General features: G+C 41.0%; 1 protein-coding gene across 2 annotated transcripts; it reads left to right on the forward strand.

The window, feature by feature from the left end:
* Positions 1-28,511: 28,511 nt before the first annotated feature.
* On the forward strand, positions 28,512-60,615 carry wnt7bb (wingless-type MMTV integration site family, member 7Bb). 2 transcript variants are annotated; one of them, XM_080504182.1, is made up of 4 exons: positions 28,512-28,819; positions 36,090-36,316; positions 53,124-53,395; positions 58,472-60,615. In XM_080504182.1, the coding sequence occupies exons 1-4, from the start codon at positions 28,749-28,751 to the stop codon at positions 58,949-58,951; spliced, it is 1,050 nt and encodes a 349-aa protein (XP_080360308.1). In that variant the 5' UTR covers positions 28,512-28,748; the 3' UTR covers positions 58,952-60,615. The 2 variants fall into 2 exon arrangements, with proteins under 2 accessions (XP_080360308.1, XP_080360307.1); XM_080504181.1 differs by lacking the exon at positions 28,512-28,819 and adding an exon at positions 31,361-31,449.
* The last annotated feature ends 333 nt before the right edge of the window (positions 60,616-60,948 follow it).

A 60,948-nucleotide genomic window follows, 5' to 3' on the forward strand; every position in this document is an offset into this window, starting at 1 on the left:
TAACATTTAATGCAACCATAACCGTCGTGTTATTAACACCAGTGGATATTAGTGCAGCTGTTCTGTGGGACAACCGTGCCATGCTGCACATTATGACGTCGGCTCAAGACTAAAACCAACGGAAAAATATGGAGATGTACATTTGGAGGCACACTGAGCACCAGACAGAGACATCCACTGCAATAGAAAGTTATGAAGATTGATAGTTTTGTTTTACTGTCAGTCTGAGTCATTGTGTCTGTTCTGCCATTGTTTGTGACCTGGTTTGCTCTCTCCACTAATCTTTAAAAGCTGCTGAATGCAATTAAAGATTCACCCAGCAGGCAATATTGAACTCACGTGCCCAACTAAATCTGGGCTGACACGCCAATGTGTTTGGACATTATAGAGATGATTAAGAAGCCTGTGGTGTCACTGAAAATAGACTTAATATAAGTACATGCAGTACATAAAAAGATGTACATTATCGAGAAAATACACTCAGAATTGAAATAAAATCCATTATAAAATAATATGTTGAGGCCACCTGATTAAATGATGCGGAGTGATGAGTTGTTTTTTTTTGTCATTCAAAGCAGTGCAAGAACTGTAACTTGATCACTTCATCAGGAACATTATTGTTGCCCCATTTCTCTATCCCCAAACTGTGAATAATGAAAGGTTTTCATGGAGGATATAAAAGTCATTATCAACATGCTGCAGTTGTTTCTGTTTTGCACAGGCACTGTAAAATCCCCACAGTTTGATTATAGGCAGCCTTTAGCGGCAGGTCACACATTAGATTAATTTCAGTGCTGCAACTATAAAAGAGGTCACAAGCAGCACAATCACACTCCTGCAGAACAATCAGGCCACTGAAGAAGAAAATAAAGAGTGTGTCAAAGATTGACTGCTCAGCTCACGCATTTTACTTTTTTATTAATGTATTCTTTCTGTAGAATATAGTGTGCCAGCTGACACACAGATTTGTAGTGTCAATGGCTTTTATATCATCACTACTACTTTTATTGTCTATTATATGTTTAAAATGTTTTTCAGTGTGCCTTGAAGGCGCAACTCATATAAAGCAAATTAGATTTCTAACCGACCACATTGATTTAGTTGATGCTTGTACTGCTCCTTTATCTACCCTCCATGGTCAGTCTTAAAAAAAAACAAGCAAACTAAAAATGATAAAATAATGTTTCAATCCAGTCTGATACTTTCCTCATCAATATTTTCCGGCGTCTGTATTTTAACTTAGTAAAACAGCTCATCCGTACTTGAGCTTTGTTTGTCCTCACCAGCAGTGCACATTAACACTGAAAGGTGAAGCCATGAACTTGAAGCCACACGAGAAACGCTGACAATGCTTACAAATACAGAACGTGAACGAGAAAGGGTGATTGTGCAAATAACTTACTTTTACATCACAATTTGCTCTTTTAGTTCAAGCGGCTGTATGCAACAAAAAAAAAAATTCCACTTGAGCGATCTAAAAATAAAAAAAGACATCAAATGTAATGATCTCACCCATTATTACTGTTCCACGGTTTTTTTTTCTCTTCAAACTGTAACTTTAAAGAAGAAATTACCAAACGTGCCTACAAGTTTCCACAGGGTACAAACTACATATCCCACAATAATTACAATATCATATCAAGGTCTGTCAAAAAGTTCAATTATTCGTCGCATTATGTCTTTTTTTTTTTCAATTTTTAATATTGAGTTACGACATGTTAAATGCGTGCAGCGGGAGGAAAGAAAAAGCGACTTACCACAACAACACACCATGTGCAGCTCAGCTGGAAGACTCCTTTATTATGCGTCCAAAGCGCAACAGGCAAGAGAGGAAACCCTCAAACAAAGTGCCACATTCAGGCTTCCCTCTCCGCAGCTTCTGCCTGCTGACGGTCTTTCTTCTTTCTTTTTCTTTTTTAAAGGAACTGACAGCAAAAAAAAAAAAAGAAAGAAAAGAAAAAGAAAGAAGAAGAAATGTATGGAATAATTGTGTCACCGCTGCTGTTCGCGTAATAATTGAAATAGATGAGAAAGTGGCGATCCGCCGAGTTATAATCTGCACGGTGCTCTGACGGCTGTCGCGGGGACAGGATTAAACACGCGCGCGCACACACACACACACACACACACACACACACACACACACACACACACACACACACACACACACACACACACACACACACACACACACACACACACACACACACACACACACACACACACACAACACACCAGTGAAAGCCTCTCATCTGGCTCATCCGCTGCTCTGCGCGCGCTCTGTCCCCAACATCTCCGCACGGAAGCGTCACTGCAACTCAACTTGTTATCGCCCAAGACACGAGGGGATGGGGTGGCGGTGGTGGACGGGGGGGGGCGGGGGGGGGGGGGTAGGCTGGGGTTCTCAGACACCAAAAAATGTTTATCAGGCTGTGCTCTATTTTCTGCCACTTGTTTCTGCGCAGGATTTGGATCGTTGGCTGCACACACAGGACAGACACAGAGTTTGATGGTGGTACGAGGCTATGGTGCCTCCGCAGGGTGAGTTGTGTGATCCGGTCAGTTGAGAAAGGAGCTCATGTTTGATGCTGGATGAGTGATCAATGGCACACATCTGCTCTTTTGAGAATATTAGGCACTGACCTACAGTGCAAGGTGTGGGGAGTGAAGTTTTGTGAATGGTAATTTTATCCAAGTTATCTTTACAACTGACTCTGGTTTGCAGACTTTATTTGCCGCCCAACACTATTTCATAAAAATCTATATTAGGAAAAATACTTGGGGTCAGATTCCTTTTTCTCAGCATGATTTTCTTTTAATTTAAGGATAAAACAAATAATATTGTTGAAACTAAAATGTCACAGCAGAGTTTACTGTAAATTCAATGGAGACAAAAATCATAAAACAAGCATTACTGTAAAACCACAAGTTTATATTTGTAAAGTTACACACTATATTGAATCACTTACTATATATTTTAATGAAGAAACATCAAGTAGCATGAAAATATCCATTATTTTTATTGCATGTAGATCCCAACACCAATTAACGACAACTGTAAAAACAAAGTTGGTACCTGGCATGACTTATGTCCAGATGAGAATGGGAGGGGCTTCATGTTTTTTGAGGCTCTATTGAAAACCCCAGTAATATAAAAGTATGGTGCGTTGCATGCAAGCTCCCTCACAACAATAATAAATGAATATACTTATTTCCATCATCTTTTGTCAGGAGATTTTGGAATGAACACATTCTCTTTTGTCAGCAGTCAAGCACCCGACTTCCTCTGTGCAGTGTGCACTTGAGCAGTCGAGTAATTCCCTCCGCAATCGTCAGACAGACTGAGTGGCCTCCTCAGAGATGTCTGAATGGTGACTTGAGCTCCCACTCAGAATAGCTCACTCTCACTGTATCCTGAGTTGCACCTGTTGCACAAACTGCTTCAAAATACCAGACATGACAGACAATAAACACAGGCTGCGCTTACTTTTGAGCCCGGCCGCGCGCACACACATACACACACACGCACACACACACACACACACACACACACACACACACACACAAACACAATTTGCCCAGCAACGTGTTTTACTCCGAAGCCAAGCCACTTCGGCCTCCTGATAGTGAGGGTACGCCGCCTCTCACGTTGAGGTGACATTAATGATCGTTTTGATCCCGGTGCACCGCCAGCGCAAGCAACACGACCCTGTTGACCCCATGCTGCATAGAGACAAGGGTAATGAGATTAGCCGTGCATGAGTGTGACCGTCGTTTGTGACGTGTCCTCTCCAGATTGTGCGTGCAAAGCTTTTCAGGCTCTGCAGTTCATGTGACAGAATCACTGCCGTTAAGGGAGCGTGGATTACTGGGCGGGGTGACCGAGTTCGCAGGCCGGTGTGCTGAGGGCAGGAGTTAGGCGGCGTGAGCCTGAGCCAAAGGAAATGACATAAAATACCAGGGATTTCTGATCATTTTCAGAAATGCAATACCTGGTCATTTCTGTTTGAATGCACTGGGGTAAATAATTCATCTTTCAGGCCCTGTGATTCATCTGTCTTTGTATCAATCCTTTAAAAGAGTGTATTTGACTTGATGATTGTAAAAAGTGATTTCCAAGATGTTTATTTATTTCACTGAAAGCCCCCACATTGGACTATATTTGTTCTTTGTCTGTTCTGCTCACTGAGAATCCAACAGGTCTGCCTTATCTTTTGTTTTTCCTGGAGGACCCATACTCTCGACTCCTGTAATGTAGAGTAATGTTGCCATGTTTTCTTTTGTTTTGATATGACCATATAAGCTAACAGGTTAAGAAGAAAACTTTTTGTTAAAATTACAAAATATCAATTTCAGGTTCAATCAATGTGACTCCAGAGTTGATGTGTTTGATTAGTCATTTATATACAACAACAACAAAAAACCCCACATCATCCGCATATTGTTGTCAAAAGGTTTAGTTACTTGGATAAACCCATTGAGATATGTCATCTCAAAGTCAAGAGGATTTAAATATAATACAAGAATGATGTTAAAATCAGTGACAGAGACAACAAAGGCAAACAACACAGTACAAGAACATTAAGAACAAAAAACACAAAAGTAAATACAGCACCTGGAGTAAAACTGTTGTCAAATACAGAGATGTTCAGAAGTGTGAGTCTATCTCGAGGTAGGAAGACAAAATCTGAGTAAACATATCAGATGTTGAAGCGGTTTGTGTGCAAGTTGTTTTCTTTACCTAGGAAAGTTTGAGACAGAGCTGGACAGGACTAATATGACAGTTATGAGTAGCAGGTAGTAGATATTGTAGCAAATAAGGATTTCATCTACAATGATGAGTGAACACATCCATTTCCATACAATCTGATGGACTACATCGCTGTATCTGGGGTTTAAATGCAAACAAAATAATCCGGACATATTGTGAATGGTTTGCAAAATGTTCTGAATCCTAATCGCATCATGTGGTTGAGCCATATGTTGGTCAGAGGTTGGAGCAGTTGTTCCCAGAGGGCAAGTACAGGCCACTGACACAGGCTGCACATGGAAAGTCTTTGGGAACACAGAGGTTTTGCCTTCAACAGCCACCCGTCTGTCTGATCCAGACGTGAACCCAAAGACAAAGACAAAGGCATGAGTATGATTCTGTTTGTCAAATCAAATGACTGCCATCAACTTGATGCTTCAGCCATTTAGGAGAGACTTCTGGTCATCCTCAATGCAATGATTCACCACATGTTCACTGTGTCTGCGCTCCTATATCTTAGACTCAGCTTTGTTTTTGCCACTGGGCATCACCGACTGTATTTTGTACGCCAGGCAGCCCTTAGATTGTGCATCATTTCATCATAAAGACATGTCACCAGGGTGTGACAAAAGAGAGGCAAAGTAGATTTGTGCATGCAGTATGAAATGCTTGGCTTATTACAATAAGTGGATCATATGGAGACGCTTCAATGAGTCCTCGAATAATTCTTTTAAAATTGTATTTGGTTACGTCCTAATTCTCCTTTTCAGTCTTTCAAAAACACTTTGTGAAATGTGTCCTACTTCAGTTTATCATATGGATCTCAAGACACAAATCACTTGACTCGTTCATGGATGTTCTTCCTCCTTTCCTTGTAGATATGCCACATCCATAGTCACACAAACATGCGCACACACATGTTCACACACTCTTTGGCGGTGCATGTAGTAAATTAGAGCAGTAATATATTAGGAGGGAACATAATATCAAGTTTCTTTAAACTTGTTTTACTATGCAATTAATGTACTGATATAATTGCTTCTAATATCAGTGCCAGACTACGGTTGCAAAGCCTTTATCACCAGTCAACAAATGGATTTTTTTGCCCATACATCCGCCTTGAGAACAGTATAGTGTGTTTTTACTTTGCTGTATTCAGCATAATGTCTAATTTACACCAGATCTATACCCCCTCTGCCCTCCCAGCATAATATGCTCTGCCGACAACCTCTGTTTACATTTCCTTTGTACTTTGCTTCATACGATAAATCTCTTCTGCTGGTTAATCAGGAGCCGAGACACAACAGGCACTTAACAAAGTCAAACCAACTTGATATTTACATGGAGTGGTTATGAGTTATTTTTCTGCAAATGGGTAAAGCATTGAGGTTGCCCACAAATTCTGTTGGGACGTTTTGCTTGAATGCTCCTTGACCCTAGACTGTCTGGAGGCCCTTTGCAACACTAACCCATGCTTATACGTAAACAGTGTTTTCCTCGAGTCCTCGCTCTGCAGCTTTTGAATGAGGCCACTTTGCACAAAGAGATCATTCTCACGGGTGTTTGGACTCAATTTCTGCTTGATATGTCAAGCAGAGACTTTCACTTGCTTTGGAGAGAGAGAACGGGGGCTACAATTTTGCGTGGAGAGTGGATTAATTAGTAAATTAAGCACTGTAAGGAAAACGCTTGAATGTTTGATCTCAGTTGTTTTTTTGGTGCCCAGACCACCGACTTCACGGGCAAGGCATCCCACAGAATGCCGTGTGAATTCCAACAAGGTTGTAAACTAAACTTGGCGCTGGATGCACTCCGTTGTCAGTGACTAATTAAAAAAAAAAAAAAAAATCTCATTCTGCCTTTTGCTAGTTGTGAACTTCCACAGCCACCTCCTTAGAAAAACATGTTCATTAAATCCCCAGCAGGATTCCCTACGTGGGCTTCACTCTGTCATTGACAGACTCATGAATGACTCAATATGCGTCTGGATTTGTAACCTGCAAGGGCTCAAAGAAAAAGTCGAGGAGACAATAGCAACTGAGGCAGAGTTTTCAGTCTAAACAAAATCTCATTGTTCATGTTGTCCACATTTAAGGGGTTCGGCATTCCCTCAAACAACCCCCACCCTGCAACACCCCCAGGACCTCGGTTTGCTGTCCCACCCCAGTCTCTGTGCCTCACCAGCTCTGAGTGCTGTTCGTGAGGCCGGTAATTAAACAGGGTGCCTCTCAGTTTCTGCAGCTCCATGGGGGGAGTCCCACTATGAAATGTCCAGACGGCAGCTGATGAGGGATTATCTGCCGGGAGAGGCATGGCATACTCCCCACCATAATCTTCAATTAATTCAGTTCATGGTGATACGTTCGGTGGACCTGCCACTCCCTTTCCCACGGCTTCCTCATAAACACCACACCGGTGTATTGAAGTTGTACATGCACAGCCTTCTGGGCTACTTAATATTTACATATTTGCCTCAGAATTTCCATAGCTGGTTTTGTGAATTTCTTATTAAATATTGTGGTGTTCTTGGTGTTTTGAAATTTCATGAATGTTGTCCTTGGGATTGTGTCTCAACTGACTTAATTAAATTGACTGGCACCTTTCCCTGTTTCATTGACAGCTTAGATCCTACCATACAAAGAAGACATCCCAGACCTCTGTCTTTCTTCTGCTATTTGTTTAATTCATTTCCAAACTAATGATGAGGACAAAACCACATCGGGTGAAGGACAGTAGTAATTCTAGTAAGTATTTAACTTTTGCAACTGTTTTGCATCTGATGCCCAGCCATTGACACTGGTGCTAAAAACACCAATGACTGAGGAGGAGTATGGAATATTAATTGTGCCTTTGCTATGGAGTGTTTTGCAGCTCTTACATGTTAGAAATGCAAACCAAATGCGTGACCATGACAAAAAAAGAAATCTCAGGTTTTACACTGTTGAACAACCTGTTGTTACAGTCCATTGAAACCTACATTTTTATCTAAGGTTTTCTTTTTTTGTCTCTACACTTGCATTCTCCATAGCGAGTACAGAGACAGGTCCCATCAAATTAACAATTGACAGTCTTTTAAATGTAGATTTATTGCACTGTACCATTTGAGCTCTCCTCTTTTCAATGCCTTCAGTACAAAAGATCATTGAATTCCTTTTAAAGTTTGTGGAGGAGCTTGATACCTTTGGTCCATTTTTAAACATTTTCACTGTTACTTGGTGGCTGCACCACTTGTGGAGTTAGACAAGGTTCACCTCTAGGTCCTGTATCATGCAAAAATAAAATAAAAAGGCTGTCTGGAATGTACTACACCGAAGACAGATGACGACTGGGATTCTGTAATCTGGAATGACAGGGTAAATAGTTGTGGAAACAATGCCCTCAAAACTGTACAGCATTGCAAATGTGAGCACAAAGAAACAATGCCTGCAGTGAAACATGGATGAGACTGTGTCTTTCTGTACGGATGCATGAGTACTGCTGGTGTTACAGAACTGGGTTTGATTGATGGTGTGATATCATGAGTTTACGTGTGTGATGCTGGATTTGAAAACTAAAGACACTGTACATTTTTCCAACATGACAACGATCCACACCAAAAATCCAAGTTGAACATTGAATTTATGTAGAACAGGGTGAAAGCCTTTTAATGGCCATGTATGTTTTCCAGAGCTACTTTTCGTATGGAGGTCAAAGAGAACAGTCAATGAAGGGGAGAGGAGTTTGTCATTGAAGTTATATTGTTAAGCTTTATTTCAAGTTATGAATTAACATTCTCTGATTAGTTTGTTGTGCTGAAAATTATTGATGACAATCTTATTTTTCAAAGGGGTTGGAGTCAATTTATATTGACTCCAACGTGCATACTGGGTTAACCAGTATGCAATTGTTGTTGTTGTTGTTGTTGTTGTTGTTGTTGTTGTTCATACCTACAACCACAAACAAGGATCTTTGTTATTTTCATCTGTTCATTAATTATATTCTAATGACATCACATGGTCTGATTAGCCTACAGAAAATGAGATGCATTTAAAAGAAATGGAACAAGATATAATTGATTAAGGACAAAGCGAAATAACATGTGGAAAAGGTATAAGCAATCTACCAGTCTTAAGTGAATGTGGCTCATGTTTCAAGTTATTTTGCAGCAGTTACCTGAGACTCTCTGAGGTGAAGCTTATAACAGGAATACTTCATTAGCACTCTTCTGGTCCTGCTTCATTTACAGTTTGTCTTGAGTTACAGGAGCGGAAACCTGAAAATTACTTAGACTGAAAGATGTTTTCAAAAGCTCACTTTGACTTCTTAAAACATAGTTCAGTGGATTGATGAAACACAATACTTCTGTTAATACATGTTGGAAATGCCACAGCTTTACTTGTTTATAGATACTATTAGTAACTTGAGCTGAAACAGTAAAGGGCAAAGAGCAGATCTTCCTGCATTTCAAATCTTTTTTTTTTGTGTTAGATTCAAAATATTTATGAGTTTTTCCATTTTAAACATCAAATAAGAGACTTTTTGCTTTTTATTTAATCCTATAATTGGTCTAAGCTCTAAGAATCGATATACTCCGTGGAAACACAAGCAGGCACATGGAAAATCCTTCAAGATATTTTTTTTTCCCAAAGGATTCTATTTTTTTTTTAAAGAAATCACATTTTTAGTAATTAATCTTTCATCAGATGTATTTGGTTCAGGAGTCATGCATGTTAACGTGAAATTGAGTCTTTATTAAAGGAACAGCAGTGTTTGGAGAGAAATAGTATATTCTTATTGAAGTCGATCTCAGGGTTTTAAAGTTAGGATTGGCTCTGGTACTACCTGTCAGTCTCAACAGTGTGATGCAGAGAGACTGTTAATATGTCACAAAATGCTGGATTTTGGTACAAAACTACAATGCAATAAAGATGTGTAAATCAATCTTGTCAGTTTTCATGTTATATGATCCACTTATTAAAAACATACCAACTCAGTCTTTTTCTAAATGTCTGTCTGCGTCATCATCTTTTATTTTACATACATACTCATACATACATAATACATATATACTGCACCCGCATACGTGTTTATACGTACATAGACATTCAGACACATACAAACCTGTGCATTAAGTTTCTTTATTTATCTCCAACCTATGCATCTATGCTTGCCAAAACCAAACAAAAAATTTAATATCCAATTATATACATACTAGAATCCACTGATATATAACTATAAAGTGAGAAATACATGCCACTGCAAATTAAAGCTTGTTCAGTGTGGCTACAGAAGGACGTATTCTTTCAAACTAAACACGCACTGTTATTCTTTGACAAACATTACTAAAATGTCTAAGGCATATACGCCGTGAAATCCACTCACAATAACTTAGAAACAATTTCCCACAAAACTAATACTCATTTTTAGAAGATCTTGTGCAAACCAATCAGCTGGCGGTTCAGCTTAATGTGCTGGAGAAGTTCATGTTGCGCTATTATAGAAGGCTTGAAAACCACAGAGACACCCATAGGGCGAGTCACATTCATGTGGAGGAGAGTCATGTCAGGTAAACTACTCACGTGGCCTCCCTTGTCAATTCAGGCCGGGCACTTCATCCTATTATTGTTGACAAAAGTGCAGCCCATATGCCATGTTTTGTAAGAAAGTCAGCCTGACACTTTGACGCATGGCCAGACATGTTGTCACACACACAAGGCTTGCGACTCCCCCCAGTTTACCTGTGACCTGCTTTTTAAGGACAAGCCTGAGAGGATGTGCACACGCTGCTTAGTGTATTTGTAGGCGTGTGCTTGTGGTCCTTGTTTGTTTTTCCTCGGAGCGCAGCGATAGGCTTAGATGGGCTGGCAGACGTGCCTTAACAAGATGTGGGGCAGGCCTTGATAGCACACCCAGATGAGCCCTCTATTTTCGGTCATGAGACTTCATGAACTCGCTCACCCCAGCCAGTACAAATGAAAAGCAGTTGGCTGCACCTCCAAGTCCCAAAACATAACAGGAACCTCATTTTTGTCTGTGCATTCATACAAATACATGCGGCATGAATAAAACAGTGGCTCAAGGACACATACCTGTGAATGTTGCATTTGTTATATGTGTTTATACTTTATCTACCTGAAGCTTGTGTTTGTAACCTTGTTTTAGATGCCACATGCAAACAATTCTATCTCTGACCCATTTGCTGTTGATCCACAGTCATGTTAGCGATTTTAAGGAGGTCGGTTTGATGTTTTTGTTTTTTCCCCCGTAGCTGTTTAAAAAGTATCTTTGCTGCTGCAGAGACACTGTGGGGCCATCTCTGCACCCCTGCTGCAGTTCTCTTACTCAGCATAGCATGTGTTATCCATCTCATGTTGTCATGAGCTGTCAGAAGCTGCCATGATAAACGCCCGTCTGTTCGTGAAACGATTGTTCCGGCCTAACTCTTTAAACCACCATTATCATCCACAGCTGACTGCGCTGCACTTGTGAAACTGCTTTGTGGGAATGCAGTGTCATGATTATAAGGCAGGGGATTGTTTCATTTGCGGGCATGAAAGACAATTTGCCATTGCACTTTTCACCTTTTTTTCAAATGCTGTGGAAAAAACCTAGGCGAGACGTTGGTCGAACTCATCGTCAGACTTGTGGATTCATCACGGAACGGCATAGTTTCCCGTACAGTAAATGACCTCAAAGTACTTACAGCATGAAGTAATCAACGCTGGTAACTGCACAATACAAATACTGTACATATCTTGCCCCCCCTTCCCCGCACATCACTCTCAGAGATGACAAACATGCATTGTTCTTGTGCAAGGCCAGAACAATCTCTCTCTTTGTGAAGGAATGCTTCGAGGCCGGACAAGGTCAAGGATCTTTACGAACTACAGGACTGTAAAAAAAAAAAAAAAAAGGCACATATGTGTTAAGAGGAAAACAGGACATACTTCACATGTAGGCTATTTATAGAATCACTTTCAGGGCTTCAGTTTGACTGTAAATCCCAAGCAACCATATGAAATCAGGATTTATTTAGTTTTCTTTTTTGCATTTTAATGCTCCTAAGTCTAATCAGACTATTTAGCCTGTCTGACAGGAAGCTCTGCTCAGGATATTTCTGCATAGAGACAGTTTCATTTATCCTTGCACCACTCTTTCACTCGCTATTTATACAATCTGAATCAGCATAGTGGCCCTTCTGGTGCAATGGCATCACCAGAGACTTGTCTCGGTCACTGATAAAGAGCTGTTTGCCCCAATGTCAGAGCTGGATGTGACAGCATGTGTGGGAAACACTTTCAAAGTTAAATTCTCTTGAATAAGAAAAATACCCAACAACAGAATAAAAGTAAGAAGTTGAGATTTGACGGATTTAAGGGGAAACGAGTACAATACATTTAGAAGAAAGAAAGAAAAAAAGAAATTGTTTCAAAATTCAAAAAGTCTTTATATATTTCATTTTCTGGTGTTGCTATATGAGCAGAACATGATCAAAGATGTGCTCCAGGACCTTTTCATAAAGCCTTTAAATTGCACTAGTTGGAGCAAATTGTTGCTTTTATGATTTATGATTGAGTCAAATGTTTCAAAATAAAATCACGTGAGAAGGAATAGCAAGTAAAGGGTTGATCACCCGCAGTGTTTATACTAAAGCCCAGAACTCTGTGCTCATCATGTGGTGGTGATGACAGTCAGAGCCTCTCAGGTGACCACTCCTCCCCCCCAAGTCACAGTTGCGATGTCAATCACCCTGTTTCATATTTCTCAGCGGGGCACCGGTGTGGGCCTGCAGCTCACTGCAGGATCTGTGTGACTGTCAGACCCGACACATCAAAGGTCAGAGGACCTCAATCTAATTTTGACGTCTTAATCAAGCTTGTATTAAAAAAAAAAATAATCTCAATAACGAGCCTTTTATTGCATTCAGGTTTCTTGGAACTGGGAGAGAGCTGCAGGACACTGACCCTCGAAGCCCTGAATTGATTACCCCTGATAGAAGGTTAATATGGCCAAGTAGTTAATAATAACACATACAATTGTATAACATGATCTGTCCTGTTGCCAGCATGTGGTACTGTGTCTGTGAATAGATATCCGCATATGGATTTGATCAAGGGAGGTCTTTGATCAAGCATGTAAAGTTTTAAGCCCTTTGCAACCGAGTAACACATCAGCTCCTGTTTCATGGCGAACAATCACATTGTTGCAGGCTGCCATGGCCACACCCTTTGACTTTTGCAAATACATTTTTCATTGGGAAGGATTGTTGTATATACAGACCAAATTTGGGGTGTCTTTGATTTAGCCTGTAGGAGGAGTTCAACAAGAGAATTTCACAGTTGACGGCTGACTTCCTGTTGGGTTTAGAGCATGGGTGTCGTGGCATTTGTGTGTGTCCTTACGTGCTTCATATCCCAACCAATCTAAAGGATGATATAACAAAATTTGAGGCCATGGTATGTGAACATTTCTTTAACTTCCTCTTACCATGAAGTGGTGCTATTGCTATTTCAAAATGTATTAGTGTGGATGTCTGCAGATTTGGTCTTGTGTCCAGCATATGAAGTTTGGGGTTGATTGGATGATGTGCAGCTGAGATATAAACACTTGTATTTCCATGCTGAAATACCGAAATTCACTGTGGCACCACAGACAGGTTTTCTTCATGAGTCATCATGAATGTGTCAAGGTCTATGTCACCACATTTGAGCCTAATATGGGCATTGAGCAAACGATATTACATCAAAGTGTCAACAAGGTGGCGAAATGACTGTGAATGTACATTAGCATATGATGTATTCAGGGCAGCACTGTAGTTTACTGTTCTCTTACTACTTCGTAGTTTACTTTACTCTTTGTCTCAGACCAGTCAGAGCAGAAGTTCACTGCTCTGACTTTTCCTCCATAAAGACGAATATTAGACATGATGAAATGCATTAACATGCCAGAATACATTTTAATCTTGTACGACAACTAAACATGAAGCAATGAAAAGACATCAGGGTAAGTATGCGTGCACGCAAATATTACTCAATGAACTTTTTATTGACCCGTGTGATTAGAGTGAAACTTGAGCAGGGAAGTTTACTTCTCTGACAATTTTACAGCGGTGGGGTCTTGAACTGTTAAGATGTTAATTTGCTTAGGGGCTCAGAAGAGGACTTATAACTGGTATTTGAAAACACACACACACACACACACGCACGCACGCACGCACACACACACACACACACACACACACACACACACACACACACACACACACACACACACACACGCACGCACACGCACGCACACACACACACATTTAAACATCTCTTTACTTGGATGAAGTGATATTGAGATTGCAAAACATTATTGCATATAGCTTGTTCACCTCATATTGTGCATCCCGAAAAATTCCCCTTGGCATGTATTATTTAGCTAACATATGGTCATGTTTTATGGCTAAAATAAACATGGGCACAATTGTTCAACATTTCAATCAATCTGCCCTCTGCCAATCATTAAAATGTTTCCTACTGTGCTTTGATGTGATTGGATGAATTAGGGGGGCGGGTTGTGAGCTACAGAAGCTGGCCCCAATAGTTTTGTTTTGGTTCAGCTACTTGAAGAATCCTGCAAGTTGTTTCATTATTGGGGGTTTTTGCATTCCTAACTTTAACTTTGGGTCGGTTATGAAACCCCAAAAAACCCTGGATTTGCCACCTGTTTTTGCAGGTAAAAGTTAAACACACGTTCTTAATATCAGACACATAACTTGGAGGAGTATCTACAGTGGGCTCTCTGGGGAAATAATTTTAAACCCTGTAAAGGTCTGTGATTAGATGTGTTCACCCTCAGGTTCATCAGGGCTCAGTAAACAGACAAGTATCTGTGGAAACACAAATATAATGTTTGGACAGTCTGCTTGTAATAAAGGTAACATGGGGATGAACAGGCAAAGGTGAAGAGTGAAGCTATCAGGCAGAGAAGGATCAGGCTAAAATAGAGCAAACAGGTCCAACTGGGACAAACTGCAGTGAATCTACAGTCGAAAGAGCACATGAGATTAACTAACCAGGAATAACGTGGACCAGCGCAGATGCTAAGAGATCTAATGAGGCATGGGAGAATCAGGTGACTGTGAGATGTTAGAAGAGACCAGGGTTACTTCAGGACATGAAGGGTATGGGAGTTTGTGAATGACGCGAAAAATACATGAATGAATGTTGACAGGTAATGAAGCACTTCAGATCTTGACACCAGTGTGACTGACATGACTGTGCATATTCCTATTGTGATTGGCAGTATAGGGAATAACACATCATGAAGCAACGTGGTGCTGTAATGCCACTACTTTTGGCTTCTGTGAGCTTATGATACATTAGGAATACTGTATATATATATATACTACCTATGTTGTAATTTGATCTCAGTTTCAATTCCCTTCTTCTTGTGGTTGCATGTCGAAGTTCATTGCACTTTTTTAAGAGGCATGCTGGGTTGTGTATAATGCTGAAAAGTGCATCTGGAGTGCTGGAGTGTGCACAATGGAGCACTTGCACCAGAAAAAGTAATGACTGATTAACTCAAACACACGAGAATAACATTTGACTTCCAGCTAACTCGCCTCAGTTGACCTTAATAAGTGAGTGAGACTTGAAATCATCTCCCACCCCTGACTGCTTGGATAATGTGTCACAGCTACAAAACAACAACACATTATTTACTGACGAGTTACTTTTATCGTCACTCTGTAGTACAGTGTTTTCACTACTTTTTATAGAATTACCTAAACTTGTAAATAGACAGACTTGTTTTTATGTGGGCTTAGAGCCACACACTGCAATTATTATTTATTTATATATTTATATGTATTTTGAGGGAAAACATTTTTTTTTCAAGAAAATTGAAGTCATTTCTTTTTTGTGGGGAAACCCAAATCCTCCACTGGAGTGATAAAACGGCACTATAACGTAGGAGAATAATGGCAAAAGCTATGAATATAAGATCAAAATCCAATGTTAAAGGTAACTGAAGCACCAAAAATGTCAAACAATGACAAACCTTAAAAAACAAGGATAAGTGTGACAAATAATGATGTATATACACATTTCTGTTGCTACTGATAACCGTATATTAATACTTCTGTATCTTCCTATTATCTCCGCGGTACTCAGCCCAAATGTGAAATCTCAATATAAAAAAGAAAGAAAGAAAGAAAAGAATAAGAATTACATTACATATTTAACAAAGCTGAATGTTTCATCGAGCATAATTTATACAGTATGTTACGTTCTGGGAGTTCAGTGCATTATTGAGTATGTACACGAACAGTGTGCTTTAAAGTAACCACAAAGTTTCTCATGGCGAGGGAACTTATTTTCATTGAGGGTCGAAGTGTGGCTTAATGATGTATTTTTAATTGTTTTTGCATCACATTGGAGGTTTTGGGCCTGAAAGAATGAGGCAGTGCCAATAAGAGTAATACAAGCCTGTGAGGGTCAATTTATTGTTGGTTTTGGTCTTTTCACAAGGATAGTTATGAATGAGAAAATATCAAATTTAATATACAGTCATCCGTTTTGTCCATCAGCAGTGGCCGATGAAATATGAAACAGGGTCAGTAAACACTCTTTTCTCTGAAGGTTGAAGAGTGCTTAGGCGCAATCCCAATAAATAGTATTTCAGGGGAGACTTGTAGTGACCAACCAGCTGTAGATGTAATGCAGCACGGTGATAGAAACCATGCTGCACTGCAAGGTTTTAAAACTTTACTCCATGCAATCACAGACTTGAATGACACTTCCTCACAGGGGAATAATCACATCATTGAACACGTTTGTGATCCTCATGCCATTTGTGACGCTTGCATATACCACTAAATATATTCCAGGTTTTTCATGTCAGTCCACACATGATGACAGGAGACAGTTCTGACAATTCATTGTGGTCCGGATCTAACACAGATTGTGCAATGATATCGAGTCTTTCGTCGCGTGTAATCTTTAAGTGCTTTGAGGTGCATGCTAAGGCACAACCCAGTGCCATAATGCACTTTGACTTGAAGCAGTGGGCACATTGTCTATCCTTGATCAAGCTCTTTTTGAGTCTTAATAGGGGTACGGTTACTGTACAGTGATACGCCTGGTGGGACTTGGAGTGTGGGGTATCCGGGTCAGACACTGTTTCAATCACGCGGCGCGGCTGGAATTGGAGGAGATGTGTTCCTCTGAATCTAGAAAGTGGTATGCAATCAAGAGTGAAGCCCCAACCCCCAACACACACACACACACACACACACACACACACACACACACACACACACACACACACACACACACACACACACACACACACACACACACACACACACACACACACACACACAGTCAAGTTGGCAATCCAATCCAGGGTAGTGTTGGCTGTAGTCAGGAAGTGCTAATGAAGTTATTAATGATATTCATGTGTGCAGAGGCGTGCAAGCAGGGACTGGGCCTCCATTAGGCAGCTGGTAGGTCTGTCTCAAGTTCAGTTCATGTTGATTAATAAAGTAGAGAAGAAAAGAGAGCTTCGCTGTGAGCCGGTTCGGGTTAAAACGAGACAAACAGATGACATAGGCAAGTAGAGAAGAGGAAAAGGTGGCTTTAGCAAGAATTGGGTTTTTGCTAGTGATTAAGAGGTTACTGTTAAATACCATGAAATACACTTTGATTGTATCCATGGCTGTTTGAACGGATACCACAATTTATTAGTTCATGAGTTAAAAGTTTGAACAAACATTATCGGGACAGAAATGATTTCAAACCTTTAAACTGATGACGCACTGTTGACATTCACTGTGTCAGGAGGGTCTGTTAACAGACTGTTGCAAACACAAAGACGGCAGCAATTAAGATGGCGATCGGGTTTAAGGGACACTCAAACCTCTGCTCCATGTGGGCAGGATCCATACTGGGGCTGTTTAAAGTGAAGGCCTCCCTTCCCCTGCCACCTTATTGCTTGTCCAACACCTCCCTCTGCTGGGTGTCCGCACAACTCTGAACTCAACTCTGTTTAATGTGACCCCAAAAGACAAAGAGCGGAAGTCTGCCATCAGCCATGTTTCCGTCCCCAACTTCTGCTTGGAGTTGAGTTAAAGATTGTGTTTGCAAGGGGGAATCAAAATAACCTCATTATCTCTGAGTAAACTATGATACCGATGACTTCCTGCATGTCCTCACTTTTTGACAGTGAACAGGAGGAGACAGAAAATAAGACCAGTGTGATTCAAGCTCATGGCGTAAGATTGTGTGCTGCACACTTTGTCTCCATCTACTGGAAAGACATAGCTGCCCCTCTTCCATCTACTGGAAAGACATAGCTGCCCCCCTTCCAAGTTAACTTTGGTGTCTTTTAGTCAGTTACAGCCGGTCATGGTCACCCAGGCTTCCAGCCGTAAGTGAACACAGTTCAAATCTGCTCTCCTTTAGGCTTTCCTGATAAGCTTGGCAGTATTAAAGAATGTAGCACTATTTTGCTGTATATTTCTCATCAAGACAGAAAGAGTTCAGGCTGTGTGTGTCTGCGTTGGATGACGTCTCACATATCACCTCACAATAGCTCTGTTTTGAACAGTCATGCAAATCACATATACATTCTAATTTCCTGAGCTGATTCTTTGACATATTACTCGAATTCACCGTACCACACACAGATGGGCGGCAATTCCCAAACACATCATCATTCGAATGGCTTCCTGATGACAGCGGTCAGGTCTGAGTTTCATATAGGAGTGCCAGGATCCAACCACCCATTAACCACCAATATATCCCTCAATATAGTTAATCGCTTGGTTATGAATGATTTATCTGTCCGACAGCATGCGGCGCCAGCACCACGTACGTTTGGGAGCCGTTATTCTGTTCAAGCTAAATGAAGATAAAGGAAAGACAAATTTATTGCCCTCATGCACCAGCGATGGAATTGGAGGAATTGTATTGTCCACATTTGCCACTTTCTGTGAGCTTTATGTGTGCCTGTGTCCCTGCCAGTGCGAGTTTTCTACAAATTCCTCCGGATTCCAGTAAGTAGTGTCAGACAGCTTTCCTGGGCTTAACGGGAAATCTGTCTTTGGGGTGCAAGATTATAACCTCTGCAAACCGCTGGTCAATGGAAAAGTTCTAATCCACTCATAGGCCAACCACTCCCGAGTGTAATATTGGCTCCGGGAGATATGGAGGTGGCCGATTTGACCAAAAACAAATAATTTCAGTGAGGAATAAAATAAACACTCCAAAGCACTGCAGATGGAGAGCGGAGGAACATTTTGGTCTGTTTTCTTTCTCGTCACTTTTGATTATGTTACTACTCAATTTGTAGAGTGAACAAAAAAAACAAAACACTGCCGCTTCAGATTCACTTAAAATCTGTTCTGTCGGATTGATCATTTTAGCTTGATAACTCATAACAAATTACAGTCGATTCTGGTCAATTTGGAGAAGATCAGCAAGATAAAGCTTTTATGAAGCCATTTCAGACATCCTGCTGATGATGACTCTTGCTCCGTCACTTGCTTAATTATCAAAAAGCAGTCCAAAGGAAGGAAAAAAATTTCTATTTCTTAAAGGGAATGCATGCAGTTAAAAAAGAAAGAAAAGTGCTGCACCACAACAAAATAAACCCATATGGGAGGCCTTTCATGTCTCTGCAGCTTGACTTTATAACAAGGTTTATGCTTTGGCTGAAAATATCATTGTCATGCTGATGGAGGCTGAGGTAACGGCTGCAGCCTCGGTCTGGAGGACGGCTCGACTTGTGTGTCAGTTGTTGTAATCTTCATCCCATACCCTCACACCAGACTGGCGAGCGACATGAGGAGGATGTAAAGAAGACGCCGGGAAGAAGAGAGGAGGAAGCCTCATACCGGCCACAGGCCAAGTCCAACGGAGCTCTGAGGTTGCCCTTTGGCCTCTGCTGTCTCACAACCCCAAATTCTCTCCGTTCCAGCAGAGCTGAGCCCTGTCGACAAGGAGCTCTGAGTTTGGCAAGACTAGCTGTCACTCTTCTGTCTCTGCGGAAATGTCTTCCTTCCTCTGTGCACCGAGGGGAAACTTGAGGGCAGACGCACAGACCGACAGACAGACAAACCGCAGGCAGCACGGCTCTCCGGAGTTGAAATAGCAGTCACTTTTTTTTTTTTCACAGGAAGTCGTTGCTCACTGTGTTGCTTCAGTGCTCAGACACAACAAAGTGGGCTTTTTCAGACACAAACACACAGGAAGAAAAGTGCCGGGTTACCCGGAGGCCAGGAGCACGCTGGGAGTAGAAATGCAGTGTGTGTTGACCGTACATGCAAATTGTGTGGGATTTATGTCCCGAAAGCAACTTGGAGAGAGAGGAACGGGAATAAACAATCTTAAGACCTCAGATAGTGAACACGCTCATTTCTTCTTTGGAAAAAAAATAAGCATGTGGTCTACTTACTTTAAAACATGTGTTGGTATGCAAACTGATAGTTGGTAATGTGACAGTGTTTCGATCCACAATGTCACCAGGACGACGTCTCTGACATCCATTGTTCTTGACAATTGAAGCAGTTCGGAGTTTGACCCCTCCCAACACAGAATGATCTTACTGTCTCACTCACATTCCCCCTCCACTGACCGTCTCCTCATTTAATGTCCAGACTCTCAGCAATACAAGAACCTCCCTGGCCCAATTTAGATGTCAGATTACTGTTGTGGAGTCAAACAGGCAAACAAGCAGTGTGTGTGGCTGTGTAACGGATCCATCCCAACATTCCTTTGTGTATGTGAGGCCTCTGCAAGGTTGACTGTGCGGCTGACACAACAAAGAGAACCTGTGTTTGACAAGCAGCCCGATGCCAGGCCTGATCCATGGATGCCAGAGGAACCCTGAACACTCTGAACTCCTCGGACGCTTCACTCTGTGGAGGCCGCAAAACATCCTGTCAATATATGACAAATAATTCATGTTCAGGAGGAAGGATTTTAATATGTGATATACAGTCAATGATATTTAAAGGTCTCAAATGGCTCTGCAGCTTTGGATTTTTTTTTTTTTTTTAACATCGTGCCAACAGCAGATATTTAAGTTGTGTTATTAACAAATTTTCCTAAAAAATAGGACTTTTCTGTGTTAAAAGAAAAATCTTGTTGGAAACAAAACCGCAGATGAAAAGTTAATATACTCTTAGATACGAGCATACTCAGGAGTGACTTTTAAGACTTTCCAAGATGGGGTTTTTTCCCCCGCAAAAACGTTTCACTGCAGACAAACAGCTTTTCACATGAATCCACCACTTAATGTCTCATTTAATTTTCTTTACCACATGAAAAATTATCCTCACCTGCACCTACTTGTGAAATGTTCATCGATCAAACCCCATTTTTAAGAAACACTGAGATACATTTGGAAAACCTCTCTACAGAAATAATTGCCATGTTTTTGCCTGGGAAACTGATGAGCTGATCGAAGTATGACAAATTTATTTACGTTTGGTTGACTTGTCATGCAGTGATCTATTAATATAACACGGGGCATTATGTTTTGGTATAACAATGTAATATCAGTGTGGCCTCCACCTGGATCACCTTGATTTTTTTTCACTTTCCCCAATTCGTTTTGTTCCCAATTATACATTAAATCCAAATCCCCCACAAAAAACACAGAGAAAACCGACTTCAGCTCTACGGGACAATCGGTGAAAGTTACAACACAATAACAAAATGTACCAGCTATTCTATGTACTTTCAACCTTCTGGGAGAAATATAAGCATTGCATAACATGAGATCTTGGCATGCGGTACAATGCGATTTGAAGGATGATTGGTCAGGCTAATTGCTCTCTTATATCAACAAAATTCTAGCTTGAATATCATTTTGCACCGGCCCTCCTGAAAGAGGCTGTCCTGGAAGGAAACATTTCTGTGACATTTCTTTTTACCACAGTCCATCAGGCCAGTATTATTAGGGCCTCAGTAAAGCACTGCCAAGCCATCAGTGAGCAGGAGTAAACACCGCAGATGGCCTTTACATATTACATACACAGTGTTTGGTGTCAGGATGCTATATGAAAAGACACTCTCGCTGTGCCAAAACAGGGAAACCACATTTTTCTATCCAAACATATCAGGCCATTGGTATCGAAACCTCAATCTGCCAAATGCAATGCTGAAGAGAAACAGCATGGATGGATTGAGACGAACGGCATCTGCAGAGACGGAGTGGCTTGAGAATAGCCAAACAGTTTAAAAAAAATTATGTTTAGCCGATGCACTCAAGCGGACAGATTTATGCCGGGTTCATCAATAGGATAATGAAATTAAAAAAAAAAAGAAAAGAAAAGCGAAGGCAAGCCAGCTGTTTTTGAAGCTATTTTGACTTCAATATAATTTCATAGTACAAGTAATACGTGATGTAATTTAAGACAATATAATAGACTGTTCTTTTTGAAAATGCCTTTTGTTCATTACAGAAAGACAGTCTGGACTTCATTGTTTGTCCACATTTTTAATAACCACTTTATAGATGAGGAGAAAGTAAACGTGAAGACGTGGCTGATAGAGACTTTTCAAGGAAGGAGGGGGCACAGGGATTAACAAGAGTTAACTTTGAGCGCCATGACAAAATAATAAAAATCAAAGCTTGTACTGATGTCTTTTTTAATTTAAATATTTAGACTGGTAAGAAGAAATAAACTGTGAGCCTGACTATAATGCCAAAACACTATTAAATGCTGCAGGAGAAAACAGTATCAGGTGCGTTTCTGAAATTCGGGCTGATTTCACAATCGACTTGGCCCCTGTGTTCTTTGTGCAACCAGAGGCCGAGCCTTCGCCGATTTGTGTGAGTGTTCACAAAAGCGAAGGCTCAGAGTGTGCTTGGATGGCAAGGGGACGGAAACGCACGCTGTTTGAGTTTGGTGCAGTGCAAACACAGACAGTGCACGGGTCATTGTGAGAGACAGAGAGAAGAACGAAAGACCCACACTGCAAACACTCCCAGCTGTTCACAGCCAAGTGTGTGTGTGTGTGTGTGTGTGTGTGTGTGTGTGTGTGTGTGTGTGTGTGTGTGTGTGTGTGTGTGTGTGTGTGCGTGTGTGTGTGTCCACACACTTGTGCCCGTCCATAGTTGTGGTCAGATACAAATATAGCACCACACCTTAAGTCAATGCGCTGTGTTTAGCTTTCACAGGTATGTAAACTCCATCGCCAAAGCATGCATTTGATGTGTCCGCAAAGTTTACTCAAAAGGGGAGGAAAGTTAATGCCTAATGCAGTTTTGCAATCTTTCGCGTTCATTTTCTGGTCTATTGAGGCAAAACATGATCACAACATTTGTGACCAGCGCTCAGCCATAGAGCTACGTCAATCTTACTGTTTTAATTTTATGCTAGTAATGTTTTACTGAGTCATTTTTCAAATAAAAAATTGTGCCTTTTGTTTAAAATTAAAACAAAAATCTTCCAATTGAAATGTTGTTTCTCGATATAGAGAATCTGTCAAATTAATAGTCCAGAAGAAAACCTGTAAAAAGTGTCAAACTGACATGGGCCCTGCCGGTTCTCAGACCTTTTCTCATATCCCCGGGGTTATTACAGGGTAGCAGAGAGTATTGCTTGTGTTCGCCTCACTGCACACAATGTCTGGGGTCTCTCCTAAAGACACAGGCCATATGTCTGTCAGATTTTATTGTGAATGTAAATGCTAGTCTTCCATTCTCTGACCAAGGAGACTGAAAGCAATAATGCATTTTCTTTCCTCACTGTTGTTTTTGTCATTGTTTTCCAAGTATTGAAATTCCCTGTTTGTATATTTTGAGTGAATTTTTGTTGTTGTTGTTATATTGTTTGCTCTTTATTGCGCTGCATTGTAAATTTTTGATGGTGTCGTCTTGGCAAGGTCTCGTAAAAAGAGATTTCAGTCTCATTTTATTCGAAACTCAATTAAAAAACCAAGAAACAAGAGTATTCCTTGTAGAATACAGAACATAAAAGCAGCGGCATTATATCCTTAACTGACTTCACCGTCTACTGCATGTCCCTGCAGCACAAGACATTTTTTTCCCGTTTTTATTGACCACTTTCTCATTCCAAATGACAGGCTTGTCTGCAGACAGCGGCGCAAAGATGTCGTGTCCATCTGATTTTATTTATTCGAGAAACTGAACGTAAGCTGTTTGTTACAGAGTGATCAAACCAATCTTTCAGGTTTAAAAGGATGTGCTTTTTCGGGCTGTGCACTTTAAATAATGTATGTTTTACAAGTCACTTCTTTTTTATATGAAAGATAATTGACATGATTAAGGCGAATGACCAGGTAATGGAAAATTGTATTTGTATCTGTAACGTTTTCAGGAAAGGGAATTATGGGGCAATAATGACAATAATATTAATAACAATAAATTAAACTAAATTCAATTCAGACTCCATGAAGAAAGTCATATTTCAGTTGACACAAGTTTTTTGTTTTTTTTCGTGATTTGTAGTACAACTGCATGTAAACTATATTTTCTCTCAGCCCATGAAGTATTAATAAACTATTACTTTGAGTTACATTCGGCAAATTGCTTCAAAATGTAACCAGACGGACTGCGTTAAAAAAAACTAGAGACAATCATTCCACTGAAATATGAAAAAAGCTTAATGAGTACTGAGCCAGACCCTGAGAAAAACAGATATGATCTATGAATCTTAATACTGTGACATTTCATTCATTATTTCACACCTGAAGAGAAATACTTTTTCAAACTATGACTTCACTGACGAATTAGATGAGCTCGACTGAAGAAGGCGTGTTTTTCTCATCGGCCTTAATTTTGCTTCCTGATCAAGAAGTCTAAACATTAAAAACTGTTGGAGGGAATCACCCAAAGAAAACCTTTAATTTTGTTCTAGTTGAATGCATCCCTGCTGAACTACTGCACACAGCAATTATAAAACACATGTTATATTACTTTTGTGAAAACATACATGCCTAGCTCCAGCCTCTCACATACACTCACAGGCCAGGTCTAGACACATGGCACAGTAGCAACGAATCCTAATCTCAGTCATTCTAAAGGCTCCAACTTGAAACTGGATTCTTTTCTTTCCTCTATGTCATTTCATTCATTTTACTGTGTGTGCTCTTGAATAGAGACTACAGCTTTGGCATGGTGTCCCAGACTGTCAGATTGGGGTAAATTGATCCTGCCTCCCTGTTCTGTCTCGGAGTCCTAGCCTGATCAGGAAAACACCCATGACAGTTTGGCCAGAGGCCTTGCTGAGAAATGAACCCGATTTCAAATCGCAACACTGCAAATTAGTATTTCAAGGTTTTAACAGGAGAAAAAAAACAACCCAAAAAAAAAAAAAAACACTGGTCACTTTTCCAACTTTAGTTCAAACTGTATATGAGCTCTGCAAGTGGTTTTGAACAAAATACTGAAAGGAGGAAGTTGTCAGAAAACCTGGACTCCATGAAGGGCGCATGGTGCAGCATTTCAGCAAGTGCTAATCACCCAGTAAAGAAGCAAGCTGGGCTACATGCACATCCAGCCTGTCGCATCTGTGTGTATCCATGCATGCACACAACTGAGGCACTAAGAGCCCGATCTATCAGAGAGCGTGGTGAGGAATTAATCAGACCACACCCCGTTTCACCGCACACAGCTGTGACGAAAAGGTCAAACCCATTGGTCAGGATGGGGGTGGTTGGTGTAGTTGCTTTAACCCTTGACCTCGCAGTTAGATGTGCGAGGAGACATCTGACATCGAGGTCTGAAAGGTCGCCGTCCCTCATACATTCTTCTGCAAAATCCGTGTCATATGGGTTTCCCGCACTCTCCTTGCGTCGTCTCCACGTGCAAAATGCATGCGTTCAGGTAATTGCGGGAAGTGTTCGGATCAAGACTTGCAGAGAGCGAGAGGACGATGTGTGATGGAGATGGAAAGGGGGACTTTGCGAGTGCAATATAGCCATTTCCCCCCTCTTGCCTGGGGCCCAGTGTAGATGTGGTGGACCCAGCCCCAGACGCCACTCCGTGGTTTGGCAAGCTCTGCATTTCAGCCCTCTCACTCTTTCCAGCTGAACCAGCTCCCATGCAAACACATGGGCAACCGGTGGGTTTTCTTATTTAGTTGTCGGTCAAGACTACTTAATAATATTCAAAAAGACAGTGCGACATATCATCTCATGCTTGCCAAAATGTGAACCCCCCCCCCCCGTCTTGTTCTTCCCGAAATGTTCCCCTTTTCTCTTTGGTAAGAGTGCAGGCAGATGAAAAGGAACAGATACACAATGGTGCAATCTTGAAAAGGTTTTGGCTGACACTTATTAAAGTAATAGAGCAGACCAAGAGGGGGATAAATCCAGAGGAAAGAGGACAGAGATTGGCTTTCAGGAGATGGGAAGTGGAAATATTTCAAATACAATGGCCTGTGATGCGGCCTAAAGCACAGGCAGTGATGTGGCGTATGACCTATTCAGACTGATATGTCCTCACTGACCCAAATGCTCTCATCCCTGCCTCAGCTTTTTGAAGTTAAATAAACAGTGTGTCACAGGATCCTACACATACCACCCAAGTGCTACAGTGTGTGAGAGAGTCTCTGTGTGTGTCCGCGGGGCTTGTGTCTACGGTTTGATTTGTAGGCCTGGATGCATACTCGCTGTATGTGTGGACACGGGGAGAGACGGATAATGTGTGTTAGCGTGCACAGACATGTGTTCGCCACCGAGCGAGTGTGGATGTGTGGGACATGTCTGTAATGACAATGGCGGGTGACAAATAACGCTGACGCACACTGTCCCTGGTCTTGATCCTGCTTCAATAAAAAATAGAGTTGGTCCTTTGAACATTTTAATTAAACTAAACGCCACCCAGGCCTATGAGTTATGTACATCTGAAGACAAACAAGACCATCTTTTACAGAGTAGACATCAAATACATGTCTTTTTTATGTCACCCTGGGCCTGCATGTTGACTTTCATTATTTCTGAAATCCATCTGGAATTTTGATGTGCATGTTTTGAAGGAAAGGGCCTTGAAACCACAATGCAGAGATGTATTGAAACAAAGGTCTCTGTGGTTTTGTCTGGTTCTCGTGGTGAACAACAGGCCTGCAGTCTCTGCTCAGATAGCTCATGTCTGTAATTTTAGTTTATGCCATCATTATTACAGTGCGTTAACCGTTTTTCTGTTAGTTTTTTAGGAATACACCGAAATGACGGTTTATGTGTCCCTATAATAAACAATACACGTAAAACTATAAAATTTAAAGAGAAAAGCTTGTTTGTATTGAAATTTAACTAGCAAGGCAGACAATTGATGCATTTCTTTACTAGTTCCTGCTGTCGTTTTTTTTTTTTTTTTGGGGGGGGAGTATTATTGAGACTCAATGAAATATAAAAAAGGATCACAGACATGTCGAAGGATTTAGTTTTTATTACGAAAAATATAGTTGTGGAAGAAAGAATTCCCAAAATCTTTGCAAATTCAAACCTCATGAAAGTTGCCTGGTCCATCAGAAATTAAATAAAAACATTTGATGTGAATTTCAAAAACTGAAGAAGCCCATTTAAACAAATTCCACAACTGTAATTTTCTTTACACAGGCCCTGAGACGTCTTTCTCTGCCTTTAAAATTTGGCTGAAATTTACGAGTAAAATTCCACTGGTTGATTTGTATTTATGGTTGTTTGCTAAAAGCATTTAAAACTGTAAGATAAATAAAATACATAATTAAGCAGTTCCACAAAATTTGCACACAAAATAAAGGCCACAGTTTAAACAAGCAAAAGGATCAAAGCTCTTCTTATGCAGAACATCCATCCTATCTCCTCGTACATTTCAAATGGCTTGATAGAAACATGCAATCTGCATCTTATTTGATACAATATAGTCTTATTTAACCTCAGTAATGCAGAGGTTACAGTATGCTGAAGTGGTCATATCCCTGTAGTTCAGCAATGCATTTTACCACCAGAGGGAGTCTTCTTAGTCACAGAATCGCCCTCAAAGGACTTGACTACATATTCTAAACATCTGTTGAAAATCCAGATCACCCAGACTCAAGTCTAAGAAAAAGACAATCCTGATGTTTTGTTTATGTTTTTTGTACTCATGCACTAAATCAAAGTCATTGACAGAACCTCACTCAGATATATTTACCAAAATGCCAGTTCACTATTATTAGTCATTATTGCTCACGCAGTGTTTTGTTTTTCTTTTTTCTTCAAAAATGTATTTATTATTCATTAATTCAAGCAGCTGGAAAGCCAGTCCTCGTCTGTTTAATGTTTACTGGATTTATTGTTGTGGTGGAGCCCATCAGGGGAGCCCTCGCTGGTGGGGCAATGCCCATGTTGCTTAGCCTGGTCGACGGGCCTATAAAAGGCCATTTCACTTCGTTTCTTTTAGTTTTCTGTACAACAACTACAAGAGCTGAGCTCAGCCTGCAAGGGCGTCACATGCACCGCACAGCCGTGGTGCAGGAGGAGGCGGAGGAGGCGCGCAGACCTTTTGTTACCTGTATCAGACTACCTGCTTGTTGACTTGGTTCGAGTTTAAGATGCTTTCAAAAAAAAAAAAAAAAATAGTGACAGTGGGTTAAGTTCAAAAGCTTAAAACGAGAACAATATCCCCCGCTGTTCCTTGGGCACTACAGAAATGCGTGTGTGTGTGGGTTTTTTTTTTTTTTTGTACCTGCAAGGCGCAGCAAATAGGAATCGTTAATTAGGTTCTCGCGTCAAAGTCAGGACGAATAGGAGGCACTTCCTCCAAGAACTCGCTCACCTCAAGTCCGACCCTCTCTCAAGTTTCATTTTGGAGTTTTTCCGCCACCTCTCAGGTACTCCTGCAGCATCTCACCTGTGCAAGTCGACCATGGATTTCACACACGCGAAGATTACCGAGGAGCTTCAACTTGACGTCGCGGGAAATAGACGGCGTTCGTGCATCTGGAAGGGTTAAGGAAACCTGCCAATGTGATCGGAAAAGCCTGGCCACTTTATGTTACAGTGCATGGCCTCTGGACTAAGTGCTATCGATCATGCACAAACCCCTCCGAAAGCGGAGTCTCTACGTGTTCCTGTGTTTTGGCATCATATACCTCAGACTTGGGTGAGTTTCTGTTTTTTGTTGTTGTTGTTGTTTTTTTTTTAGAAGCTCTCGAACCACACACGCAGTGTGTTTTTCCTCACCTGCGCAGAGCACCAGGATCAAATTCATTGCGACACTCTGACAGACGTACACGGCACGGGGAAACATCGGCTGCCCTCTGACCTCGTAGGGGATATTGGGTGGAAATCGGATTTCCTCTGCTGTGTTTTGAATATGAATCCATTAAAATCAAACGCGCGTAATAGAGAAAGTGCGGCGCGTTTAAATTTGTCCGTCGCGTGTCAACAGACGATCGACGAGTACGGTCACATATTTATTGATTTCACCTCGTGAGACTTATTCAGACCTTTTTAGTGCGACTAGATCATTTGTTTGTGCTCCAGATCCAGTTCACTCCTGCATACCTTCATTAATAGCGGCAGACTGAGTTGTATTTCCACATTCCTTCGCCCAGACGGAGTTTTTACCTGTTTTGCAATACCTCACCTTGATGCATAAACACAGAAGGACGTCTTCCCCCTTCAGTGTGTGCTTCTGTTGTCTGATCACAATTGAAAAAAACAAACAAAAAAACAAAACCCATACAGATGAGGATGATGGGAATCTTTGTACCCTTTTGTTCATGTTACGCGGCATCAACGGCATATGTATTTGTGTATTTGTCTCATGGACAGTAAAGTGCCAAAGGAAATTCTGATGACTTTCTTTGGTCCAACAAACCTCACATGAATTTTAATTACATAAATCTGAGAATTGCCTCGTTGGCCGGATCATTGGCAGGATACCGCTCACTGATAAGAACCGGCAAGCCTGAGAGGTGTTACGCAACATTCGAATTTGCATATAATAAAGGAAACTTGGATTTAATTCAAGTCCAGTGGGACTTATTTTATATGCAGAGATTCCTGGGGGAAAAATACTGTATGGTGCATTGGAGGGTAACACCATTAAAGCATCATCATTAGACAGTTGATTGAGCGTAACATTCGCAGTTGCGAAGAAAAAAAATAAAGCTACCACTGTTTGTGTACAGTCAGCTTTGAAGCAGCTTCATTTAACTCATTATTTTAAGTCGCTGGACTGATGTGATTGTGTTCTCGGTGGCTCCGGCAGCCAGCCACACAAAGCCCTCCCCGTGAGAACCCCATGAAGCAAAGGTATGCTCATATCACATGACAGTAGCTCTATTATGGGGTAAAAGTCACCTATCTTCCAATTTACTAATCCCAAAACAGTTAGCTCATTCCTTCCATCCCCTTTTCTTTCTTTCCGTGCCTAAATCTTTCATGGCACCCTCTTCATTCACAATGACTGGAGCCTGCAGGTGTTGAGTGAAAGTCACGATGCTGAGGAGATAGAAACCCTCCCCTGCGCTAAGCTCCTCCAGGATTTGATTTCTCTGCTTGGTTTCAGTCTCCTCCAACAAGAGTGCTGTTTTCATGCCCTCACCTTAGCATCGATTTTATCAGTCCGACAGTTTGATTAAACTATTAATCAGTTTGACAGCAGGGACTCTGGTTGGGAATTTAGACCACTGAACTACCTACCGTGTAATGATAATAATTAAAAACGGAATGCTTAAAATGCCTTTAGGAATTTTGTAGTGTCTCCTGGATAAGATCCTATGTTATTCATTCATTTTGCACTGTTAACTACAGTTTCTACTCTATTCTATTCTATTCTATTCTATTCTATTCTATTCTATTCTATTCTATTCTATTCTATTCTATTCTATTCTACTGATCTTTCTAACTAAACATTAATGACTAGAACACAATGAAAGGGACTTCGACAAATGTTATAGCAGGTACATACACTTAGTTTTTCTCACTCCTACATACACTTTCATATGGAAAAGGTCCAAGCCTCATATCTGTCACACTATTAAGGACCTGTATTGTAATTTGACAGCTACTTGCTGATGGCGGATAAAGAAGTCCTGCCAAAGAAACGCACTGATATTTATTTTTAACACATGATGACAGAGGAGCCGCTCGTCTGTTTGTTTATTATTATTATTTGTATTATTTGTTTTTGGCTGGGCTGGCGCATGGGACTGCTGTGTGTGTGTGTGTGTGTGTGTGTGTGGGGGGGGGGGGGTTCCACTATGATGATGATAATGAATGAAACCTCCTGCACGTCCACCATGGGATCGGATCAGTGTCACCCTATTGTCCCGTTGTGGCAAAGTGGGCGGATAGCAGTGTCTATCCCTGCCCAATGGCAGGCACGACTCTCATGAGAGTGGAGAGAGGCACTTTTCTGCCATGCGAAAATCCCTAAAACCATCATCATTCCGGCTCGGGAACCCACAGTCCTGTGTAACAGCCTCCGCTGCTGAGAGATGACAGAGCCAATCTCAGCGCACACACGGCCCTGGGAGCTCGGAGCTGCGTAGAGACGCACGGCACCGGAGACGAGGAGACGCACAGCAAGTTCTCCTTGATTTTTGAGCGAAAGGGACGTAAAGCCAGGAATTAAGGGAGCTTTTCATCCTGTCTGTGTCGTCTCACTGAATCCTACCGTAGCCATTTGCTCAATGTCATCATGATCATCCTCTCGTCGCGCAGTGTACTGCTGTCAGTCTACTATCCGCAGATCTTCCTGATCCTGACGAGCGGCAGCTACCTGTAAGTTTCAACCAATTACCGGATACTTAATTAACTTCGGCGAGTGCGCGCGCTCATCCTCAGCGACGCTGACGTTTGGCTTTTTACTCCCGTGCAGCCTTCTGGGTGTCCGCATTTTCTTTGTCTTAATAATTAAACATACTCCCATGGATGATTTGCTAAGCTTTCCGTATCCACAGACTACAACACCGTTTAGGGTAATTATAGGCGCGCGGGGATCCAGCGCACTGAAATCGCAATTTTAAGCCCAGGCGCTTATTTAATACTCGCATCTCGCACGGTTCCAGATGTTGTACAATATTAGAACCCAGTAGAAAAGACTCATCAGGGGAAACATCAACGGGGAAACGATCCACGTGGGAATGTTTTAATTAGTTGAAACGCTCCCCGCTCAAACGTGCCCGCTCCACGTGAATGAGAACGTCTTGTGAGTAAACAGCGGTGGTGTTTCTGTGTAAAGCTGAGTGATTTTTATTTTTTAACATTTTGCAACATCAGAAGAATAATAGTTTTTTGTTAACTGCGACACGGATTCATTTTGGCCACAGAGTGGCAGAGATGTTCAACACAATTGGATGAGGAGATTCTGTCTTTTCCCCCTCAGAGGAGAGTTGAATACAGCAGGCTGTGCAGCTTTTACGCATCCGAACACCGTTAACCTGTCAGAGCGTGTGAAAGATCGCTGCGCATTACCTCAGCTCTCCTTAATTCCCAGTATTTCGATATTATCGTTTAAACCCACATCTGAAAATATCCTCCTGCAACTTGCACGTGATTGACACACTGTGGCTTTGAATTAAACGAGAAATCTCTTGCAGGAGCACACTGGCTTTCTTAAAGTTTCCAAAATAATTACTCACCCATGCTCCCTGGCTCCTGCCTTTTTTTTTTTTTTTTTTTTTGCTGCCCGAAGACCCCAAACCTGATGCTGAAATAGATGTGGTTTTTGGTTTTCAGTTAAAAGTGGGCCGCACTACTAAGTATAGTGATGGCTTATACATCAAAGCTACGTACTATTGTTTGTTTGGATTATTTAAGTATGTTTTCTGTTGAGCATTAACCACCGAATACGTTATGAGGAGAATATTTAAATATGGGCTTAAAATAATACATTGACATTTTCCTTAAACCTGCAAATAACAATAATATTGTACTTTGAAATGTGTGGAGCAGTGGGTGGCAAATGAACCGTGAGCTATAGTATCTGTTCATGTTGGGATTTGAGGGCACTGCACACCTCACGCCTCAGTGTGGAGGAATGTCACACTTTATGTTCCAATAGCAATAATCTGAACGCTTTCACTCTGGTTCGTTTATATCACACCCGTCTAAGTGTACGGGTGCAGATATAGTTTAAAGCAGGATTTGGTTTGAAATCATAAAGCTTCAGTGCAATGCTAAGCTCTTACATCTTTTGCACTAAAACGCAACAGAATTAGAGAGCAGTTTTTGATTCTCTTGACTTCGTGAAGTCGTGTCACAGGCATCCTGTTGAGTGCATTCTTAAAGGGGATGCATGCCTGGGATCTTAATAATGTGTCAGATAGCTTCAAAGTATTCCCTGTGATTGAGTATGTGGCTGTAAGCACACCGTATGTCATGACGTGCCGACCATCGTTTCTCTTAAGGCCACACTGCGCTGTGGTGAAATCAGTACAGCCCTCACCACGGAGGCTGCAAAGATCCAAACTTTTCAGCAGGAATAAATAGGCCACACCAACAAAGGCCGATGTTTCTGTGAGCGCTAATGCTGACGGTTTAATGGTTATATTCTGTGACGAATATTACAAATGCTGATGCGTTCTCTAAAATGCCACGAAACTAATGATAAAAGTGTGTATCATCTCTGTGTTTGGATGTGAACGCAGTTTGTATCGGGCCTCGTGCATAAATAGTAATACACACGCACACACACACACATCAATCCTCACGGTTTGAGGAACGGTGCTCCGTACTCAAACCAAAATGTATACCACCTGCCGCTCTGCAGAAAACACAATAAACCTAACCTAATGCTACAATCGGGCGGCAATGTCAAACAAACACTGTGTAATTGGAAGCCGTAGAATTTAGCTGGTTAACACACAAAACGTAAAGTCATACCTCATGGGCTTCTACAAACGGGATAATCACAGAGTGACACTGCTGCTTCTAAACAGGCCGAGCATTTGACACTTGCCGTTGCAGTCTGACTTCCTGTTGATGCTCTATCTGATAGGAGATCTGTGTGACTGTGGGCGAGCTGTCCCCAAGCTGCTGGCACACACACAGAGGAGAGGCTAAGCAAACAGAATCGCATTTGTGCACTTTGATGATGCAGGGATTTAAAAGCTTAGCTGTGGAATTCTCTGTTTGGTGTTGTCTGATGGTTTGAGTTGCCTGTGCGAGAGTGTGTTTCTGTGAATTAGCAGGTGAGGGATGTGAGAAAAACATCAAAAAAGATGAACCTATGAAGGAGTGTGTTTATTAGGCTCAAGAACGACACTGTGCTGTCGTATTAGATCTCCAGAGAGGGAGGGCAGTGGTATATCAGCGATATAAATGACTCAAACACATTTTTATTAACTTTGGATTTCTATAAACAAAGCAGTTCTGTTGAATCCTAACGTTCATTATGCAGGAAAGTGAATTTCTCCAGTTGCACATTACTCGTCTTAATGAGCATGCCCTTTTGGTTTGCACAGGCTGGATGTCATGGTTGCCATGAACAACCACATATACAGCGGAGGGTCACAGAGGGTCAGAGGAGTTCAAGCCTCTTTAATGGCACCATAGCAAAGAGGGACTGAAAGCAGCTGCGCGCTGCAGAGTGTTTACTGTGGATACGGAATGCACCTGATGAATGTTTTGTTTACTTATGGTGATTTCTGATTTTTACATTCATAGTTATTTTGTGCTTTGTAATTTACACCCTCAGTAGGTCAGTGCACAGATGCACTTGTTTTGCAGATCAAAGTCGTCTGACTATGATATATATATATATATATATATATATATATAGTTATTCTCTTTTAATTTGGAAACACATATTTTATTGCATGTTGAAAAAAAATGTTTGCCATCTTTTGTGGTGGCTTTGAGAGCAGGGCTCTCAATGTCAACAGTATATACAATGGCACTTTCCTTCTACATGCTTTAATGCGCTCCCCTGGCTGCAAGACCAGGAAACTGTGTGCAGAACTCAGTATGTAATTAATCTCCACATCACGGCTTTTAGGATTTATTACACTTCAGACATTTGGAATTGAATGTAATAGCATTCTGTGCTTGTGGAGCAACTGTCAGAGAGGGAACGTGATTGATTGAGAGTGACTGCTTATCCAAAAAAAAAAATCTTCCTTTTTGTCATCAGTCTGAAGCCGAGGACGACAGGAACGACAGTGTGTTGTGCTTGAGTCTGCCTCTTTCCAGCCTCTTTCTTTTTCTTCAGTGTTTCTGTCCCTCACCCACACTTCCACTTTACCCTTTATGCACTGCCGTCACTTTTCGCTGACACAAAACTTGCCTGTGTAGTCTGTCCCGTTTGTGGTCAAGCGTTTGGAGGTCGACGTCATACTTGAAAAGGCGGTGTTTGCCTCTGTGTTCATTTATGGTTCTCTGTCCCTGACATGTTTGAAAAGTATGTATCTACATGGTTTTGGGGGCTATAAACATAATCTTGGAGAAAGTCAGAGTTCTGTTTAGTTGTGATCGGTTTTGGCTTTCTCGGCGGTTGCAATCCCATCACAAACACACAGCTTCATATTATCATGGCAAGTGATCACAAGTGTTCTTGTCCTCTGGGAATAGCTGAGAGGGAGGCATGCCATTTACTGGGCAACAAATTATTAACCTATGAATATCGGCAACCGAGGTTGAAAACCTTACAACTTTTTCCATTGTAACCAGTTCTCAAGGTGGCGAACGTCAAAACGCTCTGTCCTGAAATTCATAGACAGCATGTTTCACCAAACACACCGCTGCAGGAACGATGACAAATCAAAATTTATGTGACATCTGTTTCAAAAGAGCATGCTACATTTACAGTATAAAACACTCAACAAGTGTATGCTCTATTTACATAAGAGTCTGGCTGCTCGTCATGCCACTACGTTACCTAACAATTAAGACAAAAACCTCAGCTCATTACTCAGGCTCCCATCATCCAAATCAATGTGGAATCAGGTTGTCAGAAGTCAAATAAGCATCTTGTTTTCTCTGTCTGGGCTCTTTTAGCAAGTTTCTCTGTCTTTTTAAATGTTCTATGTCGGATTAAATGTTCAGGTTTTTTGATTGACCTCTAATCCGTTAAATAGCAATACCCTCATGTAGTGCAGCTTTCACTTCACTACGGAATGTGCATCAATCACTGGTTGAATTGAATCCTGTTCTGGAGAGTCTCAAATAAGTGAGTCAGTCTGACCATCGTCTGCAAGTCCTAACTAAGTGTGTGTGTGTGTGTGTGTGTGTGTGTGTGTGTGTGTGTGTGTGTGTGTGTGTGTGTGTGTGTGTGTGTGTGTGTGTGTGTGTGTGTGTGTGCGTGTGTGTGCGTGTGTGTGCGCAACACTGCATATACGTATGCGTGCTGCCCTCCGTGTGTGTGCATGCGTGTGTGGATGCTCGTCTGCTTGCGTGGTGGTGTGTTTCTCTTCCTCCGGCAGGGCCCTGTCCTCGGTTGTGGCCCTGGGTGCCAACATCATCTGCAACAAAATTCCTGGGCTGGCACCTCGCCAGCGGGCCATCTGCCAGAGCCGCCCGGACGCCATCATTGTTGTGGGCGAAGGCGCCCAGATGGGAATAAATGAGTGTCAATACCAGTTCCGATATGGACGCTGGAACTGTTCGGCGCTGGGAGAGAGGACAGTCTTCGGTCAGGAGCTGCGAGTAGGTCAGTCTGGGTTCTTTCACTGCAGAGTGCATTGCTACTACAAGGTTAACTTCTGCATGAGACACGTTTTCAGGGCTTGTCTGCTGCTGAGATGAACTGGAGTATATTTTTGAATGTGCAACGGTTGTTCAGTGACAAAGCTTTTCAACAACATTGAACATAAGAATTGTCCGAAGGATTTTTTTTTTAGGTCCGTGCTTCAACTTGGGGTTGTTTAAAAAATAAGTCGATCTAAAATCACATTTAATATGCAATGAAATATTCCTAGTCTGTGTAAAGCACATCTGTGTGTGTTGATGGTCATTTTACATCCATCATCTGTCTTGATTTATGCATCATGTAGCTGCTGGGAGACCCAAGCAAATCCCAGGTGACTATTGACAATGATAGGTTACATCTTGGACGGGTCAGCAGTCTATCACAGAAAATTTAGATGATGTGAAATGGGACTGTTTTTTTTTCTGTCCAAAAAAACCTGAATAAACCCTGAAACAATGTTAACTTAGTTCAGAGATTATTCCTGACATTTTCAACTTTGCATTTGGCTCTCAAACAGGGAGGTTATTCTTGAAACTAAGAGCCACAAGTGTCGCTTGATGAAATTAATTAGTGTGTTTAGCAGTAATTGCTAAAAATTCATAAATCCCTGTCCAAACAAATATAGCAGGGATGTCAATCACAATTAGAGGCGCAGTCAGTGACTGTTTGTACTGTATGTTTGGTGTTGTAGCCAGGGGCTTCGCTGTGTTTTCTGTTGGAGCAAAAAAAAAAGCACCGCTGATATATTTGAAAAATTTCACAACACACACAGCTGTGGAGTATATAGAGCAGGGCTTAGTACGGCTGAAGCTGCTTAAATAGATGATTTAGAGTCTTGTAAAGGTCACAAGGTTAAATCCAGGAATGCTGTGCGAGTGATAAAAACATTGTTTATGATTCTGAAGAATATTATCAGTAATAGATCTTCATTTCTTTATGTTTTTGTGTGCAGCACTCTGGGGTGATCGTGCATTGAATTAGTGAACATGGAAGACAGAAAACACAACAAAAGATAGATTACAACTTGGATGTTATGTGTATTTATGATGTTAAGCAGAGTGGAGCAAGAGGGAAGTTGGTGTTTGATACTCATTTGATAAAATGTGGCCGACAAAGAAAATACCAGTGTTTATTTATTTTTTTCTGTTGGAAAAGAATACATTACATAACTTTTTAAACTATCATCTTGCCATAGTTTTATTAAGTGGTACCATAAGGTTATCACTAATGTAGTACCAGCCCGACTCCCTGAACCCTATGAAATATGGCGCTTTACAAGCCAAACCCAAGCTGCACACATCACAAAGTGAAAACTCGAAACAGTTATGCGGTGTGTCTTTGCTTCGCTGTTGTGTAACCATTCGCTTTGGCATCGCTCAAGAGGATTTCACATGCTGCTGATTCTACTAAGACTTGGCCGTCTTCATTTCGATTGACGATGTAATTCCGCAGCAGAATTCTGGTTTGTGTTGATGCTTTGCAACAAGCCTGCTGGTGACCAGCGCTGCTGGTTAGTTCAAAAGTTATGGAAAAGCTACCGAAAAGCACTTGGACCTCTAATGAGAAAAATGCATGGTTGAAAAACGATATCACAAATGAGGAGTCAACTAATGGGTGCTATTGCAAAGAATTCATGTCGAACCAAAATAGATGGACACATCTGTTGTCAATCGGGCTAAATTGGTTGTGTCCATGCCTGGCTGCTTCATGAGAGTGTGCACATATATGCAGAAAAAGACACAAAGCAGGCAAACATTTACATTTACGATGCTTTTGTTTGTGAGACTTCGCATTCCTCAAATCTCTTTTCGCATCGCTTTTGTTTTACTGGGACTTTTATGCATTTCCTTTCATTTAGAAGATGCTTTGTTGCTGTTAGGTTGCGGTTGGGCTGTGCATTTAATCCAGTGGCTCTGTGAGCAATCACTCGTCTTAAGGAGTAGCTGAATTAGCTCCAGCTCCCTTTACAAAAGCATTTTTCTTTTCTTTGTTGTGAATGTGGCGCTTCCCTTTGTAATGGAGCTCATGTTGTTTTCTTCAACACTTAACGTCCTTCTTTTCACTTCCTTTTGGTCTGGTCTTTTATGCCCATTTCAAGCACTCTGAGATTGAGAGATGATATTCAGCAGAGGTTCATCGGAAGCATCTGTCCCGCTCCTTCACATCTGTTTATTGGATGTTAATGTTTCATGTTTACACTGTTGACCTAAAGTAAAGCGGAGAACCGCAGAAGCACACATACTTATTCTGAGTCCCACATTTTGTCTTGGCATTGTGTAAGATATTACGTCCATCGTTGTGTATTTGATGGCAATACAAGTCACAGTGAGCTGCATGTGCTCAGTTACACTGAGTCCATTCAACCCTATGGGGTTCCTTTCACTTTTTGTTAGTGATGAGACGTCTACATCCCCTTCAGTAATGCCGTCATCTGAATTTCATGCTTGCTTTTTGCTCTCATTGTTTGGTTTCCATAGTAGGTCTGCACAAATAAATGCTTAATGTGCCCGCACTGAGCACATCACTGTTGGTGTCCAGTTTTGGTCATAGAGCGATGACTGCGGGCTTTGCCATGATTGTTCAATAATGATGGGACTCGGTGGCCTTCTCAATAAAGTGTCCCAGTCATGACGTCTTTCTTCAGACCAGCAGGGAACTTGATTCCTGTCACTGTTCTCAAGGCAGATTTATAAAGACGCATGAATTTTTTCTGAGTTGAAAAAAACCCAAAAAACTTCTCAGGAGAAGATCCCATTTTGTTGTGATTACATTCACAACAAATTGGGAGATTTGTTTTCATATTTCAACCACACATAAATAAAATACATTGCAAATAGATGCTGAATTGTAGAATTCATGTGAATTCGTTTGATGAAGCCAACAAGAACATTTTGCATAAAAGATTAACTTTCAATACTTTACAGTTGCACGGTATCAATTGTTGTGTTTTAAGTCCTTGTCAGTGTATCACTGCTGTGTTTCTTCTTGCTGCTTTGCCTTTTAATTGAAGTGACATAATAATTCGTTTTAAGGTGGAAACATAGGGAACAAGGTTGTTGTTTTATTATGCATTTTTGCATATTTTGATGACTCTTTGTCAGGTGGTGTACTGACTTTGTTGGACTGATCGGACTGGTTGTGCATTTATAGTTTTATGAGCTGTAGCTATGGTCCAAAAGATGAACTGAGTAAAGTATGAGTATGTTGTCAGCAGCACTAATAAGTGCCATATTGAAACAAATGTATGTGCTTAACAAAACAAGCGATAATTTATGGAAAAACACACACACTAATACAGAAAATTTTATTTTATTTTAACGATTACAAACATCTCAATTTTCCAAATACATTTCTGAGCTTCCCTGCTATTCCAGCATACACTGGTCTGAGATGACAGTGAGTTTTGATTTCTGTTTTGTCATACTCATTTCAGGAAGTAAGAATAGATTACTAATTAATCCTGAGTGGACACTGAAACTGACAAGTGCTTTGTACTTGAAGGTATGTTGAGAGGGAAAATTAACGCTTTTGTAATAATAATAAATGTCAAACATTTCTATGTTTTAGCTGCTGCGAGGAGAAGTTTTGTTTGTTGTTGATGTTAAAAGTATGAGTAGAACAATCAAATGGAGAAAGTAGCTATCCCTATAAGAAAGCGCACTATTTACCTGCAATTGCCACAAAGTAACCAAAACAATGCAGCAGATATGTTTGAATGTTTATGTGAATTTGCACTCAGGTTTTTAAAGGAAGTTAAGCCTTGACCTTCCTACAGTGAAGTTTTGAAAGTATCAAACTTTGCAAATTATTCCGGCTGCTGGAGCAGCAAATGAGATTTAAAACTCTTGGTGACCTCACTGTAGCGCTCAAACCAAAACGGTTGACGATCAAAAGAGTTGTGATGGAGAGCTGGAGCTCAGTGCAGACTTCACTGCATTATATAGGCCCGTGAATGCATGCTGCTTTGCTCTGATATGTTTTGTGTGTGATTGTTATTTAAACAGTAATATGAACAGGTTTTGCACTTGAAAGCATCAGATATCAATCAGTTGACTAATAATAATAATTACATTATTTACATGCATGCATGCAACAAAACAAAACATGAGGCAGGATGTGAACACAAGAAGTTTTTGGTTTTGATTTATTTCCAGGCATGGTATGAGTTTTATTATCTGAGAGCAGTGAGACCGCGGACTCATTTGCTGTCGGTGTGAAGAGTATTGAATGTGATTTGATTGTGCTGGTTCAGTTTAGCGTCACGGGAGACCAGACTCCAGAGCTACTGCAGAGCCCCGACGCCCCGCCATTCATTTAGATACTATGGAAAAGTGGGCTACTGCATTTTCTCCCAACACCTAAATTTCAAGCTGCCACCGGCTCGCAGACGACAAGTCAAGTTTCCAGTTTTTGTTGCTCATGATTGAAGATGTAATCATGTTTTCTAACCATGTCTGTGTGTTTTATGGAATTCTTTAGCATGGCATATGAAATCATGGAATACACCCCTTCAACAAAATGTTCCAATCCCTTCTTCAAATCTGCAAATTCCCACATCATCATAATCAAGTGCAGGGGAAAAGCTGTTCACGTTCCATTCGCATTTAAGTTTTTCATTCAAATCCCTCAAATTATGAACACTAAACCTTTCCCCCGCTCGGCGATCCACTCTTAGTTTTGGACCAGAGGGAGAAGATGTCGGCATTTTTTTCAAATACTAAAGATCAGCCGACCGCAAGTCTAATGCATTTTCTCTGTGCTGCCTGATTTTGGAGGCCGTCTCTCTGTTCTGGAGCTGCTCCATGGCATTACTTTTGCTTTCCAAGACAGCACACATTAATAGTTGGGTTATTGAGCATTACAGAGTTCGAGATATCTTCATTCAGCAGAGGTGATTCAGTTTCAAAGAGAGGTCATTCGATATTTATTTAACTTTTCTTCTGTAAACAGAAGCGTATCCTCAGTTTGGAAGATGGCTTCTGCTGGCAGCTCATCTGTTGCCTGACATGACTGAACACAACGCTTGAGATAAGATGTACTGATGTCAAAATTGGAGCATTCCCCTTTTTTTGACGGTCCACTCCTCATCAGTCTCCCTGTTTTGCAAAGAGTGCTGGATTTCTTGTTATGTTTAAACGGACAAATCTGAGAACAACACCATAAACTTGCAGTGAGACTTCAAACGGGCAATATGAATGTGTTTCTCATTCCTCTGCAAAAGCAGATTTAGCATTCTTCCCCTCGTGCCCTGCTCTGGTGCTGGCACGAGTTGGTATCTTCAGTCTGTGAAAATGTGGAATGAATTATCCCATGCTAACAGGAATGGGTGTTTTTGAGAGACTTGCTGCAGTCTATTAGGAAGTAATAATAAAATTAGAGACAGATCCATCAGTGAGTCAGGATGAGATTGGCAAACGTGGCCAACCCTTCAATCATAATACTCTGTCCGCTTTGCTGGATGAATCATTCTATTTGAAATACTGCTGTCGGGAACGGTCCCATGGCTGTAATTTGTTGATGCTGTTTTATTGTGCATATTTAAGTGTGGTCATCCACGCGTGAAGTGCACAGAGAGCCCTGTGTGGATTCTGTCATGCATATTAGGTTGTTTTCAATCCCACAAGTGATCTTTGCCCCAAACCTCAACTTATACACACAAACGTCTGCTTTTGGCTATCACTGCCACTATTACGTTATACATGCATGCTTTTTCTATGTTTAATGACACGCCTCGACTCCAGACTGCCTCATCCTGTGTAGTATCAGACATTCCTTTGGCTAAGCACCTGTAATAGAGATGCTCTTCACTTAAAAGACCTGCCTATGCACACCTTACAGCTCTGTTAAGATCGCTGTGCACTTCAAGTCAGTGATTAGAGCTGGAAAATGGACACCTTTCAACGGCTACACTCAGCATCAAAGGCCAACACTGGCCCCCTTGTCATAAAAATGTCCTGCTCTGGTTACTCCTCTGTTTGACTTTCCAGCCAGTTTGTCACCGTCCTGATTCATGCTTTTCATCTGAAAGAGGTTTCTTGTTGTGCTGGCAGTGAAATATTACAAAAGTTCAATCACGCTGCCTTTGGCTCATTGCACAAGAATAGACGCAGCACTTATGCAGGTGAACCTTTTGCTGCAAGAGGGGAGTCCATGTTTTTTTCTCACAATCACACTGACAATTTGAATTCATTTGTTGTTTGAAGAAAATCACTTCCAACTCGCCAAGGAAGAATTGTGGAAAGTTGCTTATTATTGTTGCTGGTGAACAAGAAGCAAGCACGTCTGTTTTCTCATGTGACCGGCATTAGGCTATACACATTTCTCGCTTTCGCTTTCCCTCGCTCCTGTCATATCGTCAATGAGTTGTTGCCTCAAGCTGTGGGTTAGCAGAAAGCTAATGGCGTTATAATAACACATGAAGGCACAGGCTGAAGAGAGGTCAGAGAGTGGAGGGTGTGTTTTAGTCTGTGTTTTCCCGTCGTCCTTTATAGAATCAGGTTTCAGCCATTCTCTTCCTCTCTCATTCAGAAAGAGTTTGGTGAAGAAGACATTGGATGATCCACCTGCCAGGATGGACTTAAAGAGCCACTGGGTCCAAAACCAGAATTTAATTATATTTAACAGATGTATAAGCCAGCAGATTCATTGAAACCCACTCGTGTGTGAAGAACTCCCGGACCGACACATACTTGATTGGGAGCTGGAGATGCAGGACTCCTTTGAGCGGAAGGGAGGGGGGGGGGTGTCACTACAGATAGATAGAGCCAGACATAACTCAATACTGAGGTTGGGTGTTGTATGCCCAGTTTAAACAGTGGAGGAGGATAAGTGAGAGCAAAGAGGATGTGGCTGATAGACGTTTGTAGATTTTGGCTTTGCGTTATAACTCTTAATAAGACGTAATCCATCAATTGCATGTTGCAGGAGCGGCCGATTCACTCGAGTTTTTAGGGCACTGCATAGCGCTTATTCCAAATGTAGGTCAACTTCAGGTCAACATCGGGGGGATTCAGTTCTTTTTGTGGTTGAGGGTTTAGAGTAGCAGTGATAAAAAGGAAGAAGTCGAGGATACAACTAGTATATTCTTTTATTACGACACACTTCTGAGCCATATAATAAGCTATAGAACAATTTACCTGAATTCCTAGAATTTTTTAAATAAAAGCCTCAAACAATCTAATGTGAGCAAGTGTTTTTTGTTTCAAAATGATATTTAATATACCTCCCAATGTTATAGGATCTATTATGTTAATTCTTGAAGTTTAAGAAAGGCTCATGATGTCCAGAATCAATGTTGCAGAAAAAGTTAGGCGCAGTAATGATTTATAAGTATTAAGCCCGCATTTAATTCAAGCTATTAATTATTTAATTCAACACATATCCAGTGTTTCCTTCTTTCCAGTACGTCTCTACAAGCTTAACCAGCACAATACCAGCAGATTATAAACACATTGGCAAAGCTCCTTTCCCTTCTCGGAATCAGTTGATGGCCATTTGTGGTGAAATCGTATCCCAGCAGAACGCAATACGACAGTCCAACCTGAGACTAATAATGAACGGATGCAGACATTTATCGGAACGGCCATGCGGTTACCTTCATGCTTTGTTTCCTCTTTTTGACAAAGTAAAAAGAAATGCAAGCTGAAATATTAATTATGGCCAGCTGAGCTTTAAAAAAAAGTCTCCTTATGAATCATGCAGTAAAGCGGTTAAAAAAAATTCAAGTTAAATATCATCTACAGGATAAACATTCACTTCATTAAAGATAATAAATCAGTGTCAAGGTTTAATTTTAGCCATCTACATTGTCGACATGATTATTCACAGGTTAAAAGTGAAATAATGTGGCATTACATGAAAGTATAAATGTCTATGTGTATAAATATTCTAAAAGTGATAATTGTTTGGATGTGAAGCTTCACAGTTTAATCAGCCCATTGAAAAAAAGGACAAATTTATCCTGTTTGACGTATGAGCAGTTGGCATTTGCCAACATTTAGGTTAATATAGTCGGTCGAAAACTCATTCTTCAAAACTGGGTCTTTCTCAAGAGCACACAAGTGTATACTTTGACACCGCTGAACTCTCACAAAATGCCATCAATCATCTCACTGCCGCCAGGAGTGTTTTCGCTTTTGTGGGATTAGTTTCTTGTTGGTCGTACGCCCTCCAGACAAACCGTGGTCATCAACTCGGATATGTAATCACTCACCGAGATCTTCTATCCTGTGTATGGATTCTTTAAAAGAAAAAAAATGTTATTGGAAAAGAGAAAAGTATGTTAATGTTGGAATAAAAACTATATGAAATATCTCAGATGCGTCATGATCCACCCGGCAAAACTGCAGATTCACTCCCAGGCAGCCAAGGGTTTGACACCATGTGGATAACAGCGTGGAAATGACGCGTGCATTGTGTTATGGTGGAACGGTGTTGGATAAAAGGCCTATTTTTCAGCCCATCATCATGTGGGTAGCCGTAATCCTCTCTGCCCTCCTCCATGTGAGTCCAGAGAAAACAGAGCGTCTGTGTGTGTGTGTGTGTGTGTGTGTGTGTGTGTGTGTGTGTGTGTGTGTGTGTGTGTGTGTGTGTGTGTGTGTGTGTGTGTGTGTGTGTGTGTGTGTGTGTGTGTGTGTGTGTGTGTGTGTGTGTGTGTGTGTATGAGAGAGAGAGAGGGGGGGGGGCTCCCCCCTAACTTTATCAGATAGGGGAGTCTGATGCTTTGTTGTTCTACAGAGTGTGGGTTGTGGTCATCATGGCTCAGTAAAGGTCATCTCTTACTCTTTTTCTCCCAATGTTTCGCCTCACATCCCCTGCCCACAACATGTGTCAGTATCTGGGTGAAGCCTTCCATCCTACGCAACCCAACAGCACTATCACTGCCAGGTCCCTTTGGCTTGTTCATTCATCAGTTCTGTCTCCGTCTCAGACTGTGTGGGTGTCTTTCTTTCTAGGGAGCTGAGTTGGGGTTCTCTCTCTCTCTCTCTCTCTCTCTCTCTCTCTCTCTCTCTCTCTCTCTCACTCTCACTCTCACCCACCGTCTGTCTGCTGACTTGGCCCGGGGGTCGCCCCGGGGCCCTGGCCCCGTCGGGTCCCCATGAGTGTGTACGTACGTGTTGTTTGCCCCTCCCCTCCCAACGGCGCTTGTTTTTATCGGTGGGATCTGCGTCTGTCTGTGTCTGCCACTGCCGCTAGACGCAGGAGGAAACAGGATGCGAGAGGATCAACTGTAATCTCACAGTGCGCTTTGTTCCGCACAATCCCAGGCCGATCACTGTATTCTCTACATGCAGGGCCGCCACTGGACATTTACATGTGCCAACAATCACACTGCTACTGGCCCACTTAGGTGAGAGTGGAGAGTGAGGGAGCGCTAGTGATGGGTTCCAGGCTCTTGTAGGATGTTGAGAATGTTGGCACACCTGGAGCTTTATGTGCAGGGTGTAGAGAGCACCAGCAGATATGGAAATGTCAAGTCTGAAGAATTCTTTTGTAATGAGAAAGGAAACATGTCATCAGTGGCATATTTGACTCTCTGATTATAGTAATGATGATAATGATATCTTCAATGATATGCTGTGGGATTGATATAGATCCCAGTAAATATGTTTCATTGAAGATGAAACAAAACAAAATGGGATTGAAATTGAGGAAAATCCTCAACACTATCCTCACATGAACTCAATGACTACCTGCTACTCCACATACAGGCCTACGTTTTGAGATCTGAGCAGGTGAGGTCTTGATTCGGTCTCATTATTAGGATGAAAGGGTGGGAAGAAGGATTTGTGCTTGTTTTAGCAGGTCTCGGTATTCGGTCGAAAAGCTTTATCTGCACCTCGGGGAGATCAGAGAAGAGAAAGGATGCTTTTGAAATGTTTTCTGCCAGCCCAATTTTCTATGGCTGGGAGGCAGCTTACTTAACTTCTCAGCATTTAATACTGTGCCGGCAACTTTAAATACTCTCATAATTGTTTTAGCTTTACTGTTCAAAGCCTTCCTCATTATATGAATCAAACTTGGGACCCTACAGTGAAGGGTTGTGCCAAAGTGTGTCACTTCCCCGGCTCTATGATGTGAGCGCTATGAGAATGTGAAGCCTAGTTCTGGTAAAACAATATTATTTTATTGTACAGGAACATGGCTGTGCTAATTCCTCAAGCTGCAAACCTCACGGACCACAACTTTGTCTATAATTTGCTGGGAGCATATGTTCATAGCAACGGTACATAAAGCGGAACGGAAAACAGTAGTACAGAGTGCATTAGTCAGTTCAGTGATTGGTATACAAAGCTCGGGGTTTTCCTCCAACTTTCTTCCCCTTCCATGAGGCCCTGGAGACACAGTTCCAGCACCAGCCTGGACTTGGCTATTATATACTTTCTGTACTTTTGGTGGCATACGGTATCTTCTTTATTTATTTCTAAGATGTAAAAGTAGTAAGTCTTTAAAATGCATAAATAAACTTGAGCTCACAGTCACTGATTGATAAATAGGCCAGATTTCCATTTTAATTCAAGATTATTGAGCAGGTGTGTTTTAGATTATTAATGTGGTGCATAATGTTTGGGCTTTTGCTTCAAAGACGTGATTATCTTCGTGTGGTCGGTGATGATGCAGCAAGTCAAACTGAAAACATGGGTAATCCTTACAGGTCTTTGTTTGTGGATAAACATGTGGCTCCAGATAGAGTATTGTAGTTATCTCCATTGTCCCTTGAAAAACACAACCATGATGCCTCCACTCACCTCAAAGTGAACGGATTGTTTAGGGATTTTCATGCAATGTGCTCTACAGAAAATAACCAAACAAATAAAAAAAAAAAAAAAAAAAGAAGAAAAAAAGATCATGTTGTGAATTGCTATCAACTCTCAGTCAGCATCACCACAAGTGTAAACACTCCTGGCCACCAGCAGGTGACACTTTTCCCTTTGTTCACCAACCGTGGCATTTTTCTATGACATGATGTTCTTTTTGTTTAATGGATATGAAGCTCCAAACCCCAGTGTCTGGCCATGTTGTTCAAATATTATTTCTTATGCAATCCAACTCATGTCCCCAGGGTGTGAGTGCATGTCTGGGATGAGGGGACTTTAAAAAGCTTTCCCCTTCACTGCTCCACCACCAACAGGCCGCATTTGTGAGGGGAGGCAATTCAGCCGCACGACGGGACTCTGCCGCTCTGTGTGTTGGTGCATGTGTGTGTTTTCCTGTTGTCTTGCAAGACCTCCACCATTATTCCAGCCTTAACTACTTGTCTTCAGTCCATTTTTATTCCTCTGAATGTCTATCTTTGTAATCTTACCATATCTGGTCCCCTTCACCTTTGCAGTCATGACTGCACTACATCTGTAGTGTTTCTATGCTTCACTACAACTCCAGCGGGGTTGAAAGAAGTAAGCTAAGAATAGAATAGAATAGAATAGAATAGAATAGATCTTATCAATGTTTTTGGAAACAATAGAAAATGCTAAGCAGCTCTCCAGTGCAAACTTATTTTCTTATTGCATGTTAAGCTGTGTGTGTGTGTGTGTGTGTGTGTGTGTGTGTGTGTGTGTGTGTGTGTGTGTGTGTGTGTGTGTGTGTGTGTGTGTGTGTGTGTGTGTGTGGTTTCTGGTCTACACAAATGTAGCAAAGTTGAAAAAGTTAAATAAGTACAATATATGCATCATCTGCACTGTGAAAGTGAGGTCAGTCATTAAACTAACCAATAAATGTGAGATATGGTATTTCTAAAGTGAAGTGTCAAATGTAATATTGTTTCGGTTTGAGTGTAAAAATAGATTGCTTTCGTATATTTCATCTCTTTGTGTCATAGTTTGGAGGGACTTGCAGCTAAAACTAAGCTAGTTTTTGGACTGAGAAATATCCTCCACAGCCAGTCCCTTATCCAAGTCCCTTTAGTGTATCTTTTCCCTTTCCTCCCCTGTCAGCAGCGCAGCCTAGCCATGGACTGTTTTTTGGTAAAAAAAAAAAAAGAGCAAGGGCTGCCCTGTTGAGGTCAGCGGCATCATTACTACATCGGCTAGCTTATACCATACCAGCGGCGTCTGTATGGTAATGTGGGTTGTAAATCTCCTGTGCTATGTCACATGAGTCTTGGCCAGCAGCACACTTGCTTCTATCTCTAAACACAGATTGCTGTTTTCGCGGCAAGCCACTACATCCAGGGACTTCTTTTTGTATCCCAGTTTCGGCATAAGGTCAAAAGACACGACGGGGTTCGCAGCGAAGGCCAGTGTCCAAAGTGGTGTGGTCAGCTCATGTGAAGGCCAAAGCACACTGAGTTAGTAGTTTTCAATATATTTGTGTTTTTAGCTCCGGATGCATTGGCATAACAGGAAATTTGAATGGCTTTTATGAGCTTCTGTACCTGTTCTCAGTGAAACAGAGCTGATCTTCTTCTTGCATACTCTCTTGGCTGGCGGAGCAGACACTTGCCACTAAACCCCATTAGACATCTGGTTTAATATTCCCCCATTCTTCTCCCCTGGATGTTTCCAAGTTCAATGAGGTTTTTCTGGTCACTCCAATTTTCCACTGGCAGCTTGCGAGGCTATCCCAGGGTGGTTCCTCCTGGAGGGCTGTCAGGACTCTGGGGCCAACTTCTTTAGGGCTTTTTGCTGCTGTGTACGGGTGCTTTTTCTCCTCCAAATTTCAATGAATGCATACCAGTCAAGCAAAGCAGGGAATTTTTCTCTTGAGGGTATGAGAGTGAAGTGATGTTGCGCATACGGTACAAGACCTGCACAGCATTGTTGCTGAAATAACAGGTTTTCTGGTTGTGGTTTCTATCGTACATTTGTTTCACGTGGCCGTTGTCATTTATATTAATGCCGTTTTTATTTTTACAAATATAAAACACACACGTATATACTGAATACAAAAAGAGGTGAAAAAAAGGTCATAGAAATTATTTAATAAGGTATTAAGAACTCAGAAATACAGAAAAGATAGAGGAAATAATAAAAAAAAAGTAATACTAAGGATATTCAGTTGAATGAGAATATCATTTGTTCATTTATGATACAGTCTACATGATCTATTGCTATATTATTTATGTGTACATTATAAGTGTTCATTTTAATTGCATGACTATAAGTTAAGCTAAACATTCCGTACACACAAATTTTCATGTGTTAAAAAAAAAGTATGTCGGGTTTCTATGGTTCACAACAGAAAAAGAAAGGCTTGTGTCATTGGCTTTCATTATGACTTTTATTATAGCCAAACAGAAGTTTGGCATTTAAGCATTTAAGTCCAAGACAAGGACAAGACAAGTACATGACTCATCCTCGTCCTCCTCCTCCTCGTCCTTGTCTTCATCCTCCTCCTCCTCCTCCTCTTCCTCTTCCTCTTCCTCATTGTCATCATCATCCTCAAGTCAATGGACTGAGGAATGGGCCTGCATCTACAGCCGGGGGAACCACCCTTTCTCTGGAAACTGCCCTTATCCTGTTTTAAACATTACAGCAACGCTCTGTTTGCTCGTCTATGTGCAAATGTGTTTTTAACAGTGTAGTGTGAGTGTGTGGTGTATTTTTACTCACTGAGTGTTTTGCATGGATGTGTATACACGTATGTTACAGCTGCGCGCCTACATTTGTGCATGTGTGTGAGGTGGGGGCAGCAGAATGTTACCACAAGCTGGTGGGGCGCAGCTCTGCTGCTAACCAAAGGAGCAAGTGGTTGTGAGTCAGTCCCCATCGGCAAACCTGTGGCTGTGGTATTAGCTCTACAGTACCAGTGCCAGGATAGGAAATTAACAGTGGCTTTGGGTGAAAACATCTCTGGAAGTTCAGAAAATACCCCCGGGACAAGAATAAGAGGTGTAAAAAGTCCCTCTGCAGAAAGAAGAGGAAATGAAATGGAAAACAGCTGTTAATGGCTGCATACAGTATATATAAAATATGGAACGCCACATAAAGCAAATCACTTTCAAAGTCAAAAAGTATGTTTTACTATTCCGTTAAGAGGTGAAAATTATATTGCTGTATTGCCCTGACTTGATTAAAACCTTTAAAAATATTAAAGATATTTTATTGAGGTTCCTGTATATTTGACCACCCATTATTAATGTACGGATATGCAAAAGTTCAAACAAATTTGAAATGTTATCTTGCACACATAGTTTGTTTATTTTTCTAATTAATTTACAACATTTAGATTTACTAATCCTTTGCAAGAGCAATCTCTATTTGTATTCTGAGTAATTGCATGGAGAGTATGCAGAAAGAGTGTGTTTGCTCTATCCGACCTTTTAAAAAGACTTTTACTTATTCTCAGTACATTTAGCTCTTTTTTGCACTTGGTACGGTTTGTTCTTAAACCCCAGCCCGCTGATAACGTGTCTTTTCCATCACATCTCCCTATGATTTCCGGAGTGATCGTACACCAATGAAAACTGAATAAAAAAAAACTAACTTTGGATACATACAGTACTTGGCTTTTTGCACTCTAATCTTTTGCTGTATTTATTTATTAGGTTGTATTAGGTTTAAATGTAAAAAAAAAAAAAAACCTCAAAAAAACAATTAGGAATTCATTAGGAAGCTTTTTCCTCTCTGAAGTGAAAGAAAAAGCATTTTACCTTGAGAGATTCCAATAATTGTGAGTGAGTATATTACACAACACACATCAGAAGACTTACAAAACATTCCTCTCCAAAGGCTGAACGGCTCCTTGAAACACTCTGTGGTTATCCTTGCTTCAGATGCTTGGGCCCTTCCAGATTACTGCCACTTGAAGGGAGACCAAGGTTGTAATAACCCACAGCTTTCGTCAGACCAGGGGATGCCTTTTAAGTCTCCTGTGGCCTTCAGGAGAATAGCGAATAGAAGAATAGAGAAGAGAGATTTTTGGCGAATTGAATTGTACGACATGGTTATTGTCATCATCCTTTGGGCTTAGTGTGTCCCTTTTGTCCTTTAGTTTCTCATTTGTATCAAACCCACAGTTATCAACTACCATACATACTCATATTTTCATCAATAGGACATTTAGAGTCACTGATTAACATCACATGCATTCTTTTTTAAATCTGGGGTGAAAAACCTACCCAGAGAAAACTCAGGCATACGTGGGGAAAACATGCTAACTCCACTCAGAAAATATGGCCCTTATTTGAATCCACGACTTTCTCACTCTGTGTCAGGAGCACCAGCTACCGCAGTGATGAAAAGCATCAATTCGAAGGCTTGGAATTAAAAATAGGATATGATTATTCCTATTTAGGCTCCTATTTTATTGGGATGCCACAAATTGTGAAGTGGTTCAAAAATATTTCACAACCTTCAGAAGGGTTCACAAATGTGTTCACAAAACTTCTGTCTTGGAAAAATAGTCTAAGCTGGGATTGACTCCAGTGCTTCGTGATCCTTAGTTGGATAAAGTGGTTAAGAAGATGGATGGATGGAGTCTTGTTATTATCATGGATGTCTTAAAACCATCTCGTACCCTTCTTGGTTCAGTTTCCAAAGAGTAGGAAAGTGCGAAAATAAGGAAATAAACCTTCAGCATGTCAGTCTGGTCTTCATCTGTATTTACGTCCTGGTCTGGGAGCTGCTGTATTGCTTCTATCCATTCTGCTTGATATCTGATGACAAAATGATTGCTGGACTGGGGAGAGACCCATATTTAAATGGTCGAGAGAAATTGTCTTACATAAGTGTCATGTGACTATTGCCCAACATTTGTACATCTATTGCCATACAGTGCAGAAACTATGCGATTTAATCGGGAAAAGTTTGGAATTTGAATATTGTTGCCCATTCGTGTATCCAACTTGTCTTGAGTTGCTGCAGCTGAGTGAGATAGAAGGACAAGGCACATACAATAGGTTTCCCACACTGCATAGGTGAAATAGACCCGACTTTAGAAGTGAAGTCAAAGTTTGAGTAACAAGACAGAAAATGTGGCATCATAAAGTCCACAAACAAAAGCCGTGGAGAGCCAATGTTAGTTGCAGCATATCTGCTAAAGGCTAAGCTGACCGGCTGCTCCTTTCCAAGCGGGTTAAAAACAGATACAGTGATAAACCTTCTAACGTTTTTCCATCGATGGAAATACATATTGTAAGTTAATCAGTTAACATAAACTCTTCACAATATATTGCATGATCTGGAAAACAAACACAATCTTCCTTAAACATGAACGCAAACCAAATCTGCTTGTTTATCAGAAGCATATCTGATACCATCATGTGCTCGTCCGGTTGTGCAAACCTTCAGAGGTTCAGGCTGCTGATCTGATCATGTTTATCACCTGCTGCCAAAGTGTTTCCCCTTTTCTCAGTGTTCATTGTGCGTGGCACAGTGAGACCTGCAGACCCCATCTGTACGCAGTGTGGGCAGCACTACAAGGTGCTCCTGCACAGGATTTCAGCACTTTGGACAGCACCGAGACCAGCTCTCCGCACGCTGTAATTCCATCTCTGCACTCGCGCAGGCTGGTTCCAAGGACTTTGCGGACGGAAATGTGACCACATTTCTACCAAGGTGTAGGAGAGAATCTGTTTGAGAAAGAGGGAAGGAAAACTGCTGGCTTATCAAGATGTTGGACCATCTGAGCAGTTTAGGAAGCGAGATATCTTTGTGGATGTGATTCGTTGTCCCTGGTGTGGAATGTTGGTGATATAGACTTTTGGATTTATTCAAGCTGTTGATATGTACTTGACAGTCCTACAAAAGATCTGACGATGGCGTTAGACGACAAATCTTTTAAAACCTCTTTTCATCCAAATTCCAACAGTGTCTGTTTTCTCCCTCAGGCAGTCGGGAAGCAGCTTTTACCTACGCCATCACAGCTGCCGGAGTGGCCCACGCCATCACAGCAGCATGCAGCCAGGGCAACCTGAGCCACTGTGGCTGCGACCGGGAGAAGCAGGGGTATTACAATCAGGAAGAAGGCTGGAAGTGGGGAGGCTGCTCGGCTGACATCAAGTATGGGATCGAGTTCTCTCGACGCTTTGTGGACGCCCGCGAGATTAAAAAGACTCCTCGTCGCCTGATGAACTTGCACAACAACGAGGCAGGAAGAAAGGTAACGTGACAGGGCGGAGGCTGGGATACTTTATTGGGAGTGGGTTTCACACAACAAGCTATTCTTCTTTCATTTTATCTCATAGCAAATCCCTCCAAAGCGCTCTGCAGACAAATGAACACAATCGACAATGGTGATGACGAAGCTCTTTGACAAAACAGCGTCAGCTTGCGTCTCATATTGCTTTTATACAACAATAACAGTAAAGCTATTTATCAGCTAAATTCAATAGAAATACAAGCTGATGATTTATATTTTAAATCTTCATTTTTTCCTCCCTGAACAGAACAGGCTCTGCTGCTAAACCACTAAAGTGACTGTTGCTCAGTAACACAAAAGCATTTCTTTGTGGCTGCACTTACTGTAATATTACTGCAGGTACTGCTCCTGAAGATATTTGGCATTTACTTGTACATTTTAATCATATGTGCAAGCAGAAGGAAAATCTCCAACGTCAATCGTGTTCTGGTATTGAGTAAGAGCTATTATTGGGGTCTTTAAGACTAACAGCTTTGGTGAAGTGTCCCACAGCTGTTAAAGTGAAAATGAGCTCTCAATGAAGCAAATTCATTGTTGTATAAATAAATAATGAAAAAGTGATTGTCATCACTGTTATCATTCTGAGATGAATATATTGACAGAAACATGAAGATCTCTTGTAGTTTAATGCTCCACTTCCAGAAATAATGTTAATTCGACATTATCTTTTGATTTCGTGTTCTTTAGAAGCTTCTTTAGATGTGTGATTATTTTCGAGTTTATTTCCATCCTCTTAAGGTCATGACCTTGTTTATCACAGATCATGTTGTTGAAAGTTGCTTCGCTCAGCAGAATCTATTTCAACAGACCTAAATGATGTAGAATGACTCGATAAGTGAGTTATTGTCAAAAATAACAGACATTAAACAACACTCTTTCATTCTAATATATTGTCATAACAGATGTAGATACATAGAAAAATCAGAGTACAGATTGTATCTGTGTATTTGTAGGACAAGAAGCAAACAATCTTGAAAAAAAGTTCACTGTGATTGATCTCTAACTGAGCTTCTCCACAGCTTGTTGTGTTTCAGACAATCATTGGCTTTCCATTGTATTTGAGAGCCCCTCATTTTAGATAGCGTTGGTCGGTAACATCAATAATATTTTCTATTAGTCATCAGAGAACAGCCACAGGCAAAAGCAGGAGTGAGAGGGAGTGTGAGAGGTAAATAAAAGAGAAGACCTAATATTATGTTGACAAATGGATCCAATTAATAACTCAGGCTTTATGGTGTCCTCTTGGAAAAAGCTGTGTGAGCCTGTCCAATTGTTGCCAGATGGAGGACTTCCATTCTTTCTTTCCAGATCCTTTCATGGGATTATGAAGTGTAAAGTCAGTAACAAGATATTGTTGCTGTTGGCTGCACACTGCTCCAAAACGTGTTGCTGCTATTTGTCTATTTAGGGTGTGGAAGCAGCCCGACACTGCTGCCGTTCATGCAGCAGACTGATAAGAGTCCGCCCTCAAGCATGGCAGTGTGCTGGCATGTGTGACTGTCAGGGTTGGCGTTGGCAGAGTTTCTCTTCTCTGCCTGGAGCTCAGAAACACAGAAATCTGCTGAGACTGAAGGAAAACCAAAGTGTCTCACAGACTGTTAGAACATATTAATGTTGCAAAGCTCTGAACCTTCTCTGAGTTTCTCCCAGTTTGTTTGACATTGCACACATTGACAGTAAAGTCGTAGTCTTCTTCGTTAGTATGGGTTAGTGTGAAACTTATCTATTCTGAAGGTGTGCAGACTTTCCTCAGCACTTGTCAAACTGTTCTCAAACTGTTTTTAACTGCATCTGATCAGTGTGTTTGTGGTTTGCGTCTCTGTGAGGTGGTCTTCACCTTAGAGGCACTATAAGCTTGCATTGGAAATAGAGGGATGCCCTTTTCCCAGTGTGGAAGTTATTGAATAATATCAGTGTAAACCATGAAATAATTGCAGTGGTTAGAGACCACATATGTAGCTAAACTAACCTATAACTAGCACAAGAAAATTATAATTTTTATGGTTTCGACAGCTATTAACAATCATTTGTTATAATGGAGAAAATTATTAATTGATGTTAGACAAAACAAGGGGATGAACCAATGTATTTTAAGTTCTTTGATGGGGGCTCTTTCTTTTGTAAACAGAAAAAAAAATACCCTGCTATTCTATGCACTCTTGCAAACAAGCCTGATAATTGCTAGATATGTTATTAAACTGTAAGCACGAGGTGCATGATTGTTTGGACTAACTTTACCATCCACGCTATGGAGAATACATGTGGCTAAGAGTAAACAAAAATTAAAACTGAGGCCCATAGTTTGAGGAACTATGTTTATGATTGAGGTAGATATGTGTTGGTACGTCTACCAATCTTCCGAATAACTTGAAACCAGGAAATAGTTTTCCATAATTTGAAATTAGTCCTTCATGTCTACATATATGGGAATGTTTTTTTTTCTTTGCACACCATCTGTCCATCCATCAGTTTTCTGTGCCGCTGTCATCCAACTTAGGTTTGTGGGGAACTTTAGCTGATCCCAGCTGTGGGCAAAGAGTTCCCAGTTTCCATCAGGTACACAACAAACACAGAGTGACACACTCCAAATTAACAACCTAATTCAAATGGATGGTTTGGGATTATAGGAAGAGAAGCGAAGAACCTGGACAAAATAATTCCACACATCAGGAGAACTTGGAAATTCCACAGAGAAATAAGCTCACAGTCAAACCGGAGAAATCTCACTGTGAGTTGAGAGCGCAAACCACTTCACCATCGTGCGACCCCTGCACAAACATTTAAATACAAAGGCAAATTATCTGATACAGTTAATCCTGTTCGGATGAAGGAATAAATGGTCTTCGATGATATCCAGCTAAGATTTTGTTTTCTAATCAATGACAGGAGCTTTCATTAAAGCAGAGGACTGTAATTACAAGATTAGATTCTGTGACTACTCCGAATGTAAAAGAACACCCAGCAAATCACCACATCACTTAAACCTTGTGTTGGGGAAGTGGGGGTAATGTTTGACAGGCGATCTTCAGATGGGACTCTGGTCGTATTGGAGTAATCAGGAGCAGATCAAAGGCTTTGATGGACACAGTTTAAGTAAATGTTTCCATGCATCTGTCAGAGTCCTTATGCCAGGCATTCCTTGTGGTTTTGTGCTCTGCATTTTTGGAAATCCTCATTCTGAATCAACATCCGAGGAAAGATTGACAGCTGACCCCAGCTTTTATGTCGACTGGGGAAGTCATGTTTTTTCAATCAAATATCCTCATGCTGAGGAACTGTGACCACATGAGTGCTCAAACGCGACAAAAGGGAGATAATAAACATCACTTGTATGTGTTTCATAAGCGTCTGATAAAAGGGATACCGTGTTGCGCCCGCTGACAAGCGGCTAACATCTCATACAAGAAAGACACATGCTTCATTCAAGCAAGTCAGTTCTTAATTGTGTTAAAGGGGTAATCCCAAGGCTATCAGATATGCTTTGATAGAATAAATGTAATCTACAGCCTATCATCCCTCTGTTCCTTTGACTCTGAAACTATATCAGCAGGTATTGAAGAGGATCCAGCTTTCATTCGTTTTTCTTTCGTTGGTTAGTCACAAAAGGAAAATGTGTCACAATTAAACACTCATGACATTGCACAATATTTCCCATATGCTTTGGGATTAGAGAGTAAAAAGAACAGTCTCTGCTCTGTGCTCCATATGTCGAAGATAACCCCAAAGAAAAATTCATACCAAATCTGAGGAAGGGAGTAACCTAAAAAATGTACGTTCATCATCATATTGACACATTTGTGATTGGATTATTTTAACCCTGACCATATGGCAGCATGTCTGTCTTTTATTCTTCACAATATTGTTCAAGAAGTCACATAAACCTTGAGTGTCTTGTCCAGCTGTAAACAATTCATTGAGTTTGTCCTTGAACTAAAGTGCACGTAAAGCACATTTAATGATACAATAACCCAGATTCATAGTTTCCAAGATGATTGATTGCCGTTTGAGAGCCATGTTTATTTAACTGCATTGCTGATGTGGTTTCGGCAAGGTAGGCAGAATTTCAGCATGGGATGTGACCAGTAAGTACAATTTTCCCTCCTTCAGGACATGCAACTGCATGTCATTCATGACTGAACATTGAGATGTGCTTGGATCTGTCAACTTCCCAGAAATCAGCACATGGCCAAACTGGTGACTGTCAGAAGTAAGTGCCTTTGGCCATGAGTCAACTTCGCAACACTTACGAAATCAGTGGAAATCCAAAATGAATCATTCCCATTATAGGAATGATATTAAGATATGGCACTCAAAGAACTACAACTCGTGGCAGCACAGAGAAAGCATATGATTTGTGGTGTTTATTAGGAAGCTGTAATGTATACTATCCTTGTTTTTATCAACAGTTTTGTGAAGTGAGAGAAACTGCAGCTCTACAGTTTTAAACAGTACTGAGTGCTCTGGTTGCAGCCACCACAAAATAAATCATCTATGTTGGATGGCTGATTATATTGGGATAACGTACTGACTTTCTTATCTTCAGTTTGGTCTCACCTATGACAGTGTCCTATGCACAGTAAGAAAAGAATAATATATCTAAATATAAAAGAGATAAAACAAACATACAATAAAAATAAAATCGAATCAAAATTATGTACGTGTACATTTAAGCAATATTGTGTGCAAAATCACGTCTATCCACAAGAGGCAGCAATCAGAGTCTTGTACAGTTTAATGAAGTAGTGAATGATTACAAACTCCTGGGTAAGATGAAATACATCATTCAAAAGGTCCTGCATTTCCTCTTTCTGTGCATCTGGCCTGAGGGTAGGATTGTGTGCTGTGGTTGATAGTGCGTTATTAAAGATGGAGGTAGCTTTCCTGTGGACTCTGAGTGTTGTTCAGATGAAAAACTGCATCCAATGTCCGCCATTATTTCTGCAAAAGTAGCAATATTCTATTCGAGTCTCATGTTTGCTATCCTGTTTCCATGTGCTTCAGATCTACAGCTGTTTTGTCGTGTTCATCCCTCTCCAGGTTTTAGAAGAAAGGATGAAGCTGGAGTGCAAGTGTCACGGCGTCTCGGGCTCCTGCACCACCAAGACCTGTTGGACTACACTCCCAAAGTTCCGCGAGATTGGTTATGTACTCAAGGACAAGTACAACGAAGCCGTGCATGTGGAGGTAGTCCGGGCAAGCAGACTGCGTCAGCCCACTCATCTCAAGGTTAAGCAGACTCAGGGCTACCGCAAGCCCATGGAGACGGACCTCGTTTACATTGAGAGGTCACCCAACTACTGCGAGGAGGACGCATCCACGGGGAGCGTGGGCACCCAGGGACGCCTGTGCAACCGCACCTCGCCACATACGGACGGCTGCGACCTCATGTGCTGTGGTCGAGGTTACAATACACACCAGTACACCAAAGTGTGGCAGTGCAACTGTAAGTTCCAATGGTGCTGCTTCGTCAAGTGCAACACATGCAGCGAGAGGACGGAGGTGTTTACCTGCAAATAAGGGCGCACGGACTCCAGGAAGTGACGTACCACGGACTAGCTGATTGAGGAAGACCTGAGAGAGCGACATGAAAGTGTGTCTTAGACCAATGACAGAACTTTTTCTTTTTAAAAAAAAAAAAAAAAATGGAATTTAACAGCTCTTCATGGCATCGTTTTGCACAGCAGAATCTATCTAATTGCTTTTCAGAAAGTAAATGCTAAATATCAGTAGGTAAAGCCCCAGAACCTTACTGTCACAGAGATTGTGCTCACGTACTGATTTATCCGCAGTGAAGCTGGGACTACAGACCAAGAATGAGGCCCTCGGTGGGAACTGTGCAGTGCACTCTGGGATTTGTAGTTGTTCCGCTCACCGCGAAAATTACTTGGAAAGGAGCTCACAGTGTGATCCACTCACATTTGTGAGTGGATCAAAATGACAGCAGCTGATGAGAGGGGACCAGGAGAGATCTGATTCAAAACTGTTTATGGGTTTTGTTGTATTTTCACTCCAGGGGAGCGTAAGTGAATCTTGACATGAATGACCCCCTCCCTTCCTCCCCTCCCTTGATTGGCTGAGGCTTATGTCGGAGGTCTGTAGAAATGAAGAACATTTTGTAAGTGTGGCGTGTTTGGGTGCGCCATAATCTGAGTGGAGAACTCTGTTAAACCCTCTGCTGCCAACTGGAATATGGTGGAGTATGTTAGTTTTCCAGTCACACTGGAACTGTCTGTTCTGAACACTGAAAATAAATTGTCTATTTATGTTATAGTATCTTAAAACAAAGCACTAACGGGTAGAGATGTCTTTTTTTTTTTTTTGTAAGTTTAAAGAAAAATACATTTTAGTAACTTTGACTGAAGATGTGTTTCTATTAGAAATTGACCACTCATCCCTAAAACGCCTAACTTTTCCTTTAAAAAAGAGAAAGAAAGGTTTCATCGTTACTGGTATGTTGACAACAAAATATATGATGGCAGTTTGTTTCTCATTCAAACACTTTGGCTCTATTTTACAGTAGCATAGTTTGTTTGCAGTTTGTCTTCCCCGAGCATCTTTTTGAATGGCTTCATTACAGACACAGTAGCAAAGAAACACGTTTAACTGCAGAGATCCTTCCTCAGTTCATTAAACATGAACATTAAAACTGTGCCACATGTGTTGTCGTTTGCTATCCGTTATATTTTCTATTGGAACACATCGCATGGGAAATCAGAAACCTCTATTCCTCTCGGTTTGAAAGTTCATTGCTAAAATAGTATATAAAATAAAGTTGAATCTCCAGTCTTCTTTGAGTATTTAGTGTATTTAATGGTTTATTTCAATATGCTGCCAGACAAACTGTCATTTATTTGCTCAACATTAAACTCACTTGGGTCTTATGATTAACATTTGCATTATCCCATTAAGGCTGAAGGGGGATTCCTCCCTCCCCACCCCCGTCTGAATAACATTTCCTCTGCCATAATTAATGAGAAGTTCACTGTATTGTGGATCTATTCTGAATAATACAAACCCATTTTTTTTTTTGGGACTGTTTCACGTTTAGCAATTACTGATTCACGGGAACAAAATGTACAAACCACTGAAACAGAACAAATCAGGTGAAGCAAAAGTTGCTGCTCAAAATGTGTTCTCATGAAAAATATCTTGTCTGGTCAAATTAAAAGTACGGTACCGTGTGTTAGTGTGTTACTTGTCGATTTACAGTCTGCTGATGTTTTACATTACAGAGAATTTCAACTGAATCTGAAAATCGCAGCATGGTTTTTTCAAACTTAGCAAAATGTGTCTCATAAATACTTAATATATCAACTTTACCAGTGAATATCTATCGCAATACAAAAAATATACCATCAAATTAATTTAAAACTAAAAGAATCATGACAAAAATCTATTATATGATTATGCTTGGATGTTTTTATAGAATATAACATAATATATTGCTATTGTATGTGTAACAAAGAAATTGAGGTCTATGAATGAGATCCACATTCACCCATATACTGACAAGA

The sequence above is a fragment of the Blennius ocellaris genome, assembly GCF_963422515.1.
Source record: "Blennius ocellaris genome assembly, chromosome: 11".
Lineage (NCBI taxonomy): Eukaryota > Metazoa > Chordata > Actinopteri > Blenniiformes > Blenniidae > Blennius > Blennius ocellaris.

Bases quoted from the DNA above. Each gene is read 5' to 3' on its own strand.
- wnt7bb (XM_080504181.1), top strand. From the start codon at position 31,367: ATGATCATCCTCTCGTCGCGCAGTGTACTGCTGTCAGTCTACTATCCG. The intron at 31,450-36,089 runs GTAAGTTTCAAC...TTCCTCCGGCAG, and splicing joins CTGACGAGCGGCAGCTACCT to GGCCCTGTCCTCGGTTGTGG. The intron at 53,396-58,471 runs GTAACGTGACAG...ATCCCTCTCCAG, and splicing joins ACAACGAGGCAGGAAGAAAG to GTTTTAGAAGAAAGGATGAA.